Source organism: Carassius auratus, chromosome 22, assembly GCF_003368295.1.
Source record: "Carassius auratus strain Wakin chromosome 22, ASM336829v1, whole genome shotgun sequence".
In the NCBI taxonomy this organism is placed as follows: Eukaryota; Metazoa; Chordata; class Actinopteri; order Cypriniformes; family Cyprinidae; genus Carassius; species Carassius auratus.
In genome coordinates, this window is record NC_039264.1 from 6944434 (window position 1) to 7016522 (window position 72089).

Below are 72089 nucleotides of genomic sequence, written 5' to 3' on the forward strand. Positions count from 1 at the left end.
ATCCGGTCCGAATCTGCCTTTTTTTCCTACCTTTTCAAATTTCAAATCACATCAGAAAAGCATTTATTTAAAATAAAATCGGAGGAAATAATCAAACAGTTTTGAGGGAGGGCTTTATTGTCCTAATATGCTGCCATCCATTTAATAATTTGAATAAAAATTATAATTTACACTCAGTCATTATTGTATACTGTTTTATAATGTACTACAATACTGAGGGGCAAATAATTGCCACTATTTGCGATAAGTAATATAAATAGCAGAAAATCCTGCTATTTTAACATAGTATAAATATAATCTATAGCCATTTGCACTAAGTGTAAATAGCCACTGCCTTTCTTATTTTAATCTTTCTTTTGCTATTGTTCTTGATTATCTATTTTTCAACTATAAATTTGGAAATTTTTCTTTTGCTTTGGCAATTCTGCATGTGAAACATTTAAGCCAATAAAGTAGTTTTAAGTTCATTTGACTACATACAGTATATTTTCAGTGTCTGTATCCCATTTTATGCAAGGTGCCTCCAAAAAAACCAAACTGATGACAGTGATCTTTTTTTATTTATTTCAAAGAACAAAACAGAAAATATAATTGTATATACAAATATAGATTAAGACTATAGACATGACACAAGAAAAAAAAATATCTGAAATTCACCTGCATCACTGATAAAACAATAAGTCAAGCAGTAGCCCTCAAATTCTTTGAATGAATAAAACCCACACAGGACTCTCCTCCTGCGATTCCTCACACAGCCAGGTGGACCGTCTTTAAAAATCTCACTGCACCGGAGGCACTGGGTCAGAGAACATGACGCCCGGACACTCAGGTTGTATTGTTCAGACAATGCACTCCAGTTCACGACACCTAATTTACATAAAATAACAAACAATACTAAAGCAATATTATGATAATCATTTTGAAAAAAGGCAGAAGAGCCATACAAGGAAAATATTTTACATGCATTTTTAAATACATTATAGCATGGTGTTAGAAAAAGTGTTATTTCCTTTGTATGTAAACTACCAAAGAGATTTAATTTATAACCAGCATTAACATCAACTAAATTAATACATTTTCTCAAGTCAAAGTTTAGATTGGCTTGCCCACTGGGCAAAGTTACGTCCAGTGGACATCTTTTTATGTCTTTGCTGACGTTGAAAAGACGTCCACTGAGGAGCCAGAATGAAAGTTTTTATGACGTCTTTCTTTGACGTCTTCTGTACGTCTGATTTAGACGTTCACAGAACCTGCTTACAAGGTTAAAAACTAGTTTAAAAGTGGTCAGTAGACATATTTTCAACATCATTTAAGGTTCATTTAGGCATAAATTATACTGTTTCTGGACCAGATCAACACTTTCAGGATGCGTTAGATTTAGAGTCATGTTATTTCAATGTAATTTCCAGACACTGTGTTTGTCCTAAAATCAAGAAAATAAAATAATCTTTATGAAATAATGAAATAAATGTGGTAAAATCAACTGCAAATCAAAGACATTAAATCTCTGAAGATCTCAGCAGAGGAGGATCAAACATCTCCACAAACATGGAATCATTAGATTGACTTTATTTCTGTCAGACATCTAGAGAAGCTTTTATTGAGAATTAACAGAGGTTTAAATGTTGATATTTGATTCATTTGAAGTTACCATTGTGGTGATCAGTGTTTGGTTTAGTTGGGATCTTGGTCCTCTACTTGTTGTGTTAGCTTGTTTCTGGCTGTTATAACTGTGTGTTATAAAGCACTCTTATTGTGACAGAGAGCATTGAGCTCAGGTGTTTACATCTTGCTGCTAATGGTGACAAAATTATAGCAAAATAAGATATTAGTGTTTTGTTGCAACTATATTTATTTTCTTGGATAGAAGTGTTGTAGATAAAATTTGTACTTTTTTTTTTTTTTTAACGAAATGCATCATTTTGGATATGCATCACATCAATGGTGACAATCAAAACAAAAAAGTCTGGAAAATAAGGATACGTTTGTGCTATGAAGCGGTTTTGATTGTCACCGTTGTTGTGATGCATAGCCGGAATCTTGATGTCTGTGTTTGAGTACATGATGCTTTTAATAAAAATATTTAAATTGCATGCATTTTGTCCATCTTAAAATTAAGCAAATATTTTGGTCTTGGTTTCTGTACTGTAGAATTAAAAGGCTTGGGGGTAATAAATTAAAAAAACTAAGCTAGCTTCATAACCTCAGGTACTGAATATGTGATGAATTTTTCATCATCAACAAAGAAATGATACCACCTGAGTTCTCTTAATTTAGTTTCTTTTTACTGCAGAGACAGTTTAATCAAAGAAGTAACTGGACCAAGATCCCAACTAAACCAAACACTGATCACCACAAGGGTAACTTCAAATGAATCAAATATCATCATTTAAACCTCTGTTAATTATCAATAAGAGCTTCTCTAGATGTCTGACAGAAATAAAGTCAATATAATGAGTGAAGCTGATGAAGCTGTTTGTGGAGATGTTTGATCCTCCTCTGCTGAGATCTTCAGAGATTTAATGTCTTTGATTTGCAGTTGATTTTACCACATGCTCAATTGTGAGTTATTTCATTATTTCATAAAGATTATTTTATTTTCTTGATTTTAGGACAAACACAGTGTCTGGAAATTACATTGAAATAACATGACTCTAAAGTGTTGTGTGTTGAGTGTTGATTTGATCCAGAAACAGTATAATTTATGCCTAAATGAACCTTAAATGATGTTGAAAATATGTCTACTGACCACTTTTGAACTAGTTTTAAACCTTTTAAGCAGGTTCTGTGAACGTCTAAATCGGACGTACAGAAGACGTCAAAAAAAGACGTCATAAAAACTTTCATTCGGGCTCCTCAGTGGACGTCTTTTCAACGAGTCTCTTCTCTGAATTTCTTCTCACTGACAATGTCCCCAAAAAGTCATATTAAGACATATGAAGGTCAATTTAAGAGGTAACACTTTAACAATAAGGTGTCATTGGTAAACACTAGTTAATGTATTAATTAACATGAACTAACAATGAAGAATACAGGTGTTACAGTATCTATTAATCTTTGATAATGTTAATGAAAAAGATTACAAATATGATTTTTGTTTTGTTTTGTTTTTTTGCAATGCATGCAACCATCAATGGCATTACTTACATTAAAAAAGTCTTTCTGCTCTATTTTAAGACATCTTTAATGGTTCACTTTAGGTGAAATAAGACTTTGAAAGACCAGCATTCGAATACTATATCATAAAACATGTCATGAATGTTTGAAATCGCGCACATTTGCAATGACACTCTCTATGATTATGACAAAAGCATTCTTACAATTAAAAGCAAATTTTTAAGAAAACAAAAGTAATATCTCATACCTTACGAACATCCAGAAGTGAATGAACCTGGATATGTGCAATTGCGCATTAATGACAGTCAATCGTATTTACGATAAATACATATACGTTACTGCGCATGCGCGGTAAACACACGTCACGTACATACGTGACGTACATATGTGACGTCGCCGTGCTACAGTCTGCAGCACGGAGTATTTGTCCTGGTTACTCGTGTTTTTGCATCTTGGCTTCTATTAAAAGATAATTCCCTGCATTTGGACCCAGACCCTGTTTCTTCCTCGGCGCGTCCTACCACGCCGTGACACGCACATTCGGTTGCGGATTTCGTCGGAACTATTATTTCGTTGTAAAATACAATATGGAAAATATTGTTTTTAAATGTAGGCTTCTTTTAAAATTTTAAATGTACACTTAATATTGCCTTTTTTGTTGAACTGTTAGGCCTATATAAAATCAATGTTACATAGGCTATGCAATATTTTGGATATTCAGGGAAAATTGCATTCTCGTATAGGTTCCAGAGCGAAATGAGAACGTAAGTGTTCACTTTTTAACATTTCTATTATAATCTTTTATATTATTGAATCTTCAAACTGAATTCAAAATCCATTTATGCCCTACTGTAGCCTAAGTGATTTGATCGCATTAGCGCCTCATGCACAAATTCATTGCAAGTGCGGTCTGTTCATTAATAAATAATCACCAATACAGATAGGCTAGTGACAAATGGTCAAAAAGTGCTTTAGTTTTTGAGATACCCCTACCGGAGGTAGAACTAAACCCAACAATGTTTTTCCTCATCTCTAAGGTCTCCCATATATGAAATGGATTCTTGGCTAAAAATATTTTACTGCTAAGATTGTTAAATTAACAGATATTGTTATACACCCCAAAACCAATAAAGGACTAAAATATAGCCTGTCCGTATGGGAGTTAAGGCATATAAACTAATGCAGATCAATCACACAAGCTCTGAGAGCTTTGAAACTTGACATGTTGTAGTCAGGAAGTTGATTTAACTACTAGAAAAGACTGGATGTGAATATCTTTATGATACATTTTGCACTGCATTTTGTGTCATCAGGATTTAATGTCACAACGATTGAGAAATCCTCGTCGAGCAACACATAAAGCAAGCCTTAAATCTGATTTTATCTGTTTTAAACTATGATATCAGTTATTGATGTATTTTAAATGTCTACTCATTACTAGGCAAGGCAAGGCAAGGCAAGTTTATTTATATAGCACATTTCGTACACAATGGTAATTCAAAGTGCTTTACATCAAATAAAGTAAAATAATCATGAAGAAAAATAATAACAAAAATAAAAACAAGCAATTTTAAAACTTTTAAAATAATTAAAAAATTTACTTAATTAAAATGAATTTAAAAACAGTTAGAAAATGATTTTACATAAAAAACAGTGAAAATATAGTGCAATCAGTTCGGACATTGCACAGTGCTCATTCAATAAATGCACAGCTAAACAGATGAGTTTTAAGTCTAGATTTAAATGTGACTAGTGTTTTAGCACATCTGATCTCTTCTGGAAGCTGATTCCAACTACGGGCAGCATAGTAACTAAAGGCGGACTCCCCTTGTTTTGTGTGAACCCTTGGTATTTCTAACTGACTTGATCCTAGTGATCTGAGTGCTCTGTTAGGTTTATATTCAGTGTGCATATCTGCAATATATTTCGGTCCTAGGTAATTTAGTGACTTATATACGAGTAAAAGTACTTTAAAATCAATCCTAAATGTAACTGGAAGCCAGTGTAAGGACCTGAGGACTGGTGTGATATGCTCAGATTTTCTGGTTCTAGTCAGAATCCTGGCAGCAGCGTTCTGGATGAGCTGCAGCTGTCTAATGGTCTTTTTGGGAAGGCCGGTGAGGAGCCCATTAGAATAGTCCACCCTGCTGGTGATAAAGGCATGAACAAGTTTCTCCAAGTCTTGGCTGGAAACAAAACATCTAATTCTTGCAATGTTTTTTTACTATGCTGATTTAGTTACTGCTTTGACATGACTACTGAAACTCAGATCGGTCTCCAGAATCACACCAAGATTCCTGACTTGATTTTTAGTTGTTTGACCCCTAGAGTCAAGGTATGCATTCACCTTGAAAACTTCATCTTTGTTTCCAAATGCAATGACTTCAGTTTTTTCCTTGTTTAACTGAAGAAAGCTCTGGCACATCCAACTATTAATTTTATCCATGCATTGGCAGAGGGAGTCAATTGGGCTGTAGTCATTTGGAGATAAATCTAGGTAAATCTGGGTATCATCAGCATAGCTGTGATAGGCAATTTGGTTCTTTTTTCATTATTTGACTTAGTGGAAGCATATAAAGGCTAAACAACAGCGGTGCAAGAATTGACCCTTGTGGGACTCCACATGTCATGGACGTCCACCTAGACTTATGCTCTCCTAGACTCACATAATAGCCTCTCCCTTCTAAGTATGACCTGAACCATTTGAGTACCATCCCAGAAAGCCCGACCCAGTTTTCTAGTGTCTGTAGAAGTATGTTATGATCGATAGTACTAGGGTTATTGTTACTAGGCTTATTATACGTGTGCATTGAAGTTTTAAAATGTATCTAATTTCTCATTCTACTTGTATTGAATTAAATGTTTTGGATATCAGCATTAAATTATTGTTTTTATTATTATTTCACTGACTCAAAGTTGGCACTGTGCATGTAAAATACCCCAAGTAGGCTAACAGGTTTTATTTATGGAAGAAAAAATGTCTGTCTACTGGCGCCAAGTAAGCCTATCTTTGCATAACTCTGTTTTTTTTTTCTTGACAATAATGAATGAAAATAGTTAGGTTAGATACATTTGAGTAGGCTTGTTTTGATAAAAATCCATAGCTGTAATGTTTCGGTGCAAGGGAAGCCTGTGAACCACAAAGGTAAATTTGCATGCCGATTAGGCTAATTTCTGCCTATTACAGCCTAGTCACCTCATCGTTTTTTGTTCTGCTTCACTTTTATAGCTCTTAAACGTTTAAAATAGAGTTTAGGAAGATGTATGTAACCACAGTTAGCTTTGGTTAACTATTGACGCCTTTTCTCTTGTCAAAAGGCTCAACGCGACCGTCGACTTTGTTTGCGGCTGATTAATGTCCGCCTTAATTTTTGGATTTTTCCTATTGGATGTTTGCGGTGATACATGACGTAAGCAGTTACCAGCTCACCACGCCCTTGGTACGAGCTACCACGCCCTTGGCAGTATCAAACCATCCTGTTCTGTCAAAATCACTGTAGTGAGTCATGAGCTGGAATTGCGAGTATTGAAAATGATCAGGATAGAGTATTTTAGCATCTATTTAGCATAGCATTTATATAGTTATTTAGATTATTTAGTGTAGCCTATGTCGTTAATTAGCATAGTTGTTAGTGTAACCTTAGTATTGTTAGAAGCATAGTTAGTTAGTAGCATAGTATTGCATCAGTTAGGATAGCTTCAAGTTAGCATAGATTTCTTTACAGTGGTCAGGATGGTACGTGCTGGTTACAACAGCGCACGGACTGTATAGTTTTCCAGCATACTTGAAAATTAGGCGCCAGTGGTTGCATGCACTTGGCCTGAAAGACTGCGAGTTCCCACCTAGAGCTGGAGTGTGCAAACTGCGTTTTACGCGAGATTGCTTCTCCAACGCAATGGAGGTAGAAATGGGCTTCTCCACACAGCTCACGCTGAAAAGCGACGCAGTGCCTTACTCGGAGACTGGCCCCATTCTCTCTTGCGCAGCTGTTCGCTAGCATCGTCGAATGCCGATCAGAATCCGGGAGTTAAGACCGCAGTTTGAGCCAGTGGCTTGAATTGATATGGCTCAGGCCCTGGCCCTGTGTCCTCAGACACCTCGACATCCTAAACTTCAGGTGAAGGTGGGGGAGAAAAGTCCTCTACTTCAAATGAACACTCTGTTGCAAAGCCACTTGCGTCACTAGAGTCACTCTCCATTTTAGCGACTCTGACAACAGCTGTCAATTAATCTGTCACTGCGGGTCTCAGGTTCATGCCCCACCTACTCAGCCCTGCCCTCGGTTTGTCCCCTCTATCTCCGCTGTGCTCTGCCCACTTTTCAGCATTTTTCAAATATTGCCAGTGGGTGGAGTCAGGCTCTGACCAGGGGTTTATTTACCCTTTAAAGCCTTATCTCTTGTCAAAAGGCTCGACGCGACCGCAGACTTTGATGAACACTGCTGGCAGCAGCGACGTCTGTGTCTGTATCATTCTTATCAATGAGTGTGTAACCTCGTATCTCCTCGCTCCCAAGTCATAAATCTTGTATCTCAGATTAAACAGGATTTTGGGGAAATGTTGTGTTAATGTTGGTATACAGCAGTATATGATAGCAATATAAGGTATAATACCAACTTTTACGATACAATGTTTAATACAGAAGATAATGGAAACTGTGGAGCAGAGGCAGAATCCCTTTGATCTTGATATCAAGATGCAAGTGGTCAGGTTGCATCTGAGAAGAATCTCAGAATGCCATCTTTATGGAACAACGTCTGGTAAAATAAAAAAAAAGAACAAAGAGCTTCTGGGAGCCAGAGAAAAGAAACCAGTGTGCAACCTTCAAGGATATGAAAACATCAGTTGGAGTCATCATATCTAGAAGGCCCACATGGACTCAGATGTGCTCTTTCGAAGATTACTGGCTGTCTCCAAACAAAGAGAGGTGTCCATGGAGACTGTGATGTCTCACGAACTCGCAGCTGTCCCACCCTCTTTGTTTTTTGATGATGGAACCATGAAGATGACAACAGCAGCTGCCAAGTGTTAAAGAACCATCACCACATATCATTGATGGCATGGATCTTCTTCAAAGTCTCAATGATTCAGCCTTTCAAATGTTCAATGACCTGGGTGAGTGTGTCTGGAAAAAGATCGCAACTTTAATGGGAAAGGAAGGTAACAGCTGTGTCGTTATAGTGTTTGATAGATATGACCACCAACACTTAATCAAAGATCTTGAAAGACAAAGAAGAGTCACCAAGATGGGGATCATTGCACCAACCTGGATGAGCTGAGGTACACACTAGCATCTACCACAGATTTGTCAGCAGCCAATCTACCCCCAACAGAAGATGGCTTCCAGCAACATGTGCTGAGAGCCCTGTGCCAAACAGCAGTGTGGCATCACAGCCACCTGGCCAAACCTCTTTTCTGGATCCCATTTGGTAGAGGATGGAGGCTCAGAGAAGGTGGCTGCATTTACTCTGTGATGTTCCAGAAGGCGTCAGCACCTAAAGGAGTTAGAGACCTCACCCACCTCTACTGTAAAGACGGAAACTGCACCGATGCCACCAAATGCCAGTGTCTTTCAGTGGGCTTGACCTGCACAGAGTTTTGCTCTTGCCCTTTCCCAGACTGTCCAAATATTACCCACTTTGTCACTGATGACAATGTGGATGAGTGGTGTGTTGCAGTTGTAACATCATGGTGGGTTGACCCCAGAATGTTTCAAGAGGGCCTGGTTGCAGGCTTGCACTTGCACTCTCAGACTTGCACACTCAGACACTTGCACTTCCGCTAGTGACATCACTTGCAGCCTTTATTTTTAATTTTGTTGATTTTTTTTTATTCTTTTTTGTTTGAATTTCCCAACATTTTATAACAGTAGCCAGGTGGCGAAGACAAGAAAAAAGAAACTAAATTACAATGTCACTTGCAATCGCTACTTGCACTCTCCACTACCTGTGACATCACTTGCAATTAACACAAATCGTACATGTTGCCAAATGAGACAAGACGCTGTGGTGGTGATTAAATGATCAAAACTAATTTAGTACTACACTGAAAAAAGCAATAAGTAAATTTACTTAATTTTTATTTGGCAAGTTTTTGCACAAGCATTTTTCAAGTAAATTTAACACATTTGGAAATTAAGTAAATCTACTTACTTTTTTTTTAACAGCCAGAGAAAGACTAAGTCAGAAGTCAAGGGTCAAGAGCCCAACTAAAGCAAACACTGATCTCTAACATGGTTACTTCAAATGAAACAATAAATCAACATCTAAACCTTAGTTCATTCTCAATAAGATCTTCTGTAGACGTCTGACAGAAATAAAGTCAGTCTGGTTATTAATAAGTGGAGCTGGTGATGCTGTTTGTGGGGTTGTTTCATCAGATCTTGAGAGATTTCATGTATTTTATTTCAGTTGATTTCATCTAAGTCTGTGTCTGAAGTCAGTTGGAGTAGTTCTTGTGTTTCTCTTTTCTTCAGTGATTCTGTTTGTTAACAGCAGCTGTTCATCACTAATTCTCAATCAGCACTTAGTTAATCACTTAATTACTTAATTGCAAAGTTTTAAAACTTCTGTTTACTCAAACGGTTTGAGTTAAGTTACTTGTCGGGTTTTACAGTGCTATTTCTTTTGTCTGTTTTCTTAATTGCAGAATATTTATCATGTGCATCCAGTCCTTCGTGCTGTATTTGCTGTAAACTGGTTTAAAGGGACAGAAGTGAGAGACTTATTTACCCTCATTTGATAAAACTGTTTTGAAAAAAATAATTTTACATTTAGAAATTTCTAGAATCTCTGTTTCGGGTTTTTTATTAGTGTAAAAACTTTTCCAAAATAAAAAAGTAAGTAAGTGAAATTTTCACTTATTTTTCACAAGTTCTTTAAGTGTTCCTGTAGCTCAGTGGTAGAACATTGCATTAGAAAGCACAAGGTTGGGGGTTTGATTCCTTGGGAACCCATGATAGGTGAAAATTGCTAGCCTGAATGCACTCTAAGATGCTTTGGATAAAAGTGTCTGCTAAATACATTAATTGAATATTATTTAATTAAAATGTACTCATTAAATATACTTATTCGTGTTTTGTTTTTTTTACTTAATTAGTTAAGTAGATTTACTTAATTTCCAAATGTGTAAAATTTACTTGAAAAATGCTTGTGCAAAAACTTGCCAAATAAAAATTAAGTAAATTTACTTATTGCTTTTTTCAGTGTACAACGTACAGGGTCCTGCAAGAAAAAGACGAGATCGGCAAATCCGTGGCCAGAAAACCAGAATATGAACGTTTGCGCAAAGTCTCTCGCTAAGCGTAGAAAAAAAACACTTAACATGGCTTAATATAATAAGATGCTCTTAAATTATCAAATTAAATATACAGTTCATTAATATAAAGAATATGTATATAGTATTTTCCTCACATACCGGAAAATGTGGCATAATGGACTAAGATGATAAAGGCCAAACTCAATATGCTTCTCTACATTATTAAAATACATAACTAATATGTACAGGCAAGCACGTGAGCCCAGAATAATCGCAACAAGCAAAGTTTCACGTTAAGCATTTTTCCATATAGAATACACTGTCTACAACTTGTTTATATCACTGACTTTGTCCATTAAGCTACATTATGTGTTTTATTTATAATGATTTTCTATAGGAGGAAAACGTTTAATGTACAATTTAACGCACTGCGTTCTGTACTCGTCGTCTTGCCTGTATGGAGTTGATCCTTTTAAAATCACTTAATGCATAATGCCGTTCATATTTGCTGGTCTGTATATACATTGAGTCAACAACAAGACATATAGGCTAGGCCTACTGAATTGTCTTTATCATCTTAGTCTGCTATTAGGCCACACTAAGCATTATGTTGTATGGGAGGAAAAAGTTTGCACATTGTGTTCATAGCCATCTGCTTGCCTTGTAGTACATTGAATAATAACTACATATCGAATTTGATCTTTTAATTGAACTTAATCTATCTGAATACATTATGCCATATTAAGTGTTTGTTTTTTCTACAGGAGGAACATGCTTAACGAAAGACTTTGTGCATTGCGTTCATATTCTGCTGTTCTGTGGCCAAGGTCCGTGTCTTTTTTTTGCAGGACCCTGTACATTATAGTACTAAATTAGTGTTAATCGTTTAATCACCATGTGACGAGTGGGGCGGGGCCGAGAGACATGGGCACGAGGAGTGAGGCCAGGTGTAGTGATTGGAGATGCGCTGCACCTGTGCCCCACCGCCGGTCTCGAGTCCCACGTAGGAGATGGAAGGATATAAAACTGGAGCGACGACCGTGAAGGAAGAGAGAGGACCAGGCCTGGGATCTTAGTTTATGTTTTGGTTTTTATTTTGTGTGCACCAGTCGTCCGTGAGGGGCTGGTGCGCTGTTTTGTGTTTATTTTGAACTATTAAAGTTTCATTGATTGTGCGCCGGTTCCCGACTCCTTCTTCCGGATGATTAGGAAGTTTTTATTATTACAGTGGTGCCGAAGCCCGGGAGAAGGAGGGACACGCTGCTGAAGATCCCTCGCCGCTGTGGTGAATCCGCGGTGCCATCGAGCTGGCGATGAAGTGTGCCGCCATGGACGCTCGAGGCGGTGGGCTGGAGCGAGTTGCCGGGGAAGGGCGAGCTCGCTGCCGGCCGCCCACGATATGGAGGGGCGGCTGCCGTCCGTGAGGGAGCGGAGGAGTCGGCGCCGTTCGCCAGAGAGCCGGAGCCTGCTGCCGTCCGCCTGAATGGGGAGGAGCAGGGAACGGGGGACTCCTGCCGGCTGCCCAAAACCGGAGGAGCCGTCGCCGTCCACCGGGCGGCGGAGGAGTGTCGTGCCGTCCGCCGAGGGCCGTCCAGTGCCACCGCCAGGCACCGCGGAGGAGATCACCCAGCTGGTGGAGGGCCGAGCAGCAGTGCATCTGGGAACCGGAATTTTTTATTTGTATTTTTTCTCCCTCCCCTCTCTCGTCCCTGTCGCTCCTCCTTCCATCTCCTTTTCTCTCGCCTCGTCTGTCCTACCCCCAGGTTCCCGCAGGTCCCTGTGAGCGGTCCCCCCCGGAGGGAAGGGGGGGGGGGGGAGTAGACCACAGTCTTGAGGGTACCCCCCGGCCTGCGAGGGGCGATAGGGGTATGTGACGAGTGGGGCGGGGCCGAGAGCCAGGTGTAGTGATTGGAGATGAGCTGCACCTGCGCCCCACCGCCGGTCTCGAGTCCCACGTAGGAGATGGAAGGATATAAAACTGGAGCGACGACCGTGAAGGAAGAGAGAGGACCAGGCCTGGGATCTTAGTTTATGTTTTGGTTTTTATTTTGTGCACACCAGTCGTCCGTGAGGGGCTGGTGCGCTGTTTTGTGTTTATTTTGAACTATTAAAGTTTCATTGATTGTGCGCCGGTTCCCGCCTCCTTCTTCCGGATGATTAGGAAGTTTTTATTATTACACACCACCAAAGCGTCTTTTCTCCATTGGCAACATGCAAGATTTGTGTTGATTGCAAGTGACGTCACTGGTAGCGGAGAGTTCAAGTAGCGATTGCAAGTGACATTGCAATTTAGTTTCTTTTTTCTTGTCTTCGCCACATGGCAACTGTTATAAAATGTTGGGAAATTCAAACAAAAAGTTATCAATAAATAGACCAAAATAAAAAATAAAGACTGCAAGTGACGTCGCTAGCAGAAGCACAAGTGTCTGAGAGTGCAAGTGCAAGTCAGCAGCCAGACCCTTCTGCAATGGTTACCAAAAGCAGTTCATGTTCCAAATGGTTTGAAAGGAATTAAATTATCCCCTTACGAAATTAACTCCCCAAGCCAAAACTCGGGAGCTCACAGAAAACAGATACCATTCTGCCATGCATAGATACCATTCTGCCATGCAATAAAACAATACAACTGATCTGGAAAAGAGATCTTCAAGGAGTGCAAACAACACCTATTTACGACCTCCTTCCTCCCTTTCCTCTCCCCTCCTTGCCTCTGACTCTCACTCTTCTCCTCCAAAAGCAAGAATATCCATATGCCATGTTATATCTTGTGAAAATGTTGTTTTTTCCAATTCATGTTTAGTATCATTTTAAAGGTCTCTGTGCGATTGGTAAAATGGTCTCTATTTCACAATAGTCTTTTATATTAGGAGAAAGATCAAGAACTTTTGTAGAATTGTGTTCTGCTGAGAAGGAGGTGTGTTCCCCTTTAGGGGTCTTTGAGAATGTTTAACTCCAACCAGGTTTGACCCTTATGTGACCGCGGGAACCTATTGAACCAAAATGACCTTTATGTTTTTACAACTGATTTGAAGATTTCTTTGTTGCCTGGTCTGAGTATTTAAGGGAAGTGACAAAACAGTACGGGGCGATTCTGTAGTCAGATCAGCCCATAGTGTGGAGTATATCTCATATGCTCCATACTATGTATCTTTCTGAAGTCAGGTATATTATTATTTACTCAAAACTGTAATTGTGTTGAACACATTGTGCCCATAGAGCACATTGTATAGTTGTTTGTGTTACTACCTGTGCACATTGTCTAGTTAAGTTTATTCTCTAAAACACCTGAGTGCTTTGCTATACATTTTAGAACATGTGTCTTAAATTAGAATAACTGTTACATGTGTGACTATGTTAAATTTGTTTGTCTGTCACGTGGTTGTTGCCCATATGGCTACAGTGTCTGTGCAGGAGCAAAGTTGCCACGCGGTTACAATGTGATTCGCAATTGCAAATATCCTTTCTAAATTGGCTTCTAATTGTTTCATTATGTAATTGACATGATACAATTATACCTGACTAATAATAAATTGTTATATTTGATTTATCCTAAACTCGTCTGAAATCATTATGACTAGTAAACTGTGAGGAGGCTTTTGTTACCGCAAAGTTACGGCCAGGGTAGGTCAAACTGAAGGATCGAGAATGATTGGAGCAGTAGGCACATCATCGGAGACCTTCTGATTTCTGTCTATCACTGCTGTTAGCAAGTTGTATGGGAAAAGACTAAATAAACTACACTTTTGTTATAAGCAAGCAGTAGGCGGCAGGCAAAACATGTATTAGTCTACCTACACCCTCTGACTAACATCAGACTGGAGAGTTTGTGATCGTGAGATCCACATGAAGCTAGCGTGAGACTTAAAAGAGACATTAGGTCCCCAGTGAACGGATAGTGAGTCCGAGATAATCAAATATCAAAATTGATACATAATCAACCATTGTGATCAGTTTTTAAATAGAAACATTGTCTAAATTTAATGATCACGTGAAATTGGAGTCAGATTGAGCATGGAGCTAGACTAGGATTTAAACTAAATCCTGATAAATTCAGAAGCGCAAGTAAAAGACCGAATACGCATTAAACCTTCGACCAGGCCGCTGGATTCTGCTATTTGGGCTGGCGGGTGGATCCTTACAGGTTGCTGCTAGAAAATAAACTAAACAGCCTGAGAAGACAGGGCTCATTTCCTCAAAGAGTGTTTGTTTGTTTAGTTAGATTGCCATTTGTTTTACTTAAGACAGTAATTTAAGTTGTATTGTGTGAAGTTAAGTTATAGTTTTATTAAAAAGTTAATTAAGTTAAAACTCCTGGTCTCTTGTTTGTGCTATGGTAAGGTGTTATCTTTCGATTTCAATCTTTGTTTCCATATAGTACAAGGTGCCATATGAAATATTTCATTATAAGATGTATCTTATATTTGAATTTCTTCTCACCACTGATAATGGGCTTTGGACTAAATTATGTCAGTGTTCCATTTTCCATGGAATGTGTTTCTATGATAATTCCAGGCAAAGCAAGCACAAAGTAAATGAAAACATTCTGCATAGATATTAAATTTGTGCATGTCTGCTTATTTTAGGTATGTATTTACATGTCTCTATTTTTTCCATACATCAGGATATTCACATCCAGTCTTTTCTAGTAGTTGAATCAACTTCCTGACTACAAACATGTCAAGTTTCAAAGCTCTCAGAGCTTGTGTGATTGATCTGCATTAGTTTATATGCCCTAACTCCCATACGGACTGGCTATATTTTAGTCCTTTATTGGTTTTGGGTTGTATAACAATATCTGTTAATTTAACAATCTTAACAGTAAAATATTTTTAGCCAAGAATCCATTTCATATATGGGAGACCTTAGAGATGAGGAAAAACATTGTTGGGTTTAGTTCTACCTCCGGTAGGGGTATCTCAAAAATTCAGGGGCATTGTCACTAGCCTAAGATATAAGGTTACATATGGAAGCATATGGGTAGCAATATTCAATTCGGAATGTAATATGCAAAATGACAATGCATTTCTGCATTTACATTTACATTTTCCAATACATTTGGCAACGTATTGTGCAAAATGAAAATTAAATTTGCCATTTCATACACTAGTTTTAATATGTAAAAAGAATACTAATTTTAACGCTTTATAAGTTGCAAAATTACAATGAAAATGTATTACAGAAATGATTAGATATGTATAATATGTTCAAGCAAAAACTGTGGCAAAATTATCATTCAAATGCTATTTTTCTTAATTGCATTAACACTCACAGTAAAGACACTTACGATTGCATTTTCATTCAATGTCCCCCAATGAATGTAGCAAAATTCAGTGTGCACATTGAAAATGCATTCCGAGCCGATCACGTGTCCGCCTCCTCCCGCCATGTCAATCACTGCGTGAACAAGGTGGGGCTTGCAGAAGGTCAAGAGACTCAAGACTCAAGAAGATTCAAATGAGAGAACAAGACGGTTGGTCCGTGTACGTTTTGATCATTTCAGTTTATGGCTTCAATATTTCATTTGCACTTGTGGTGGAGCTGAAACGCTGCTTTCATCTGATTGGTCGAATCGCTCCACCTTCAGCTCGGTCTTTTCATTCTTTCAGGCAGAATAAGAGTCAGTGCGAATTGAAACTGTGTGTACTGTAAACTGTCCATGTCCAGAAAGGTAAGAAAAACATCATCAAAGTAGTCCATGTGACATCAGAGGGTCCATTGGAATTTTTTGAAGCATCGAAAAAACATTTTGGTCCAAAAATGGCAAAAACGACGACTTTATTCAGCATTGTCTTCTCTTCCGTGTCTGTTGTGAGAGAGAGTTCAAATCAAAGCAGTCTGGATATCCGGTTCGCGAACGAATTATTCAGTTCACCAAATCGAACTGAATCATTTTAAACGATTCGCATCTCTAATACACATTAATCTACAAATGACTTAAGCTGTTCACTTTTTTAATGTGGCTGACACTCCCTCTGAGTTCAAACAAACCAATATCCCGGAGTAATGCATGCACTCAAACCGTACACTGACTGAACTGCTGTGAAGATGAACACCAAGCCGAGCCAGATAATGAACAATAGACTGACTCGTTCACGAGTGAAGAACCGTTTATGCCAGACACGTCCGATTCGTGAACCGAGGAGCTGATGATACTGCGCATGTGTGATTCAGCGTGAAGCAGACCGACACACAGAGCGTCTGAACTGAACTGATTCTTTTGGTGATTGATTCTGAACTGATTCTGTGCTAGTGTTATGAGCGCGGGTAAACCGAAGGTTTGAATCAAGGACAATCATCGCAAATGACGCCATTACTTCGAGCGCAAAAGAACCGGTGAACTGTTTTCTTCAACCGGTTTATTGAATCGAACTGTCCGAAAGAACTACTGGTGATCCGAACACCGATGCAACCGGTTCTTCACTCGTGAACGCTACCATAGGGCAAAGTTCTACTTTTTGTTAACACGAATAGTTTATTTAAATACTTGTCACAATTGGAATAAGTACTAGTATTAAGTACTAGTATCTAATGAATAAGTACTAGTAACTTTACAAAAGACACTAGTACCTAAAGAATAAGCACTAGTAGTTAATGAATAAGCACTAGTACCTAATTAATAAGTACTAGTACTTAATGGAAAATATACTAGTGTCTAAAAAATAAGTACTAGTAACATGAAAAAAAGATACTAGCAAAGCTTATAGATTAAATGTTACAAAGGGTTGCCATAATAAGCACCAATAAGCTGGATGCCAACCGCAGTTAAACTGAAAAGAAGAAGTAAATTTCTGCGTGCATAATGTCCAGGCGGCAAGGAAGTCGACCGGAAGTTGAAGTCGGCCGTGTGCCGCCATCTTGTAGCAGAACTTCACTTGCGTTAGCATCCCATTGACTCCCATTCATTTTGGCGTCACTTTGACAGCGAATAACTTTACATCTGAGGCGTTTAAAGACTCCGTTTGTCCATTATTTATTCCTAAAGATACACGACAATGTATAAAGGGCTCCATTACCTTCTATGTTACATTATGGCCCCGTAGAAACAGTTTTTGTAAAAATAGGCTAACGAAAATAGACTCTCTGTCGCATTACCGTACAGACAGGAGGAGAAGCTCGCAGGCAATTAACTTAATATGGCGTACTGGCGTTACATTTTAAAATACTATACAAAATAATTAATCAGAATACTTACTCCTGCTCACTCACGCCAAAGAACTCCCCGCTCAAGCTCGCCGTCTCTGCAAGATTACAGATGGCAGTTTGCACGCACAGCTACTAGAAGATTTACATCTGTCAGACAGGTTACTGACGTCGTCAAGCTTCGTTTGAGTCTGCGCGTCAGAAACGGAAGTGCTAAAAAACGCTAAAAATGGGCTTCACTTGTCTCAATTGAGTTCCAATGGGGTCGCTGTGTCCATTTCTTTTACTGTCTATGATAATGTCCAAGATACTGAAAAGAAAGAAAGATACTGATTGATGTTCTCAAGGGCCGGTTTTTCAAAAGGTTTAAAATTGATCCGGATTTAGTAATCCTTTTTTTGCGATCCGTGATCACGTAATCCAGCTTACTTTTGGAGCCAGTTTTTTAAAGCAACATCGGATTGGATCAATCTGATCCGGATAGGAACTTTTCAGGATCACCAAATCTGGATAACCAGTGCTGGATAACCAGTGCTCAAACAGGATAGGAAATCACAATGTAGAACTATAGATATGTAAAGAGCAACAAGTAGAATAGCAAGTGAGGGGTCAATATAAGTTTATTTTTATTTGAAATGAAAACCCAGACATTTAAAAAATAAAATAAAAACAAGAAAAACCCCACCCCATCCTCTTCCAGCAGTCCGCTCATCTGAGACCTACAACACAAACACTGTACATTGAGGATATTTATAACAAGTATCAAGTATAGATGTATTGAATAAAAAAAAAAGACTTAATGTAAAACAATTTTTTTTATTGTGATGAATATATATATATATCAATTAGTGACAGAATAAAATTTATTGTTTTTGGTCAATTTTGACAGCTGTTTGGGGGATTATTTTATGAGGCCAAACTCTTTCTACTTTGCTGTAGGCATATACTGAAAGGCTGAATACTTTAAAGCCTACCTAATCACTTTAGCCTGACGGATGAACAAATAAAATTAAAACCTCATGAATAAATAGGATATCTTGTAAGATACTGCATGATCCAAATATAGTATTATTTGATACATTTTTTACGCTTTAATTACATTTTGGCCATGAAATCGACGCTAAATCCGCCCTTCTGATGGGATCAGTTTAATCCAGATTGTTTGGGATCAAAGTGATCCAAATCCTACAAAAACGTAAAAAAAAAACCAAACTAAAGGTTTGATCCAGATCAAAACCAAGATTGGATTACGTGATCTAATCCGATTATGTAATCCAATTTTTCTTTTGAAAAACACATTTTCAAGATTTGATCCAATCCATTATCCAAAATCCTACTGGATTACTTTTGAAAAACCGGGCCAAGGAAAATAAAGAAGAATTTAATTTGATTAACATTTTGGGGAATAAATCAGGGGATAAAACTTTCAGTGTTTAATGTGTTATTTAAAGGACACAGAATTATAGCCTATTATAGAATTTAGGGAAGATTATGGTCCTGATCCACACTCCTAATCATTAGGTGGCGGTAATGCACCTAAAAGTTGTATGCCATCCACCATTAAACGCCAAGAAGAAGAAGAAGAAGAAGCAGAATTTCCGCGTGCTGTAGTTTTTGCAGCTTTGTAGAAACAGGACGGGCTTCTATTTCCACATAAATCTGAATTAGTTTATCAGAAGACAGATCGTGGAAATGATTAACTTCTGCATTGTGATCCATGTGTGCGTCTTTTCGCTTGGTAAGGCAAATATCCTCTTTTTATTTAAGTTTGTACTAACTCTGACCACGTTGTCTTTTTTTTTTTTTCTGACCACGTTGTCTTCCACGCGGAAGTATGTACGATGACGTATTTCCTTATGTGTTAAACTTTCGTTTCGCTAGCCGGTAGTAGGTGAGAAGCTTATGAGTGATATGGTGGGGTCACACAAAGAACACAACCACACCCGCGGTGTAGGACACAGTGGGAGGATGAAATGAAGAAGTAGCCGGTGATAACTTTTTAAATATTTCATTTTGTCGCTTGGAGTAGACAGGGCTTCGATGCAAATTATAAAAGCACGGAAGCATTTATCCGTAACGTTACCTGGAAATTGGAAAAGTCGTCCGAGTGCTGGTACATAAAAACAGAAAGCGAATTCGTGTTTTTAAAAGCAGACGTGAATCCCTGTCGGCATGTGATTGCATTAAGGATTTAGGTAACTGGTGAATGATTAATGTCTCCTTTTTATCTTTCGTCCTTCATTTTCAGTGTGGAGGGGGAAAGCTAAATAAACTGCACCTTGTCATTTTAATTGTGTGTGCCTATATAAGGAGAAAGTAATATAAGATATTTAAAAAAATATTTGTGTAAAAACAGTAAATTTAATGGTAACACTGAATAATTGCAAACTACACAATGCATACAAAATTACTACACCATCCTACATTTAATATATAATGACATTGTGCTCCTCCTCTGAGCATTCAGCAAGATCTCCTTGAAGTAAATTCAACTTCAGCTTCATCATGGTCATCAGAATTTGATCCCTTATGTGAATCTTAAAACAGGAAGTGTATAATTTAACAGTGTACAATAAAGAGCTAGTGTCATTCTTGAGAATGGCAAAGGCCAAGGGATCTTCACTCTGGTACTGTGTTGCCGTATGTAAAATTATTTTATCCCCTGAGGCATAAGTGTGGTCGGTCAATGCCTAGACTTCAGGCATCACTGTACTTGAAGGGTGTCCGGTCTCATGCTCACCATCTGCAAAACACAACACTGAAGTCAGTTAGATGCTCAGGAGAAGCTGATCAATTCTCCACCCCCTATTTACAAAAATTAGCAAAAGTATTTGTACATGGCCCCATGGTGTTCCAGTCCCAGTACATTTGCTTGCTAACAAACATTCTTCAACATATCTTCCTTTGTGTTCAGCAGCATAAATAAATGAACACAGATTTGCAACAACTCGAGAGTAAGTAAATTACAGAATTTAATTTTAGTTATCACTATGCACTTTTTTTTCTTCTGTTTTCAACAACTTCATCTTAGCACTAAATATTATTCATGCCCAATCGTGTCATCAATAAAGAAATAATTTAAACAATGTCTTTTGTTAGTGCACGTAATTTAACAAAAAGCTGTAACATACCTGTTGATGGTTATATCCTGACGAGTCTTCACTGGAACATTGTTTCTCTGCAAATTGATTATTTTCATGTATCTACCATCAACAAAGTGGAAAGAGCAAACGTGCAGAAATTTTCAGTGGTTTCTTTAAGTTTAAGGCCTTTAGTTTTAACCAAAGCTGACAAGCTTCTTCTCTCAGATGGGGCGTGCAAATCATAGGATGCCCCATCCACATTCAGCTCTGGTGTGTGGTAGGGCTGGGCGATATATCTAACGATATGATCATGCGCATCTAATCAGTAAAGCTTCTTCCGTGATCATCGCTAAAATCTCCGTCACCTGCTTATAATTGGAGTGGCATTTAATAGACAGAGCCGTAGATCGCTGACAAGCCACGCCATATCGCGTTCATTATCGAAGGCGATTCATCTGCGATAATGAACGCGATATGGCGTGGCTTGTCAGCGATCTACGGCTCTGTCTATTAAATGCCACTCCAATTATAAGCAGGTGATGGAGATTTTAGCGATGATCACGGAAGAAGCTTTACTGATTATATTAAAACAAATGTATTGCAGGTATTGTTTATGCTTGTACCTGCTATTATGACACCCACTAACTACACAAAGTATGCCAGTTTTTCTTTGGTCCATATTTAAATTAAACTAGTCTGTAAAATCTACACAGTGACTGCGAAACTACTGAATCACAATACAACCACTATTAGTGGAAGTGGTTTACCGGAAATCTGACACATTATATTTCGAAAATGGCGGCGCCGCGCTTACGTGAAAAATAAGATGGACGGATGTTATTATTTCTTAATTGTCGTTAGTAGTGTTTTGGGTGACACATGTAGATACGTTTGGTTAATGGCATTGCAATTAAAACAATAAAAGGTCACTTACGAATCTGTATTCATATTTAAAGCTAGTGTATCGTTTTCAGTGTTATTCTTCTGTCCCAGCTTACTAGGCTTCAAAGCATTCATAGGTTATTTTTATTGAAAATTGTGAACACCATGTCTCTTTTGATCATTATGTTTAGTCATGCATGTTATGTAAACACAGTTGATGTATTTCCCCTGAATGCCCTATAGGGGCGCTCTGGCACAAAAATTAAATGAAACTTTAAACAATAGAATATATATATATATATATATATGAGGCCATACTTTGTTCAAAATACTAAAAGTATTGCATCATGCTGTAAGAATGTCACAGATCTTGAGGTAAATATTGATTTGTTTCAAAATATCATTGGAGATATAAAGGCAATATTTTAAAATAAAGTATTATTTCATATTGATGTGTAAAATATTTCAGCCCTTTAAAGGGCTAGTGTTAATCAGGGGTTTAAGGGTCTGTGAAAATATGCATTATTCACAACACTTGAAGAAGGGGCCATATAAGAAATAGTATGTGGATTGTATAATGAATATATATATATATATATATATATATATATATATATATATATATATATATATATATATATATATATATATATATATATAAATAATATTTTTAATTCCTTTAAATCAATTATCTTCTGCTGTTTGTTTGCACGTTACATAATGAATCCACAAATGTTTCTCTACTCACAAACTTCATCTTTATCTTTAGGAAAATTTTCAGAGAATTTTCCATTTGTAAAACTTTGTCTGGTTTATCTAAACTGTTTATTCCTTCCTCAGGTGTTTTTGTGGAGGATATAAGCGGAGTGACAGTGTCAGTGATGGAGGGAGATTCAGTCACTCTATACACCAATGTTACAACAAACCAGCAAGTAAAGATTAAATGGTATTTCAATGACACTCGAATCGCTCAAATCAATGGAGATCTCAGTAAGATCTGTACAGATGTTCAGTGTAATGAAGGGACTGAGAGATTCAGAGACCGACTGAAGCTGGATCATCAGACTGGATCTCTGACCATCAGAGACATCACAAACACTGACTCTGGAAATTATCAACTACAGAGCATCAGCAGCAGCATCAGTGAAAAGATCTTCAGTGTTGTCATTCATGGTAAATATTTTTGTGGATGTTTAAAGACTATATCATTAAATCACAATTTGTTTATTAGAGCAGAGAGGTTCAAAGCCGTTTATGCTCTTTACTTGTATTACAGTAGCCATTTACCATAATATTTCTGCAGGACCACGGATCGGTGTTCTGTCGATTTGTCCTACGCTGTCAGATTTTGCTACCTCCCACTAAAACAGTGGGTAGTACAATTAGACAACGAAAAATGCTACTGTAAAGTTATGGTTTATTAACATCCACCCCAACTCTAAACCTACCCTTACAGCACTGCAAATACAGTAATTATGTGTTATATTTGAGGTTGTAGCTAGAGGGGATACGGTTACAGGAAACCAACAATAAATATTCTTTTCTACCAATTAGATTGTTTTTATTAAAGTCTACATCTACCCCAACCATAAAACTACCCTTACACTAATGCAGATACATTAAATATCTTTGTCAGCATGAGAAAAAGGATGGGGTATTGATATGTGCATGCACAGTAAACCCTGGTAGAAAAATCTGACGGGTGGATAAAATGTCAGGACAACGGGACTCGACTGGAGTCTCCCAAAGTGTGTTGTGTCAGAGCGCTGCTCATGAGGCTGTTGGCTCTGACGTTGTTTTTTATTGCAGAAAAAAGATCCTTCAAACAGCTGTTGGTTTGTGTTTCAGGTGTTCCTCCTGCCGAACGAGATAAAATACAGAGAAAGTCATTGAAGGAGGGAGAATCTGTCACTTTAGATCCTGGTGACATAAACAAAGATGATATGATGGTGTGGTATTTTAATGACTCTCTCATCGCTGAAATCACTGGAGATCAGAGTAAGATCTGTTCAGATGATGAGTGTAAAGAGAGATTCAGAGACAGACTGAAGCTGGATCATCAGACTGGATCTCTGACCATCATGAACATCACAAACACTGACTCTGGAGATTATGAAGTGAAGATCATCAGCAGAAACTTTATCATCCACCGGCATCGCAGCATCAGTATCATCAGTGACAATAACTTCAGTGTATCTGGTGAGTTATTCCCTTGATCAAGTTCAGATAGTTTAATGATTTGTATCTGTTCATTGTGGCCTGTTTGAGCAAGAGAGCTCTAGTTATTAATATATCATTGAGATAATATCTTCACCATGGTATGCATGTTGAATGACATATTTGTCATAAAGTGATCACCATGAACAATGTCTATAATCAGTCAGCATTATAATGCTGTTTCAGCTGGTAATATTAAAACAAAACAAACAATGCCACCATTTCTCAGTTGACTCATCATCATCCTGTAAATCACACACAACTCATCTGATGACTTCGGTAGAAGTGTGAAATCAATTAAAAGTCAATCTCCTGTAATAAATACTGTCTTTATCATTTCAGATTGGAGTGTGCTTTTACTTGTCATCACAGGAATATGTGTTGCTCTTCTGCTGGTGCTTGCAGCAGGTTTCATTGGTAAGACTGTGTGTGTGTGTGTGTGTGTTTAATATATATATAAAATTGAAGCCCGGGTGAATCAATGTTCAGCAATACTCAGTTATAAAATATTCCTGTGCTTTGTAAAGTCACAAAAACCTCCACACACTGTATTTAATTTCAGTTTAAGGGACAAATCTAAATAATGGTGGAAAATTAATTGAAAAGACACAGCCCGGACTATAGAAGCACATTTGTTGTACGAGAATGAGACAAAGTAAAAAAGGTTTGCATGCTGTGTTTGTCAAATAAGTGATGTTGACACTGTAAAGTTAATGTGGGTTATGAATTTCAAAACCTGATAACTTTTATTATCTCCTAACACAGTAAACATTGTGAAACAGGATTCTGTCTTCAGTGTCTTATCTCTTATCTCTAGAGTTATCTGGGGTTCATTTATTATTTATGTGAAAACCCCTAACGTATTTCTGTTCTTTATGAAACTATCAAGAAAAACTAAATTCTTGTGGTTTTGTGTTTTTGTAACTGATCTATCAGTTCTGTTCATTTTTATTAACCTTCTCTGAATCTGTTTTCTTTCTTTCAGGAAAACGCTGTAGAAGACACAAAAGTGGTGTTCCCAAAATATAATCCATCAGCTGTGCTTTAATTTCACAGAGGTGTATATAGTATAATTTGCAGATTATATAATTCTGTTGTAAGCATTAAGTTCTTTTAAAACCCTTGTTTGGTGTAACGTGATTTAATCTTTATCTTCATACTTGCAGCACAATAATAACTTTATATATATATTTGTGCATCATGGCTGGTCCCTGAATGTGTGGATGTTCTGCTGATCCACTAATGAAAGAGAAAGAAAGAAATGTATTCCTTTTGTTTTATATACAGATATAGATGTATATATTTTTAGCTTTCACTATCAATCACTTTTTAGGACTTTTCATTGTCACACACTCTCTGTTTTCTTGTTTTTGACTGTTATGTTGAAGTTCTGAACTCTCAGCTGATTAACCTAAACCTGGTTTAGATATGACCAAGAGTAAGTTCAGTCGACTCTGAGTTTGTGTATGGTACACATTCTCAACAGAGTCCTGAATCCACAAGTCACCATGAAACATTATACTTCATATTACATTATACATCTTGTGTTTAATTGCATTATTCATTCTTATTGTGGTCAGGTCTACAGTCATGTTTCATTCTCACCTTTCAATGTCTTTTATTCTATCTTTTTTAATTACTGTGTGCAATAATTATATTGTTTGTTTTTCAAAATATGTAAATTGTGTCTACAGTAATATATTCACAGTTTTGCCTTCACATATGTAGTGAGATGAGATGTATCGCATTAATTTGAATTACAGTATTTTGTTTTTCTAGTTTTGTTTTTGTTATTTGTATCGTTTTAATTTATCCTGATTAAACAAAGCCCTTTAACACCAATCCTGTTTCAGACAAGTTCACATCCACAGTCAGTGTTTAGATTAAAAATAAAAACTTAACAGAAAGAGCTTAACTAATAGATACATGAGAATAGGCTTTGTTTTGGTATTACATGTTGGTTAAATGAAAAACGTCAAGTTATCAGTGTTGTGACTAACTTCCACAAGCTTGGGTCACAGCTAGTGTTTACTTTAAAAATTCTCCAAACTGAATAATAATAGAACGATTAACTGACTATGTTCTGGAGTATGACTAAAAGGACTGTATTAGCTGAGGTCTGATATCTAGCCTTGCTCAAGGGGTGTCAGTCAAAACTCAGGGTTTAATCAGTTACATCCAAAGAGTTTAATTTCTCTTAGTATAGGAGTAATTTGCAACCAAGATGCACACACCACAGCTGTACATGGGCATTACAGGTGATCAGTTGTGTATTTGTTGTGAGAGTGGGTGTGTATGTGGTCTACAGTAGAAGAGGAATAAGAGTTGGATTAAGTTACATGTTTCAAAAATGTTATTACAAAGACATTCACATGAAAATCTTATTTTCTTATTAAATTATCAGGTTAAATATTTTCAAAAAAGCAAACTATATAAACAATGAAACTTTATAACACCATTACCACCTTGTGGTTAGAAATTGCAACTGCTTTCATACTCAAATCGCTTATTATGACGTAATTTACATAAACTGCACATAGACATGAACATCGTGTCCATAAAGATCAAATAAACAGCGATGCAGTTACTAATATGGCAGTTACATACAGTGGAATAGGAAATCTGACATTTGTTCATTGCTTTGTGCTTGTACACAGATATATGCTGGTTTGACTAATTGTGTCATAACTGAAAATAAAAAGCTATTTGACTACAAAAAAAAAAAAAAAAAAAAAAAAAAAAATCGCTAAACTTTAACAAAATAGTCATTTTATATTATTACAGTAAACATTTTGTAACATTAATCTAATAATAAAAAATAAAAATAAAAACTTGAGCAATGGCAAAATTAGCCATCGAGTAATGCTCTACACTAGAGCCACAATCAACAGAGATCCAGCAGCAGCAGAGATCAGCACTTAAAGAAGTGAGTCTTGTTCTGGAGGAGAGTGTGGGTCCAGTACTGTAAGAATACAGAGAGAAGTTCATTTGTGTCAGAGCGCAGTTGCTCTAGTCAGAAAGGGGACTTTTATTATGAAGCGCGCTTATCGCGGGGAGCCGGAAGAGACACTGTTCAAGACTTGGAGATCATCAGACCGGCGCTTCCGCCGCAGATAGCGATCGGGTTTTCTGCTTAAACAAGAGCTGGAGATGTGCATCATAATTTATATAAGCCTAAGACTGAATCTATCTCGTGTTGTGTGCGTCCTATACAGATAATCGTTAACTGATTGCTGATTGTTTATCAATGATGACGCAGTCCGATAGTATGTGTGTGTGTGCTATTATCTACAGCTATTCTTGCACGTTTATTTACAGAGTTCAGAGTTACAATGTTATAATGTTATGAGTCATGTGGATAAATAATGAAAATGGATGCACTGTCATACAAAGTGTTTATAAATCATTATGTTACTGTAAAAAGGGAGCAGCTGTGTTTGAATAATACTTGTAATAGTGGTTCCATTATACATATTGCTTTATTTCTTTCAGAGAAACCACACCGTCCACCACAATCATACATTCCATGCTTCAACTTATAAGCACCAAAGCTCTCTCGAGGAGACCAGATTCTTTAAAGTCTGTGCTTAAGTTTCTCCTCTAACTGTCTCACGCCTCCAGTCATTCTCAGCAACCCGTGTCTGCTCATCTGCAGCGGTCTCCGAGTCACAACACCTTATCCACTGGGTGTCCAATGCAGTCCTCAAGCGTCTTGGTCCACATCATGTTAGTGGACACGGACTGATGTGCATGTAAAGGCTGATACCCGTCTGAGTTGATCATATCATATCTGTGAAAATAAACCTGTTCAAACTGATATTTCCCTCTGTGGTGTTCTGACCCACACACCTGGTTCACTGCGATTCTAGCTAGCCCTAACAGTACTACACTGACCTACAACAAAACAAAACCAAGATCAGATCAGTGAATAAACCACTGCCATACCTGTGCATGATTGATGCACAGCTAGCGTGATGAGTGATCACAGAGTGATATTCAGATGTGTGGTCTGGTTTCTGATGGGATTGTTGATCACACAGCTGTTGCTGTTTTTCTCCTGATATTCCACCTCCAGAGGTAGAGAGAGACTGATGCTGAGATCAGACACACTGATGCTGGACAATAAACTGTTTCCTTTGTACCAGGAGAGAGTCACATGACTCACATTTTGTCACTGTCTTCATCTCTTTGAGTAAGATCAGTGTGTAGAGTGACAGAATCTCCCTCCATCACTGACACTGAGTCAACAAACACACCTGGTGATCAAACTGGAACAGATTTCACAGTTTTGTTGCTTTACAAAGCCTTAAATCAGTTTCTAAATGTGAACTGAGGAACATCCCTTAAAGAAAAATGCATGGACAACATATATTAATGTGTGAAGTATATGTAATATCTTTAATGTGTTATCTGCTTGTGACTTCACATTTATTTTGATTTACAGGCCAAATTCATTACAGCTGAGTAAAACGAGTGACGAGTTTAATGGATTTTTTCCCAGTATTTTTTTATTTTAAATCAGGCTTACAGAGAGACAGACCTGAATCCAGAGTAGATCTCACAATATTATCTGGTTTATTTGATTGATCTGCAAGGAACAGCAAATGCTGTTTATAGCTTACCAATCAGACGACACCAGAACAAGCAGAACAAAACAATCCTGTGAAACATGTTCTTCAGTAGTTCAGGGTCTGATGAAATAAAACCATCTGCTGAAAACACTCGAGCTGTTCTGCTTTATGAATCCTCCTACAGCAGAGTCTGACCCAACTAATGACTCACTAGGTTCTATAGTTACATATAAATACAGTATGTCTCTTATTAAGACATTAATTGTTGATTGTTGATCCGCAAATATGGATTGTGAGATCCACTTTCTTCCAGAGTTTAGCTCAAACCACAGCCAGAATCTGTGAGTTTGTTTAAAAATATATATTTGGGTTTGTTATCAGAAATAACTGAACTAAGGTATTGTTAAATAATTTAATTAATGTCTTTATAAATTTGTGTTTTCACTGTATAAATTACACAATGCTCAACCCTGCAAAAACACAATGTAAAAATATTAAATTAAAAACTCTAATAATATAAGATAATATGTAAATCTACACTCCACAACACCAGCAACTGTAGTAATGCAGTAATCAGCTTTTCTTGGTTGGTTGTGTTCAACATTGATATACAACTATATTCCCATTTTCCAAAATGTAACCAATTGTTTCAAACCACACCCAACACTCTTCAAGAAGGCATGAATCCAGATGTTTTGTCAGATGTGGTCGCCCTGAAACACTGTGTAAATATTTAAAAGAGTCAGAGTTAATAATCAGGATTTAAGACTTTTTTTCTTACTAGTTAAGATTTTTATCTCCCAGTAGGTGGCAGAATGTGCACAAAAAGGCCTTTTTGCCAACCTCCATTACAGCCCAAAGAAGAAGAAAAAGAACGTGGACTAATGAATGAATGAATGAAATCGAAATTAAATTCGTTTTTTTATATACATATCTTAATTTTACTTTGTAAAAAAAAAAAAGAAAGAAAGCAATGATGCTCCGCTCTATTTTGATCTCAGGCTTCATGTTTTTACTCGCACATGGTAAGACATGTTACAATATGAGGCCATACTTTGTTCAGTGTTGTAAGCTAATCTTGAATAAAACTTATTTTAGTTTATATTTAGATTTTCTGATCTAGTCTATATATATATATATATATATATATATATATATATATATTGGGTGACACATGTAGATACGTTTGGTTAACGGTGTCGCAATTAAAACAGTGAAAGGTCACTTACGAATCTATATTCATATTTAAAGCTAGTGTTGTATCGTTTTCGGTGTTATACTTTCTTCTTTTGCAGCTTACTAGGCTTCAAAGCATTCATAGTTTATTTTTATTGAAAATTGTGAACACCATGTCTCTGGGATGTTATGGATATTCCCGTTTGTTTTGATCATTATGTTTAGTAATGCATGCTATGTAAACTTAGTCACATGTTTTTGTAATTCCCCTGAATGCCCTATAGGGGCGCTCTGACACAGAAATTAAATGAAACTTAAAAAAATAGAAAAAAAATGAGGCCATACTTTGTTCAGTGTTGTAGTAGGCTAATCTTGAATAATGCTTATTTTAGTTTATATTTAGATTTTCTGACCCAGTCTATATATATATAATTTTATTTTATTTTATTTTATTTTTTTATTCCTTTAAATCAATTATCTTCTGCTGTTTGTTTGCAAGTTACATTATGAATCCACAAATGTTTCTCTACACACAAACTTCATCTTTATCTGTAGGAACATTTTCACAGCATTTTCCATTTTTAAAATGTTGTCTGGTTTATCTAAACTGTTTATTCCTTCCTCAGGTGTTTTTGTGGAGGATATAAGCGGAGTGACAGTGTCAGTGATGGAGGGAGATTCAGTCACTCTAAACACCAATGTTACAACTAACCAGCAAGTAAAGATTAAATGGTATTTCAATGACACTCGCATCGCTCAAATCACTGGAGATCTCAGTTTTATCTGTACAGATGTTCAGTGTAATGAAGGAACTGAGAGATTCAGAGACCGACTGAAGCTGGATCATCAGACTGGATCTCTGACCATCACAAACATCACAAACACAGACTCTGGATTTTATCAACTACAGATCATCATCAGCAGCAACAGCATCAGTAAAAAGATCTCCAGTGTTGTCGTTCATGGTAAGTATTTTTGTGGATGTTTAAAGACTATAGCATTAAATCACAATTTGTTTATTAGAGCAGAGAGGTTCAAAGCCATTTATGCTCTTTACCTGTATTACAGTAGCCATTTACCATAATACTTACATAATATAAGGGAAGTCGTGGCCTAATGGTTAGAGAGGTTGTGGTTCGAAAGGTTGTGAGGAACTGTTCAGGAATTGTAGGTTGGGGGAGTGCATGAACAGCTCTCTCTCCACCTTTAATACCACGACTTAGGTGTCCTTGAGCAAGGCACTGAACCCACAACTGCTCCCCGGGCGCCGCAGCATAAATGATGATCACTGCTCCGTGTGTGTGTGTGTGTGTGTGTGTGTGTGTGTGTGTGTGTATGTGCGTGTGCGTGTGCGTGTGTGTGTGTGTGTGTATGTGCGTGTGCGTGTGCGTGTGTGTGTGCACGCCCACACTTTGGATGGGTTAAATGCAGAGCAAATTCTGAGTATGGGTCACCATACTTGGCTGAATGTCACGTCACTTTCACTTTCATAATATTTCTGCAGGACCACGGGTCGGTGTTCTGTCGATTTGTCCTACGCTGTCAGACTTTGCTATTTCTCACTAAAACAGTGGGTAGTACAATTCGACAACGAAAAATCCTACTGTAAAAAGTTATGGTTTATTAACGTCTACACCTACCCCAACCCTAAACCTACCCTTACAGTACTGCAAATACAGTAACGATGTGTTATATTTGCGGTTGTAGCTAGAAGGGATACAGCTACAGGAAACTAACAATAAATATTCTTTTCTACCAATTAGATTGCATTTTTATTAAAGTCTACATCTACCCCAACCCTAAACCTACCCTTACAGTGATGCAAATACATTAAATATCATTGTCAGCATGGGAAAAAGGACGCAATATTGATGTGCGTATGCACAGTAAACCCTGGTAGAAAAATCTGACGGGTGGATAAAATGTCAGGACACCGGGACTCGACTGGAGTCTCCCAAAGTGTGTTGTGTCAGAGCGCTGCTCATGAGGCTGTTGGCTCTGACATCGTTTTTTATTGCAGAAAAAAGATCCTTCAAACAGCTGTTGGTTTGTGTTTCAGGTATTCCTCCTGCCGAACGAGATAAAATACAGAGAAAGTCATTGAAGGAGGGAGAATCTGTCACTTTAGATCCTGGTGACATAAACAAAGATGATATGATGGTGTGGTATTTTAATGACTCTCTCATCGCTGAAATCACTGGAGATCAGAGTAAGATCTGTTCAGATGATGAGTGTAAAGAGAGATTCAGAGACAGACTGAAGCTGGATCAGACTGGATCTCTGATCATCATGAACATCACAAACACAGACTCTGGAGATTATAAACTGAAGATCATCAACAGAAACTTTATCATCCACCGGCATCGCAGCATCAGTATCATCAGTGACAATAACTTCAGTGTATCTGGTGAGTTATTCCCTTGATCAAGTTCAGATAGTTTAATGATTTGTATCTGTTCATTGTGGCCTGTTTGACCAAGAGAGCTCTCATTTTTAATATATCATTGAGATAATATCTTCACCATTGTATGTATGTTGAATGACATATTTATCATAAAGTGATCACCATGAACAATGTCTATAATCAGTCAGCATTATAATGCTGTTTCAGCTGGTAATATTAAAACAAAACAAACAATGCCACCATTTCTCAGTCGACTCATCATCATCCTGTAAATCACACACAACTCATCTGATGACTTCGGTAGAAGTGTGAAATCAATTAAAAGTCAATCTCCTGTAATAAATACTGTCTTTATCATTTCAGATTGGAGTGTGCTTTTACTTGTCATCACAGGAATATGTGTTGCTCTTCTGCTGGTGCTTGCAGCAGGTTTCATTGGTAAGACTGTGTGTGTGTGTGTGTGTGTGTGTGTGTGTGTGTGTGTGTGTGTGTTTTAATATATATATATAAAATTGAAGCCCGGGTGAATCAATGTTCAGCAATACTCAGTTATAAAATATTCCTGTGCTTTGTAAAGTCACAAAAACCTCCACACACTGTATTTAATTTCAGTTTAAGGGACAAATCTAAATAATGGTGGAAAATTAATTGAAAAGACACAGCCCGGACTATAGAAGCACATTTGTTGTACGAGAATGAGACAAAGTAAAAAAGGTTTGCATGCTGTGTTTGTCAAATAAGTGATGTTGACACTGTAAAGTTAATGTGGGTTATGAATTTCAAAACCTGATAACTCAGTATTATCTCCTAACACAAAAAACATTGTGAAACAGGATTCTGTCTTCAGTGTCTTATCTCTTATCTCTAGAGTTATCTGGGGTTAATTTATTATTTATGTAAAAACCCCTAACGTATTTCTGTTCTTTATGAAACTATCAAGAAAAACTAAATTCTTGTGGTTTTGTGTTTTTGTAACTGATTTATCAGTTCTGTTCATTTTTATTTACCTTCTCTGAATCTGTTTTCTTTCTTTCAGGAAAATGCTGTAGAAGACACAAAAGTGGTGTTCCCAAAATATAATCTATCAGCTGTGCTTTAATTTCACAGAGGTGTATATAGTATAATTTGCAGATTATATAATTCTGTTGTAAGCATTAAGTTCTTTTAAAACACTGTTTGGTGTAACGTGATGTAATCTTTATCTTCATACTTGCAGCACAATAATAACTTTATATATATATTTGTGCATCATGGCTGGTCCCTGAATGTGTGGATGTTCTGCTGATCCACTAATGAAAGAGAAAGAAAGAAATGTATTCCTTTTGTTTTATATACAGATATAGATGTATATATTTTTATCTTTCACTATCAATCACTTTTTAGGACTTGTCATTGTCACACACTCTCTGTTTTCTTGTTTTTGACTGTTATGTTGAAGTTCTGAACTCTCAGCTGATTAACCTAAACCTGGTTTAGATATGACCAAGAGTAAGTTCAGTCGACTCTGAGTTTGTGTATGGTACACATTCTCAACAGAGTCCTGAATCCACAAGTCACCATGAAACATTATACTTCATATTACATTATACATCTTGTGTTTAATTGCATTATTCATTCTTATTGTGGTCAGGTCTACAGTCATGTTTCATTTTCACCTTTCAATGTCTTTTATTCTATCTTTTTTAATTACTGTGTGCAATAATTGTATTGTTTGTTTTTCAAAATATGTAAATTGTGTGTACAGTAATATATTAACAGTTTTGCCTTCACATATGTAGTGAGATGAGATGTATCGTATTAATTTTTCTATTACAGTATTTCCCTCAGTGTTTGATGCTGATCTCAGATCTGCCCTTTGTTTTTCTAGTTTTGTTTTTGTTATTTGTATCATTTTAATTTATCTCGATTAAACAAAGCACTTTAACACCAATCCTGTTTCAGACAAGTTCACATCCACAGTCAGTGTTTAGATCTACTTTATTAAAAATAAAAGCTTAACAGAAAGAGCTTAACTAATAAATACATGAGAATAGGCTTTGTTTTGGTATTACATGTTGGTTAAATGAAAAACACGTCAAGTTATCAGTGTTGTGACTAACTTCCACAAGCTTGGGTCACAGCTAGTGTTTACTTTAAAAATTCTCCAAACTGAATAATAATAGAACGATTAACTGACTATGTTCTGGAGTATGACTAAAAGGACTGTATTAGCTGAGGTCTGATATCTAGCCTTGCTCAAGGGGTGTCAGTCAAAACTCAGGGTTTAATCAGTTACATCCAAAGAGTTTAATTTCTCTTAGTATAGGAGTAATTTGCAACCAAGATGCACACACCACAGCTGTACATGGGCATTACAGGTGATCAGTTGTGTATTTGTTGTGAGAGTGGGTGTGTATGTGGTCTACAGTAGAAGAGGAATAAGAGTTGGATTAAGTTACATGTTTCAAAAATATTATTACAAAGACATTCACATGAAAATCTTATTTTCTTATTAAATTATCAGGTTAAATATTTTCAAAGAAGCAAACTATATAAATAATGAAACTTTATAACACCATTACCACCTTGTGGTTGGAAATTGCAACTGCTTTCATACTCAAATCGCTTATTATGACGTAATTTACATAAACTGCACATAGACATGAACATCGTGTCCATAAAGATCAAATAAACAGCGATGCAGTTACTAATATGGCAGTTACATACAGTGGAATACGAAATCTGAAATTTGTTCATTGCTTTGTGCTTATACACACACGCAATACAGACCAAAAGTTTGGACACACCTTCTCATTCAAAGAGTTTTCTTTATTTTCATGACTATGAAAATTGTAGATTCACACTGAAGGCATCAAAACTATGAATTAACACATGTGGAATTATATACATAACAAAAAAGTGTGAAACAACTGAAAATATGTCATATTGTAGGTTCTTCAAAGTAGCCACCTTTTGCTTTGATTACTGCTTTGCACACTCTTGTCATTCTCTTGATGAGCTTCAAGAGGTATTCACCTGAAATGGTCTTCCAACAGTCTTGAAGGAGTTCCCCGAGAGATGTTTAGCACTTGTTGGCCCTTTGGCCTTCTGTCTGCGGTCCAGTTCACCCCTAAACCATCTCGATTGGGTTTAGGTCCGGTGACTGTGGAGGCCAGGTCATCTGGCGCAGCACCCCATCATTCTCCTTCTTGGTCAAATAACCCTTGATGCCTTCAGTGTGACTCTACAATTTTCATAGTCATGAAAATAAAGAAAACTCTTTGAATGAGGTGGTGTGTCCAAACTTTTGGTCTGTACTGTATAACCGCTTCCGCCGCAGATAGCGATCGGGTTTTCTGCTTAAACAAGAGCTGGAGATGTGCATCATAGTTTATATAAGCCTTAGACTGAATCTATCTCGTGTTGTGTGCGTCCTATACAGATAATTGTTAACTGATTGCTGATTGTTTATCAATGATGACGCAGTCCGATAGTATGTGTGTGCTATTATCTACAGCTATTCTTGCACGTTTTTTTACAGAGTTCAGAGTTACAATGTTATAATGTTATGTGTCATGTGGATAAATAATGACAATGGATGCACTGTCATACAAAGTGTTTATAAATCATTATGTTACTGTAAAGGGAAGCAGCCTATAGCTGTGTATGAATAATACACAGCTAATAGTGGTTCCACGTTACATATTGTTTTATTTCTTTCAGAGAAACCACACCGTCCACCACAATCATACATTTCATGCTTCAACTGATAAGCACCAAAGCTCTCTCGAGGAGAACAGATTCTTTAAAGTCTGTGCTTAAGTTTCTCCTCTAACTGTCTCACGCCTCCAGTCATTCTCAGCAACCTGTGTCTGCTCATCTGCAGCGGTCTCCGAGTCACAACACCTTATCCACTGGGTGTCCACTGCAGTCCTCAAGCGTCTTGGTCCACATCATGTTAGTGGACACGGACTGATGTGCATGTAAAGGCTGACACCTGTCTGAGTTGATCATATCATATCTGTGAAAATAAACCTGTTCAAACTGATATTTCCCTCTGTGGTGTTCTGACCCACACACCTGGTTCACTGCGATTCTAGCTAGCCCTAACAGTACTACACTGACCTACAACAAAACAAAACCAAGATCAGATCAGTGAATAAACCACTGCCATACCTGTGCATGATTGATGCACAGCTAGTGTGATGAGTGATCACAGAGTAATGTCCAGATGTGTGGTCTGGTTTCTGATGGGATTGTTGATCACACAGCTGTAGCTGTTTTTCTCCTGATATTCCACCTCCAGAGGTAGAGAGAGACTGATGCTGAGATCTGACACACTGATGCTGGACAATAAACTGTTTCCTTTGTACCAGGAGAGAGTCACATGACCCACATTTTGTCACTGTCTTCATCTCTTTGAGTAAGATCAGTGTGTAGAGTGACAGAATCTCCCTCCATCACTGACACTGAGTCAACAAACACACCTGATGAACAAACTGGAACAGATTTCACACTTTTGTTGCTTTACAAAGCCTTGTTTCTAAATTTGAACTGAGGAATATCGCTAAAAGCAAAGGAAAATGCATGGACAACATATACAGTATTAATATGTGAAGTAATAAGTAATATCTATATAATGTGTTATCTGCTATCAGTATTTTTTTTATTTTAAATCAGGCTTACTGAGAAACAGACCTGAATCCAGAGCATATCTCACAATATTGTCTGGTTTATTTGATTGATCTGCAAGGAACAGCAAATGATGTTTATAACTTACCAATCAGACGACACCAGAACAAGACATTTTGTCAGACATTTTACAGATTTTATTCAGAATACAATCAAAAACAATTATTTATTTTGTATGGATACCTGCACATATAGGTATAGAAGGCAATGAAGTAGTGGATCAGATAGCGAAAAAACAAATGTCCAGACATAGAATTTAATAGGCCAATGAGTAAATTAGAAATAAAAAGGCTAATTAAAAAAGCATTAAAAGATATGTGGGAAATTAAATGCGATAGTGAGAATAAAGGACGGCATTTATACAATTCAAAGAAAAGTTGGAAATGAGAGGAGAATTTGTGGGAATAGAAAGGAAAACATAATATCTCGCCTTAGAATTGGACACACTGCACTTAACCAATCTTTATTTATAATAGGTAAACATGAGTCTGGACTTTGTGTAAAATATGATCTTCCTGAAACAGTTGAGCATATTTTAATAAAATGTAAAGGATATGATAAGGAAAGATTACAACTTAAAAAAGCACTTAATATAGAAATAAATCAGATCTCACTTCAGAAAATGTTAAATAAAGATGTGGATATAGAAATGTTTCACGGATTAAGTATCTCAAAGATACAGAGGTAATTAATATGATTTAAATAATTACCACCTAGGTTAGTTACTTATTTCTTTACCTTTTATTTTATTTGTATTTTTTGCCTATTTAGTTTTCATTACCGTCAATGCTCCACACTCCATCCAGTAGGTGGCGGTAAATGAACCCAAAGCTGGTTTGCCAACCGCCATAAAACGTCAAAGAAGATGAAGAAGAATTAACGTGGACTAATGAATGAATGAATGAAATCGAAATTAAATTGGTTTTTTATATACATATCTTAAATTTACTTTGTAAAAAAAGAAAAAAGAAAGAAATGATGCTCCGATCTATGTTGATCTCAGGGTTCATGTTTTTACTCGCACATGGTAAGATAATTTTTGTTACAATCTGTTCTTGTCAGTTTCAGTTTAAACAAAGAGTTTCTGAAGATGTACACGTGGTCATCCCTATGGGCTCTACTACAGTGAGTAAATGAAGTGTATTAAAAATTATCATTACACAAATGTTGAAATCCATTAAATCGTTATATAAACTGATAAGTGTACATTAAATGTAATTTGAGTCGCTTTGAATAAAAAAAACAGTGCCAAATAAATAAATAGGCTATAAATTTAAATAAAACCCAAGAGTTATTTTTATCAATGTAGTAGACCTACTAAAAATAAAATCTATATTTTGTAATTACCACCATTTTCGTAAGTGTTTTCATTGAATTATTATTTATAATATTCGTAATGGGAAATATTTATTGTGAATTTGTGAAAACACTTGGCTGTATGGACGCACAAATATGTTTGGGGAAATCAGAGAATATGTGAAGTATGTCTGATGGGTGAATTTGAAGGCTAAATCAGTGATGAATTTATTCTGTTTGTTTCATGTGTTACTTTATGAATGGAGCTTCTCCACACCCTTGAGATGTGTTTTCTGTAGGCTAGAAAATCATTCCGGTGTTACCGGCGGTATTAAAGCCTGTTTACACCAAGAGCGAAAACGATAACTATCCTATAAATACAGTGAACGATTAATGTATGTTCATTCTGATTTCGCGTGCTTCAGTTTCCAAGTAATGAAAGCGATGTAGTCCTGGCTACTGATTACGTGTCGCAAAGACACAAAAGGAAAAACAGATGGGTACATGATATCCTTCAAATACAGAGGAGTTGTCCGTCTGTTTAGGCAGTTATCGTCTTTTAAAAATATGATTCATACTTACATATGAGTCAGTTTCAGTTTTTGTTGTTCTTGTATTTAAACGACTCTAACAATAGATGTCCTCAGCATGTTTCGAGCACATCTAAACTCAACCTTATTGATGAAAAATGAAACCGTAATGTAAATATCTAAAATATAATTTTAACTATACACCCATTGTTAAAATGCGCTGGAAATATTCAAAAATTACTGATACACATACACTGAAATCATTTTACCAAGTTCCGTGACAAAAACTAACAATGAAAGTGCAGTGATGTGTGGCCAAGTATGGTGATCCATACTTGGAATTTGTGCTCTGCATTTAAACAAGTCCATAAATACAGTAGTAAGCACAGAAACGCACACACACACACACACACACACGAAACAGTGGGAAGCCAATGCTGTTGGGCCTGGAGAGTCTCACCTGGTATTGAAGGAGGAAGAAAGCATTGCTTATTCACTCCCCTCATGACAATCCCTGCCGGTCCTGAGATTAAAAAAATAAATTAAAATGTAATAAAATGAGCTGCAGTATGCACTAGTTGTTGAAATAAATAAAAACATTATAAATGATTGCCGGATTACAAACTAACAAAAAATATTCATAACATTTTATCTACTGATATGTGTACTACATGTACAAATAAAGTTTTGACCATTTTTTTTAATATATAAAATTATAACATTTCAGCCTTTATTTTTTGTTATAAAAAGGATGGGTCATAATGAAAAAAAAAAAATGTGCATTTTAAAAAATCTCAACACTTCTGATTACAAGCAACAAAAATCTGGTCAGATATTTGCATTGGTACCAGGAACATACTCTTCCTTGAAAATACACAGGCAGGTGTGCTGAAGCAGGCTGGAAATTAACTTTGCAGGATGGTGGGTCCCAATGAACAGGGTTGAAGACCTTTGGTATGTGCCATGCCTCCAAGACATCTTATTAGTTTTTGTTAAAGGGTAACTAAACCCCTGGTCAGAGCCTGACTCCACCCACTGGCAATATATGAAAAATGCTGAGTGGGTGGGGCGTGAATCTGAGATCTGCAGTGACGGATTGATTGACAGCTGCTTGTCAGTGACGCTAAAATGGAGAGTCACTGTAGTGACGCAAGTAGCTTTGCAATGGAGCGTTCATCTGAAGTAGAGGACTTTTCTCCCCCACTTTCACCGTAAGTGGAGGATGTCGAGGTGTCTGTGGACACAAGATCAGGGCCTGAGCCATATCAATTCAATAGTGATGGGAAGTTCGGATCATTTTACCGACTCAGACTTTTGAGTCTCGTTCAGCAAAATAAACAAATCTTTTTTTGTATCATTTCATTCATTTCGTTCATTTTAGCGAACTGTAATTAAAATGTTACGTGTTACTTCCCCAACACATCTAGTACTTATGCAAACGTTGATCACACTACAAACAATACAAAACTAAAATGCTATAAGATACAGAAAAGATTAATTCATTCTTTACCTGGGTCTTCAGTCTGTGATTAGCTCACCACACCTCTTGACAAGTCTTCGGGTTCAAGTCATTCCTTAATCACGTGACAGACCCATGCGCTATTTCTGACATTTCTTTCACTGTGTTTTTGTTACTGTTTCTTCAGGATCTGTGGTGTGTTATTATTTTATAAATAAATGAAACCCTGTTATTAATAAAATATTGATTATATTGTCTTTTTGACTGTCTATCAGTAAATAAACATTAGGCTGCATAATAATATAATAATCCAAGCCTACAATACAAAGTATTTATAGCCTAGTTTGTTCATTTTTAATCCAATTTTGAGTTTGCTGGTTAATAATTGCTTTTCCTAGGCAAACTTGACATTTTGGTCTAATATATGTACGAGAAGATTGCTCAAAAAGGACATTATGACAAATTAAAAGCAAATAACATTTTGAATCCTAAACAAGTGACACTACAGTTATATAGTCTAATCTGAAGGGTGAACTCAAAAGACATAAACCATACCACAAGGTTTTTTTTTTACAAAGAAATAAAACAGAAAAAACATCTCTTCTTCAAAGTGATTTTGCCAACATATGGACAACATTTAAAGCATAACCAATAACTATAATAAAATATAATAATAAGTACTATGCACCCATTTGTAAGGAAGGTTGTAAATTAACTAATTATGTTGTCACGTGACAAAAGAACGAACAACCTGAAGACCCAAAAGATGAACCAATCAATTCTCTTTCTGGCCCAGACTGCATTGGTTTAGCGTATAGGGCTGTCACGTGATTAAGGAACGAGTCAAAAACCCGATTGACCCAAACTATCAACTAATCAATTCTCTTTCCAGCTCAGTACTGAATAGGTTTAGTGTATGGGGCTGTCACGTGATTAAGGAACGACTCGACCCGAAGACTCATAAGATGAACTAATCAATTCTCTTTCCGGCTCAAAACTGCATTGGTTTAGCGTATGGGGCTGTCACATGATTAAGGAACGAGTCAGAACCTGTAGAATACTGCACATGCGCGACTGAACGAATCACTCCCAGAGACGACTCGTTCTTCCTGAGTCCCATTAAAGATTAGTTCAAAATGAACGAATCATTCAAGAACGACATATCACTACAATTCAAGCAGCTGGCACAAACTGTGTTCTTAACTCCTGCACCGCGTTGCTTTTCAGCGCGAACTGTGTGGAGAAGCCCATTTCCACCTGCATTGCGTTGGAGAAGCAATCCCATGTAAATTGCAGTTTGCACACTGCAGCTCTAGGCGGGAACTCTCGGTCTTCCAGCCCAAGTGCATGCAACCACTGGCGCCTAATTTTAAAGTCTGCTGGTAAACCATGCAGTCCAGCAGTGCTGTCGCAACCCAGCAGCACTACACCTACGTCCCATCCTGACCACTGTACTAAATACAGATAAATCTACGCCAACTTGAAGCTCTCTTAAATGATGCACTAACTAACTATTCTTCTAACAATACTAATGTTACACTAACAACTATGTTAATTAACTAGATATGCTACACAAAATAATCTAAATAACTATATAATTGCTATGCTAAATAGATGCTATAATAGTTTATCCTGGTCGTTTTCAATACTCGCAATTTCCAACTCCTGACTCACTACAGTCAGTGATTTTGATGGAACAAGATGGTTTTATACTTCCAAGGGCGTGGTAGCTCGTAGCAAGGGGCGTGGTGAGCTGGAAACTGCTTACGTCACCTGCCACCGCTTGCGTCACTTGCCACCGCAACATCCAATAGGAAAAATCAACTGCAGTAGCCACCGTTCAACCTGAAGAGGGAAGCACTCAGACGTTTTTACACCATATATTGTAGAATTAAAACACTTTATACTCAAATGTCAAAAAAGTTACTCAAATCAATGAACAGCACTAATAAAGCCGCATTCTTATAGTTCATTAACTAAAAAAAAGTTGGTTTAGGTTTAGTTACTCTTTAAGAAATATTTGTTTTAGTTGTTGAATACAAAAGGTTTGACACATTTACCAGTTGAAGATTTATTCACCGTGGCATCCCTATTTCATTATAATTTCCTGTTGAATAACTATGTTTGGTTTATAATTAACTAATTTCTTCTCCAGGTGTTTTTAGTGTTGGCACTGAGGAACTGTCAGCATTTATAATGGAGGGAGATTCAGTCACTCTACACACTAATGTTGAAACAAAACAACAAGAAGATATAAAATGGTATTTTAATAACACTCGCATCGCTCAAATCACTGGAGATCTCAGTTTTATCTGTACAGATGTTCAGTGTAATGAAGGTACTGAGAGATTCAGAGACAGACTGAAGCTGGACAATCAGACTGGATCTCTGACCATCACAAACATCACAAACACTGACTCTGGACTTTATGAATTAAAGATCATCAGCATCAGAAAAAGCAGTGAAAAGAGCTTCAATGTTACTGTTTATGGTGAGTCATTTAATGAATTTAATGAATAAATCTGTAGCCGCTCAGTCTAATACTGACAGCTGGGGTAGTTTCGCCCGGCTATGCCTGGCTGACGCGCTGTGTCCTTGTTGTTCTGTTACCTTACGGATTTGGTCTTGAGAATATATAGGCTTTGTTGTGTTGCTGATTATTCTTTTATTTGCTTTATCGTGCAGAGGTAAATATCCATTTATCCAGTTTCAACGGTAAATCATATCGGAATACATATACACACAGTCAACAATCAGTTTTCTAGCGCCTATGCGCCACAAGCGGTCAAAACCTTTTTGCCCTTCCGGGTCAAAACCCCCTCCCTTTGGCAGTTTGATACTTCCTTTATAACTTTGACCTCAGGTAACATTAGAGCGACACCCGCTGTACAAACAAGAAACAAAACCCAATATCTAAATACACTGACACCACATTTGGCTTCTATAAAATCTGTTTAAAAGCAATGAGTAATTGGTGTAAAATACGTTTATAAAATATGTGCAAAACAGAGATAAATGTTGCTTTTCAAAGAGCAAGATTAATCACTTTCACATCCAGAGATTGTTTAATGTTTTGGCAAAAAGATCTTTCAGTCATCGATTGGTTTGTGTTTCAGGTGTTTCTGCTGCTGAACGAGATGAAATGAAGATAAAGTCAGTGAAGGAGGGAGAATCTGTCACTTTATATCCTGGTGTAATGAAAAACCCAAATTATTTAATGACCTGGTATTTTACTGACATTTGCATCGCTGAAATCATTGAAGAACCCAGTAAGACCTGTACAGATGTTGAGTGTAATGAAGATACTGAGAGATTCAGACACAGACTGAAGCTGGATCATCAGACTGGATCTCTGACCATTACAGACACCAGAACCACAGACTCTGGAGAATATAAACTACAGATCACCTGCAGCAAAATCACCATCATAAGGAACTTCAGTGTTTATGTCACTGGTGAGTATTATTTAGTTTATTCCCTTGAGCAATTAAAAAATAGTTTAACATTTTTTCTTTTTTCATTCTTGGATTTTTCTTTATTGTTTCATTGCGTTTGAAAAAGTGAGCTTTGACTCCAGTATCAAGTAGAGTTGCAAAGGGATGGAAAATTTATAGAAACTAAAATAATAATAATAATAAAAAATAAAATGCTGAATAAATTCCACAATTTCTGTAATGTTTCTGAAATATTTCACCTCTTTGCAACCCTAGTATTAAACTATCACCTTAAGGTCAAGTGACTAATTGTAAAAACATTTCTGACAGCTCAATGATGTGATGCTATTTTAGGTGATGTTCTCCAGAACACACTACAACTCTTATCAGTTAAAGTAATATGATGCTGATGACTAAAGTAGAAAAGTGAAAAAACTTAAAATTTTGAAAAAAAATGATGGTAATTTGCTCTCTAGTAACAATGACTTATTTAGTCTTTCAGTTTCAGGTCTGTCTGCAAGTGGAAAAGCAGGAATATGTGTTGCTGTCCTGCTGATTATAGCTGCATTTGTTTGTGGGTTTTATTTTTACAAGCGTCGAGTAAAAAGAAAAGGTGAGTATTAGTGATGGGAAATCTGTTTTTTTTTTCTGTGAACTGATTCTTTCAGACCGCTTGTTTCAAAAACTTGGTTCAAAAAGTGATTCAGTTTACTAGCTGATCATTTTTGTGCCCCAATTTGTCTAATTTAATACACAATCCTTCAAAACTTTTATTTTCTTATAGGTGCACACTTAAAGTACTTTGTAATCAGTGTCCCTCTAGGTTGAAGTCATTGGTTTCAATACATTTGATTTATTATACTTTCTGCTGTTCATCATTAACATACATGTATAAATATATAGTTCTGTCAAATTATTAACCGTGATTAACTGCATCCAAAATGAAAGTTTTTTGTTTACATAATATGTATTTGTACTTTGTATATTTATTATGTGTATAAATAAACACACATGCATCTATATATTTAAGGAAAAATAAGTCATGTTTATACATTTAAAATATTTCTATATAATATCAATTATATTTATATAAATATATACATGGAAGTATTTTCAAAATGCATTTTTATGTATTTACAGTATATAGACACATAATAAATATACACAGTGTATATATATATATATATATATATATATATATATATATACTCTAATTAACCAAAGTAGTGTGTGTCTAATTGAGTTTGTTATTGTTGTTCAAACAGACACCAATAAACAGCACAGTGATCAGGTAAGATACTATGAGCACTAAATCAGTTTGCCTACAAAAAAATCTGAATCAGGGCCCGTATTCATAAAGAATCTTAATGCAAAAAGTAAATCCTAGTGACAAAATTCTAAGAAAATTCGTAGAAATGTGGGTGTTTACTCTTAAAATTAAAGAAAAAATCCTAGTAAAGAACAAAGTAATTCAGAAAGCATCTTAACCCTTAAAAGAGGTCTTAAGGTCAAACTTGTTAGGAGCACAGACGAGGACTTTTAAGAGGCTTAAGAGTTTCTTTAGCAGAGGAGAAAATGGCAGAAAGATGAAGAGGCAGAAGAAATGTTGCAGACAGTGACAGTGAGTTAATAAAACGTTATAATTTAATATATAAATTAAAGTAATTACTACATTATGATATTTGGCAACTGGGAAAATGCAACAATGCAATAGTGATGATTTGATTCTGTCACAACCTTCTGTAAGCAGAGTGATCACACAAACAATTACAGCACTTTCAGAACATCTTCGTTTCGAAGATCATTTCGTTTCCACTGGACCTTCCCACCTTTCAGGCTCAAAAACTGCATTTATGAATATAGCAGGCTTTAGTTTAGTTAGTTTGTGCTATACGCTCCCATGTCTGCTTCTTGTCCCTTGCTGTGACACCCGGCCTGAATTGTCCTTTAAGAATGGCCTTGTGTTCATCCACTAACTGGGCTAACAGTAAACACTGTTCCTCTGTCCAGTTTGGCTTTCTGGCCCTTCTTGGTTTTGATTCCATGTTTGATACATTAAAACCAACATTCAAACTGCCATTTAGATAGTACAGCAATCACTGTAATTGGAAAGAGTGGAACAATTTTTATCATTCTAAGCCAATCAAATACCTTATAGGAAATTAAAAGCATGGTAAATGAAAAAAAGAATTTAGATTTGTGTGTGTGTGTGAGAGAGAGAGAGAGAGAGAGAGAGAGAACGGTCAAGTAGGAAAAATTACGCATGTAAATTCAAAGTGAGAATTAGAATAGACCCTATACTTAAAATCACTCTTTTTTTTTCATTCTTGGACAGCCAACCAATCACAGTCTTCAAAAGAGTGTGTCATACATAGCAACAGGGTCAACCCCGCCTCCTCACTAAGATGAAAGTTTTTGTCTTTTCATTACTCAGAGTTGCTCTCAGATTGGTCCCGAATCGCTCTTAAGCTAAGACTCCTACGTAAAAGTTTTGAAGCTAAATTAAGAGTTTTCTGAGAGAATTCTTAGAATCTTTATGAATACGGGCCCAGGTTTGTGTGAAATATGTTTGAAACACCAATAATAACTGATTCATCAGGACAGCAGCGTTCTCACAGTTTACTTCATAATAAACAATGGTGTGGATACATTCTCATTATGTAATTATATAATTCCAATAGTTGATTTAATGATGTTATTATGATAATTATATATATATATATATATAAAGTGCAAGGGTGCCAATACTGTTGGCCACAACTGTATGTTACTGTAGTACAGAAGATGACAGTGTAATGCAGTTTATCATATTCATTAATATTTAGTAAAATAACACCATATTTTCTGCAAACAAAGAAATACAGTCTATTTTTTTTGTGTGAGCGAATCATTAATCCTGTTCATGTCTTTCACCTTCTGTGAATCTGTTTTCTTCCAGGTGAATGATGTTAATGATTCATCTCCTGATCAGAGTGACGTTCCACTGATGGATGTTGCTCATGAGAGGTCCTCTAATCACACTGACGCTCTAGTGAAGAACACCACCAATGACTCGTCCTCTAATCACACTGCTGCTCTAGTGAAGAACACTACCAGTGACTCATCCTCTAATCACACTGACGCTCTAGTGATGAACACCATCAATGACTCGTCCTCTAATCACACTGACGCTCTAGTGAAGAACACCACCAATGACTCGTCCTCTAATCACACCGATGCTGTAGTGAAGAACACCACCAATGACTCGTCCTCTAATCACACTGCTGCTCTATTGAAGAACACTACCAGTGACGACTCCTCTAATCACACTGATGCTCCAGTGATGGACACCACCAATGACTCGTCCTCTAATCACACTGATGCTCTAGTGATGAACACCACCAATGACTCGTCCTCTAATCACACTGATGCTCTAGTGATGAACACCACCAATGACTCATCCTCTAATCACACTGACGCTCTAGTGAAGAACACCACCAATGACTTGTCCTCTAATCACACCGATGCTGTAGTGAAGAACACCACCAATGACTTGTCCTCTAATCACACCGATGCTGTAGTGAAGAACACCACCAGTGACTCGTCCTCTAATCACACTGCTGCTCTAGTGAAGAACACCACCAATGACTCGTCCTCTAATCACACCGATGCTGTAGTGAAGAACACCACCAATGACTCGTCCTCTAATCACACTGCTGCTCTATTGAAGAACACTACCAGTGACTCATCCTCTAATCACACTGATGCTCTAGTGATGAACACCACCAATGACTTGTCTTCTAATCACACTGATGCTCCAGTGATGGACACCACCAATGACTCGTCCTCTAATCACACTGATGCTCTAGTGATGAACTCCACCAATGACTCATCCTCTAATCACACTGACGCTCTAGTGAAGAACACCACCAATGACTCGTCCTCTAATCACACCGATGCTGTAGTGAAGAACACCACCAATGACTCGTCCTCTAATCACACTGCTGCTCTATTGAAGAACACTACCAGTGACTCATCCTCTAATCACACTGACGCTCTAGTGAAGAACACCACCAATAACTCGTCCTCTAATCACACCGATGCTGTAGTGAAGAACACCACCAATGACTCGTCCTCTAATCACACTGCTGCTCTATTGAAGAACACTACCAGTGACTCATCCTCTAATCACACTAATGCTCCAGTGATGAACATCACCAGTGACTCATCCTCTAATCACACTGATGCTCCAGTGATGGACGCCACCAATGATTCTTCCTCTAATCACACTGATGCTCCAGTGATGGACACCATCAATGACTCGTCCTCTAATCACACTGATGCTCCAGTGAAGGACACCACCAATGACTCGTCCTCTAATCACACCGATGCTGTAGTGAAGAACACCACCAATGACTCGTCCTCTAATCACACCGATGCTGTAGTGAAGAACACCACCAATGACTCGTCCTCTAATCACACTGATGCTCCAGTGAAGGACGCCACCCATGACTCTTCCTCTAATCACACTGATGCTCCAGTGATGGACACCACCAATGACTCGTCCTCTAATCACACTGATGCTCCAGTGAAGGACGCCACCAATGATTCTTCCTCTAATCACACTGATGCTCCAGTGATGGACACCACCAATGACTTGTCCTCTATTCACACTGATGCTCCAGTGAAGGACACCACCAATGACTCTTCCTCTAATCGCACTGATGCTCCAGTGATGGACACCACCAATGACTTGTCCTCTAATCACACTGATGTTCTAGTGAATAACACCACCAATGACTCATCCTCTAATCACACTGATGCTCCAGTGAAGAACACCACCAATGACTCGTCCTCTAATCACACTGATGCTCCAGTGAAGGACGCCACCAATGATTCTTCCTCTAATCACACTGATGCTCCAGTGAAGAACACCACCAGTGACTCTTCCTCTAATCACACTGATGCTGTAGTGATGAACACCACCAATGACTCGTCCTCTAATCACACTGAGATTGAGCCTGCAGCTGCCAGGGAGATCTAACATTACTAATTATTTTGATACGTTCATGGGGAGTGAAGAGAGGATAGAAAACAGATATTTTTCCAATCCTCTCTTCATCATAAGACAATGTCTTGCTGCTCAAAGAAATAGTATCATCATACCAAGATTTTAGATGTCTCTACCAATATCAAGTGAAATTTCACTTCAACTTTAGTTTCAACACCATACTAAGAACTAATGATTTTTATCTTAATCATTTAAATGATAAATTAAAGCATGTGGGCTAAATATTAAATTATTTAAACTTAAATTTAAAAAAGAACATTAAACTTTGAGTTTTTGACTTGATTGAACAGCGCTCTCTTCCACCTCAATACCCATGGCTGAAGTGCCCTTGAGCAAGGCACTGAAACCCCAGTTGCTTCCCATGCAATGGATCTATAGCTGCGCACTGTGCTGGGTGTGTGTTCACGGTGTGTTCACTTCTCACTCCTGTATGTGTGCACTTGGATGGGTTAAATGAGCACCAATTCTGAGTTTGGGTAACCATACTTAGCAATTGTCACGACTTTCACTTCACTTTCAGTATTGATATACCAACCGTGCTATCTGACTGCGAGTTCACGCACATCACAATCCTACATGTCTGCGTCTCCTGTCACTCACTCAGGCTGCGTTTACACTTGGTTTTAGGGCTGCATTTACACTGCAAATGCCCAATTTGGATGTTCTGACAGTATCCGTTTTTTTTTTTTTTTTTTTGATGACTTACATCTTTGTTCTTATAAAAGTTACCTGTATCTGATATCTGCATTAACACTACACGGGCCTAACTTGAAAACTGCTCAACAGTGTTTACACAGTTGTCAAGAATATGGAGAGTGAATGTGGACAGCTACACCAGGGGAGTTTTCAGGAGTGATGATATTACTGTGCACGAGCTTGAATTGCTTTACCGTTGAACGACTGGCTCTTTCATCAGAAGACGTTGATAGAATGGCCATATTGGCTTCGATCTTGTATTGGCTTGAAGCTTCGATCTAAAATCAGCGACACTCGTCTCGTTCAGTCCTGTTAAAGCGTTCTGTTACGGCCCACCACAATCAAATCTAGAACTTGGTACTCGTGCATTGTTTACTGCCATGACGGCACACGTACATTACAGAAACATCTATTTGATGTCTGTTTTTTAAATCTGCAAGACTTATATTTCATATTGTGTCAAAATACTCATCTTGGCGAGTATCCTCATAAATAATCTGATGCGTCTTAAATGAACGTAAACAGCAAGAAATCACCTGTATCATTATTATAGATCCACTCAGTCTTAGTGACAGCTGTGACATTAATGTGATTTAAACAACAAAAGAGAGAGTGAAGTCATTGTTAGACCTGACTGAAGAACTTCAAGCACTGGTTTTATTTTCTATATTTTTTCTAGTATTTATTTGTGCCATTGGTTGTGATTTGTTTATTTGTTTTTGTTGTATTACTTGACCTCACTTAAGATGTGTTTGATATGATTTGATAATGTTTGAACTTTGAAAGAAGCTAGTAGCTTATTCTGAAAAACATGCTTGAGGGTTTAACTCAAAAGGCAAATGAAGACATACAGTACAGTAACCAAATGTGGGTTGTGTTTGAATGATGAAATAGCATGTGAAACACCTGATGCCTTAGTCCTCAGGAAAAGTGCAGCAGCACATGATAAAACGACAACAAATTGTCATGTTTTATAGTCTTTATGCATTTGTTTTATATCTTTGTTGAAATGTGGAAAGAATCCCATTGAAACTTTGTGAACAAAACATTTGTGATATTATGAATTGGTGCTGAATATTTATGTAATCACTGTATTTCTTTTTTGTGTGTGTATAATCCTCTGAAAGAGCCATTGCTTCTAGTTTATATATATATATATATATATATATATATATATATATATATAATTTTTTGTATTGTTTTTGTACTTTACATTTTTTAATGTTTTTATACGTTTTATACAACTGTTTGTGTTTTACTGTAATAAATTACATTAAAACATCAGATTGAGTGAAATCTGTGAGTTTGTTATTATTATTATTATTTCTCAGAAAAGTATTCAAAAATAACTGAAATAAGCTACACTGAGTTATTAGAGCAATCATTGTGTGTCTATATTCTGGAATGTAATTTCAAATATGATGGACTGAAACGTTCACCTTTAAAGGTTTTAGGTTTTTAGTTTCTGGTTTTGACACTAGAGGACATTGCAGTGATATATTATGCACTGCTTGTAGTACACTGACTTTTGTCCTCATTCTGGGTGCTACTTAAGGATAGCTTTGCAATATTAGTGGATTTATGAGTTATTGAATGTTAAATGAATATTATTCTCATTCATGAATAGTCTATCTGGATCACAACATACATTTAAAAATGCATTTACTATAGTTTTCTAGAAACACTGCTCATTTATTTTAGCTACTCCCCCAAACTGATGAAAACTAAAGGCATTATTATAACTGTAAAACATGTGCATGGTACTTTAAATGTTACAATCTTAATCTTAAAGATTTAAATAATCGTTTTTCCCCTCTCTTTATTCCCCCTGTGTACAGAAGAAAATTGTGTCAAACTTAAAATGATGTCACTGTTGACATGTCAGACACAAACTCATGAACAGACATGAAACACAAACATGCAGCAGCAGACACATTCTTATGCAGAAGATGTGTCTACAACATTTCACAGAATGAAGCGCTTCACTTCCACTTGTTGAACATTTTACATTTAGGATGTGCAGATATACATCTCGTCAATTTGTTTTTATACCCAAAATATGAATATTCTATAATTTACTCACACTTATGTCTTTCTAAACCCATTGGACCTTCAATCATCTCCGTTTTTGTCCAAATAATGATCATTCTGAAGCATCAAGAAATGGAGGGAAGCGCACAAAAACCATGAAGTTTGTTCTCGCACATCAAACAAGTACATTTTAAAGGGAGTTTAGGTTATTTGGTTAAAAAAAAATTATGCTGGCTGAAAGTCTTTTCACATCCTGATTGTAACAGACACGCCAGGCTCCAACACCAGCTAAATACAATGCACACTCTCACCAGAATACTAATCACTCCCACCTGCTCCTCATCCACCTGCAATCAAGCCACTCCCATAAATACCACACACACGCACTCAGTCACCATCCAGTCTCGTTCACAACTAGGTCAATAACTACCTGCTTACGCTAAGGACTAACCATTACTCTGCTTACCTCTCTCCAGCGATCTCCAGCGACTTCGTGTCTCCATCGTGTGCGTGTGTCCTCTACCTCCAGCGTCTTGTGTTCTCAACCTCCGGATTCCTTCAACTCACCAGCCTCCAGCACCTTGTCCTCACAGTCACTACCTGCTCCTCTGCTTGTGCCTCAATAAACCGTGTTCTCCAGTTATTACAGTCTCCTGTCCCTGTGTACCATAACAGAAGACTGGATTAAGACCGATCGGTACAAGCATGAGCCTCACAGACCCATTCAAAGACCTCATGGATGCTTTGTGTCGCACCCTCACAACTCTTCCGGCATCCCCATCACCTGCAAGCACTTCTGGTAACAACACCGCCACTCCTTCACCCGCCGCGTACGCAAGCCCCATGGCCAAGCCGGAGCCCTTCTCAGGTGGGGTGGAGGATTGCAGCGGATTCTTACTTCAATGCTCGCTGGTCCTGGAGAAGCAACTGCACTTGTACCCCACCGAGTGATCAAAAGTGTCCTTCCTGATTTCTCAACTTCAAGGTAAAGAGCTTCAGTGGGCCTATTCCATTTGGACACAAAATAATTCTGTCATCCAGTCTTATTCTAGCTTCGTCGATCATTTCCAAGAAGTTTTTGGCAGACCCGCCTGGGATTAATCCATTGGTGAGAAACTTTATAAAAATATCTGTAAATGAATATGCTCTTAAGTTCAGGACTCTTGCGGCCACTAGTGGATGGAATGAGCAAGCCTTGCTGACCACCTATTGTCAGGGATTGGATCCTCGAGTGAGGTTGCATCTCGCTGCATACGAGGACACCATCAGGCTCGAACGCTTCATCCAACTATCCATCCGCTTCTCCACTCGCATGCAGTCATGCCTCGAAGAGCACCAGGGCCAGTCGTACACCAACTCACCCCTCTGCTGTCCAGAGTTCGTCAGCTCCCCAGAACCAGCCAGCAAACCCATGCTCATTGACTCTAACAGGCTATCTGCTGCTGAACGGTAAAGACGGCTGGCCCAGAATCTCTGCCTCTATCGTGGTTCCCCGGGGCATATCATCTCTATATGCCCCATCCGTCCTCCTAGTCCCATGGTGAGTGCCATTCTCCCTTCGAAGTATCAAATGAAACCACTCACCACTATAGTGATACTTACTGCCACTGACATCTCTCTTCCAGTTTCCACCCTCCTCGATTCTGGGTCAGTAGCCTCACTACCACGGCATGCCGTCCACCTACCAGGTCCATTCAATAACCGGTAAACTACTGAGTAGGAGATGTATTCGTCGCAGTGTCGGTCCGCTTACCCTCCAGTCTGGACTACTTCACAGGGAGGAGATTCATCTGCTGGTTCTGGAGGAATCTACCGCTGACGTAATCGTAGGGCGCCCATGGTTGGAGCAGCATAACCCTGTTATCTCGTGGAAAACCAGCGAAGTCCTGAAGTGGGGCGAATCCTGTTTCCAGGGCTGTCTCTCTGGATTCCTTGTTCCATCCAACCCTCTTCCAGAATCTCTACACGTCTACTCCACTTCCATCGAGAACCCATTAGAAAACCAATCTGTCAACATACTACCATGTTATGCTCCCTTCAGTGACATCTTCTGCCCCAAACGGGCATCCAAGCTGCCTCCACACCAGCCATGGGACTGTGCCATCGATCTGCTTCTGGGTGAGCCAGTGCCTAAAGGAAGGATCTACCCCCTTTCCATGCCAGAAGAGAAGGCCATGGAGGACTACATCAAGGTTACATCCGTCCATCTACCTCCCCTGCTGCTTCCAGCTTCTTCTTCATGGAGAAAAAGGAAGTAGGCTTGCGGCCCTGGATAGATTACCGCTCACTGAACAATATCACTGTCAAGTTCCGCTATCCCCTTCCTCTCGTCCCTGATGCCCTGGGACATCTCCGGGGTGACACTGTTTTCACCAAGTTGGAACTCTGCAGCGCATACAACCTCATCCGGATACGTGAGGGGGACAAGTGGAAGACAGCATTTATCACCCCTTCTGGCCACTATGAATACCTCATCATGCCGTATGCTCTTGTCAACGCCCCCTCCATATTCCAGGATTTCATCCATGAGGTGCTCCGGGAGTTCCTTCACAAGTTTTTCCTCATCTACATTGATGATATTCTCATCTACTCCCGGAGCCTAGCAGAGGTCCTGCAACCCCTGAGGTCTTTCCAACTATACCTCAAAGCAGAGAAGTGCTCCTTCCAACAGCCCTTAGTGCAGTTCCTTGGATACAACATTGATAGCAGTGGCATCCGGATGGACGAGAGGAAAGTGGACGCGAAGAACTGCCCCACTCCAACCACAGTAAAATAACTTCAGTGATTCCTCGGCTTTGCCAACTGCTACCGCGGGTTCATCCAAGGTTACAGCTCCATTAACCAACCCACTCACCAGTCTTCTCCGCAACAAGCCCAAGTCTCTGTCCTGGACCCCAGCCACCACAGAGGCATTCCACACTCTAAAGGAGGCCTTTACCACCGCTCCTCTCCTAGTCCATCCCGATCCTGAGAGACCCTTCATTGTTGAAGTCGATGCTTCTACCACCGGAGTAGGTGCGATCCTTTCCCAGCAGCAGGTGAATCCCAGCCACCTCCATCCATGTTCCTTTTTTTTCCGCAAGCTCAACCCGGCGGAGATCAACTACAGCATTGGCAACCGGGGACTTTTAGCTGTCAAGCTAGCGCTGGAGTAGTGGAGGCATTAGTTGGAGGGAGCCAAACACCCTTTCCTGGTTCTAACGGATCATAAAAATCTGGAATACCTGCGCTTGGCCAAGAGGTTAAACCCTAGACAGGACCGCTGGGCTCTATTCTTCACTCATTTCAATTTCTCCATCTCATACCGACCAGGGGTCAAGAACGTCAAAGCCGACGCCCTGTCATGGTGTTACAACCCTGAGGAAAACCTGGAATACCCTAAACCTGAAGTACTCGTCAGTCACATCACCTGATCAACTGAAACTCTGCCCTCCTCCAATCCCTCCACCAACACTCTTCCGGGTTGTCCCCCGGGCTTGCAGTACATCACCAGGACACAGTGCACTCCACTCATCCACTCAGCTCACACATCACTTGGCACTGGCCACCCGGGGGTCAATGAAACCCTCTCACTGCTGAGGGAACACTTCTGGTGGCCCAATATGGCATCGGACATCAGAAGGTACAAGGATGTAAGTAATGCGCCATCTCGAATAGCCCACGTCACCTACCATCCGGCAAGCTCCTCCCTCTGCCCGTTCCGAACCACTCTTGGTTACACCTAGGGGTGGAGTTCATAACTGAACTACATCCCTCTGATAATAACACATGCATCCTCATTGTTTTTGACCGGTTTTCTAAATCCTGTCATCTTCTCCCCTTGAAAGGTCTGCCCATGGCCATGGAAGCCTCCAAACTGATGTTTAACCATGTCTTCCGTTACTTTGGCATTCCTGAGGACATCGTCTCAGACAGAGGCCCCCAGTTCATCTCCCGAGTTTGGAGAGCTTTCCATTCACTCCTAGGTGTGGCCGTCAGCCTGTCCTCTGGATACCATCTCCAGTCCAACGGGCAGATGGAGAGGAAGATACAGGAGATCGGCCGCTTCCCACATACCTTCTGCCATGGCCACCAGGACTCTTGGAACCAGTTCCTAGGGTGGACCGAGTACGCACAGAACTCCCGATGTCAGCCTTCCACCGGACTCACTCCATTCCAGTGCGTGCTCGGCTACCAGCCACCACTCTTCCCATGGTCAGGAGAGCCCTCGGACGTCCCATCGGTCGACTACTGGTTCCGAGAGAGTGAGAGGGTCTGGGACGCGGCCCACCACCAGCTACAACGGGCCCTATGTAGGCGCAGGATGACAGCCGACCTTCGCTGCTCTGACGCCCCAGCATACCAACCTGGACAGAAGGTCTGGCTGTCAACCCGTGACATCCACCTGCACCTACCATGGCACAAGTTGAGTCCCAGATTCATTGGCCCATTCACCATCATCGAGCTGACCAACCCGGTCACCTTCAAACTCAACCTACCACCTGAGTATCAGATCCACCCCACATTCCATGTCTCACTCCTTAAACCTCACCATCCTTCTGTCTCCTTCTCCACAGAGCCTGGCGTAACCGAAGCCCCCCACCACTCCTCCTTGACGATGGAGCTGCCTACAAAGTTCACAACATCCTGGACTCCCGGCGTTGTGGTGGACAACTTGAATATTTAGTGGATTGGGAAGGATACAGTCCAGAGGGATGCTCATGGGTCCCACGCAACTATACGCAACTATACGCTGGAGGAGGTGTGGCTTTGGAGGGTGATTTGCATGAAGGATGCAATCTTATGCTTTCAAAGCCAACGTTAATTTTTTATTTTTTTTAATTTTTTTTGAACACATCATTCATATAAATGTATTGGTGTTGTTATTTTTGTGATTCTCACCAGTCCAGGAACTCAACCATAGTCTCTGAATCTTAAGAGTGAGTCTTATGATCATAATGTGAGTTTCATAATTGAATGATAAAGATGATCACACAGCTGCGTTTAAGACTGAATAAAAAGTCTGAAGTTTGATCATCATCTTATGATGACAGGTACAAAGAAAAAAAAAACATTTTAGCACTATGATTCATGTTTTTATAGGAGGAGTATTCAACATTTTCTTTAAAATCAAATATTGAAACTAAGTAATATTTGCTTTGACTGCAAATGTTGAAAGCAATTTGTTGTATTTTGTGTTTTTTTTTTATGGACATTACATTTAAAAATCATGTTTAGCATGGTAATAATGAGACAGGGCTAGCATCTAGTTAACGGACAACACAAACTTGGTCTTGTTTTCTTTCGATTATTATTATTTTATTTTATAAGTTTACTAACTAAAGAGTTTTAAGAGTGTTGATAGTGAAGTTGAATAAATAAATCACATTGAATACATAATTTAAATAGGACCTGCTTCATATTAAGTGTCCATTAGCTAAATAGACTTATTTTGTGCATACATATTTTTAGACTTTGTACTTATATTTGAAAATACCATCATGTTAAATACATTTGTATTTCTGCAGTTACATCTATAATTACACTGTTGACCCTGTCTACTCTTTCAACCTAACCAGACCACCAAACCTGTCCCAAACCTTACCCATTTCCCACCTTAATAGCACAAAAAGTGTTTTGCAATTCAACATGAACACAATAAGTTCACTGTACCTAACAATTGATTATTTTATTATTTAGTACATAGAATTTAAGGAACACCGTAAATATCTGATTTCATTTAATGTGTTTGGCAGATCATTATACGGACATGAACACACACATCAAAATCTGACTCACTGATTAAATAATGCAGTGTAACAGTAACAAATTTTGTATCTGTATTGTAATTGCTTCAGCACCAAACACACCTGAAGAATATTAACATGAACAATTTTTTTGAAGCTCAAGCTTCTGGAGTTTTTTAAAGCCTGAAATCAGCTGTAGATTGAATTGTTTACAGTAGATATGAACAGAATAACATCCAGAACAGCAGCAAATACTCAGAAGCAAAGTGAAAGGTGAGATGCATGAACATTCAGATAAGAATGATACTTTATCTTTATATATTTAAATGTATCAAATTTGTATTCATCTAAATGTTCATAATGGTGGAAAACACTGGATTTTTTTTTCATGACAGTCTGTGGTAAATATGTAAAAGTAGAAAAATATTACTCTTGTAATTATAACAATATTAATATAGCTAACACTAGTGTTTAAAAAATGATTGCATATATTCAGTATAGACAATTGTTGTGCACGGAAATACAAAGTTCAAAATGTTACAATGTGTCTGCATCTAACATTACTAGTCTTACATAAGTTCAGCTTCTGAGTCAAACTGAAATCTGCTGTGGTTGGATTTCTTTAGAAATGTGGTTGATCTGCTGAGTGGACAAACATCTTCTGCACGCAAAGAACGGAACATGAAGCTTGTAGGTGAAGAGCTTCTTCCTGCTATTTTGCGACACTCAAACACTTTTACCTACAGAAACATTGAACCATGACGAGAAAGCCTGATAATCATATTAAGCTGATATTTAATATTTGTATGTTTTATAATAAAATAGTTTAGTAATGTTTTTTGGAAAGCATTCTAGCAAACTCTGAGTAAGGAACAGTGATACATTTCCACCCACTTGTCAAACTATAAGGTTCAGACTGTAAATTGTTAAAAATTTAAATTTTTTTTTTTTTTTTTCAATATTTTGAAAAATCATTTAATAGTAATAAACTAATTTTTCACCCCTTTGAATGAGCCATTTTTAGTAGGGTCTATTAAAATATTTTTTCCCGCTATCCAATAAATGCAGTCAGTTGCTGCATCCTAATTTTCAGCCTATCAATGTTAATTAGTATTTGAAATTAAAATTAGTGTGACCCAAATCATAATACATTATTACAATAACTTACTGTGATGCAATGATTATATAAAGTCCAGTTACAAGTCCATTACAGTTTATTTCACAGAACAAGCATCAGGTGCAGCCATGATGATTAGTTCATCAGCCCCACGGTTGCCTGAGCAACACTGAACAAGCAATCAGACAGGTAACGAGAAATAGACATGCATAACGAACACACAGATCCATGACAGTACCCCTCCTCCTAGGAGCACCTCCTGGTGCATCCAGAGGAACCTTGTTCCAGAGGAACCTTGTTCTGGCGATTGTAATCATCAGTTAAGGCATTGCAAATACCACAATGTCATCTGGCATGATGGACTCGGGAGACAACCGGCGTTAATATTTTTTTTTAAATACGGGATAAAGCATCTGTTCTTAGTACCTGGACGATAAAAAAATTTAAAAACGAAAATGACTGAAAAATAAGGCCCACCGACCCTGCCTAGAATATAACCTTTTAACAGAACTGATGTATTCAAGGTTCTTATGGTCATTCCAGACTATGATAGGTTCCTCTGAACCCTCTAACCAATGATGCCATTCTTCCAAAGCGACCTTAACTGTCAGCAACTCTCTATTACCAGTGTCATAATTACATTTGGCAGGAGACAAACGATGAGAATAATACGCACATGGGTGAAACTTACCATCAGCTTACACCTGGCAGTAATTGCTAATAATTAAATGCTGGTAAAAATTTGCAAAGCCCAGAAACCTGTGCAGGGCCTTGCGGGAACCCGGAGTTGGCCAATCTACCACAGCCTGAACCTTGTTGGGATCCATGTGTACTCCCTCGGATGACAGGATGTACCCTTAAAAAAAAGAAACTTTTGTGCATGAAAAATGCATTCCTCCGCCTTGACAAAAAGCCCATTCTCTAGCAGCCTCTGAAGCGCTACCCTGACACACTGAACATGTTCCTGGAAAGAATCAACCATATGGAAAACCACTGGAGCATTAGAGAGCCCAAATGGCATAACAAGATACTCAAAATGCCCCCTGAAGGTCTTAAAAGCTGTTTCCATTCATCCCCATCCCTTATACGGACCAAATTATGGGCATTGCGAAGATTCAACTTTGTGAAAAAGGAAGCACCCTGCAGACTCTCGAAGGCTGAAGGAGAGGATAGGTATTCTTTACCATGATACTATTTAACCCTCGATAGTCAATACAATGATGCAGGGTATGGAGGGATTTTTGGGTCAAATTATAAACTAAAAGTCTAAAACTAAAAGTCTTAAACCAAAACTAAAAATTTAAATTTGAAACTTAAAGTCCAAGTCGAAAATTTATTTGGTATTTAGGATTGGGCATTTGGTATTTAGGATAGGGCATTTTGTATTTAGGATTGGGTATTTTCTATTTAGGGTTGGGCATTTGGTCATTTAGCCATTTAGGATTTAGGATTGGGCATTTGGGGATTTAGGATTGGGAATTTGGTATTTAGGATTGGGCATTTAATCATTTAGCCATTTAGGATTGAGGATTGGGGATTTGGGGATTTAGGATTGGGCATTTGAGGATTGAGGATTGGGGAGTGTATGCAAATTAGGAGGCGTGGCCCAAATACTGGAGGCTGGGTTTGAAATGGCTGGTGCGCAGAGTCACCTTATGGACAGCAGAGGGAGCTTCCAGTCCTAAGGAGCACACTGTAATGAAAGTAATGTAATTGTAATGTAATTCTGTTTCTGTAATGAAACAGAGCGAGTGAGCGGCTTGAGCGGGGACTGTGTGATAACTTCAACTTAATGACAGCTTTGTAACATTTGTGGCCTCAAACACAAAGTCACCAGTGAAATGAGTGCTATTGGTCTGACGACGAGAAAGCAGCAGACAGTGCAGCAGGTAAGATGCTAACATTAGCTACTAGTTATATAAGCTGATATTGCTTACATGCTTTAGTAGGGTATTATTATATTGGGACACGCTGCCTTGTTTTTTAAACTGCGGTTAACCCCTCTGACATTAGTAGATACACTCCTTTCACATTGCCACTAGATGGTCTTGTTTATGTTTTTTTTTCTTTCTTTTTTTTTGCTATATAGCCTATTTACATTTTATTAAGATTGTGAGAGAAAATAAATTAGGCTTGTTCGACTTGAACCGGCGCTGCACACTGCAAGACCGATCGGATTATGACATTAAAGTACTGCGAGAGCGATTCAAAAGCATAAGGAGCGTCTACTCTCTTTGATGTCATATGTCATGTATGTATATATATATAACGCAACGCATACAAAAAAAAAAAAAATCAAGGTTAGGATCAGTAAAGGCAGCATGAAGGCAGTGACGATGTAACAGCAGGGCTTTTGTGCAGTGTAAAAAGGACCGCAATATATTGCTATATTATGCTCTGACATCGTCTTAACGTGTTTATGTGGTGACTTTGCTGCTTCCAGCTGATATTATGCTAGTCACTTGCAGTCTGCGCCATTGGGTCACTAACATTGTCTTGTGTGGAAAGATTTAACCATCACAGCTAACACTGTAGTTCAGTGTTGTGTTACTCACCTGAAGTCAAACAGGACCAAAGAACTAGAGGGGACTGTTGAACCGTTAAGGCCATGTTTCAGTAACTTTTCTTATAACAATATATAACCCACCCACTGACTTGTCATGATTCTTGCAGACGTTTCACCTTGACATGAAGGACCACTTGGTGTCACAGCTTTGGGTCAGAGATTTGCTGCAGTGTTTCCAGAAGTGCTCACTAGGTCACAGCCATGCTATGGCTCATTCTGTAAAAACTGGATCAATAGACACCACTAGACTTTTTCACTCACTCAGACACATTGGCACTTTATTCTCAAGTATTGTAGTTTATTTTCTTCTCTTAGTTCTTATATATATATATATATATATATATATATATATATATATATATATATGTTCCTGTATTAGTTCAATGATTCTTAAGTTGCTTGTATTTACGCTCTGATTCTTGGCTTTTATTTGGATTTTGTACTGTTTACTTTTTAAAATAGCCATTTTGCTCTTCAACAGGTCAGTGAAGAATATGGGACTGACTGGAGTGAAAGGAGTGTATCTACTAATGTCAGAGGGGTTAACCGCAGTAAACAAGGAAGCATGGGGAAGTCGTGGCCTAATGGTTAGAGAGTCGGACTCCCAATCGAAAGGTTGCCGGCAGGAATTGACTCCCAATTGAGTCCCGGGCCGGCAGGAATTGTGGGTGGGGGGAGTGCATGTACAGTTCTCTCTCCACCTTCAATACCATGACTTACGTGCCCTTGAGCAAGGCATCGAACCCCCAACTGCTCCCCAGGCGCCGCAGCATAAATGGCTGCCCACTTGTCCGGGTGTGTGTTCACAGTGTGTGTGTGTGTGTGTGTTCACTGCTCTGTGTGTGTGCACTTCGGATGGGTTAAATGCAGAGCACAAATTCTGAGTATGGGTCACCATACTTGGCTGAATGTCACGTCACTTTCACTTTCAGCATGTCCCAATATAATAATACCCTACTAAAGCATGTAAGCAATATCAGCTTATATAACTAGTAGCTAATGTTAGCATCTTACCTGCTGCACTGTCTGCTGCTTTCTCGTCGTCAGACCAATAGCACTCATTTCACTGGTGACTTTGTGTTTGAGGCCACAAATGTTACAAAGCTGTCATTAAGTTGAAGTTATCACACAGTCCCCGCTCAAGCCGCTCACTCGCTCTGTTTCATTACAGAAAGAGAATTACATTACAATTACATTACTTTCATTACAGTGTGCTCCTTAGGACTGGAAGCTCCCTCTGCTGTCCATAAGGTGCCTCTGCGCACCAGCAATTTCAAACCCAGCCTCCAGTATTTGGGCCACGCCTCCTAATTTGCATACACTCCCCAATCCTCAATCCTCAAATGCCCAATCCTAAATCCCCAAATCCCCAATCCTCAATCCTAAATGGCTAAATGATTAAATGCCCAATCCTAAATACCAAATTCCCAATCCTAAATCCCCAAATGCCCAATCCTAAATCCTAAATGGCTAAATGACCAAATGCCCAACCCTAAATAGAAAATGCCCAATCCTAAATACAAATGCCCTATCCTAAATACCAAATGCCCAATCCTAAATACCAAATTAATTTTCGACTTGGACTTTAAGTTTCAAATTTAAATTTTTAGTTTTGGTTTAAGACTTTTAGTTTTAGACTTTTAGTTTATAATTTGACCCAAAAATCCCTCCATAGCAGGGAACCATCTTTCTTTTCCACAAAGAAAAACTGCATGCCTGCAGGAGAAGAAGGATGGATGATCTTGGCAGTCAGAGAATCAGAAATATATTTCTCCATGGCCTCCTTTTCCAGTACGGAAAGTGAGTATAATCTGCTTTTTGGCCTTTTACCTGACAATAAATCTATTGCACAATGATAAGGTCGATGCAGAGGCAACGAAGCAGCCCGGGACTTACTGAACAGTCCCTTCAGGTTAAGATACTCAGCGGGTACATTTGCCAGATCCACATGTTCATCCTGTAACACAGAACAAAACATAGAAGAGCAAGCAGACAACAAACAAATGCATGACAATATTCACTCCAGGATGAGACTATGCTCTGATGCCAGTTTATATTGGGGTTGTGTAACACTAGCCAAGGGTGACCCAAAACCACAGAAGCCAATGGAGAATCAGTCAAATAAAAACAAATAGTCTCAGTGTGGTGTCTGAAGTGATGAGACTCACTGACACAGTGACATGAGTGATGGGTGGAAGCAACTGACCGCAGAGGGCACTGACTGAGATGGGTGGATTAAGTGGAACTGCAGGAATACCCAGGTTAAGTGCTGTCCTACAATCCAAAAAATTGCCCTCTGCACCAGAGTCCACTAAGGCTTTACAAGTGTAAGTGTCCTGGCCCCTCTGCAGTTGAACCGGGATCAGAGTTACAATGGAAGAGGACTTTTGAATGGTGACTCCGCCAATCAGTAGCCTTCTTCTTACTGATGGGCTCTGGTTTTTACCAGGCACTGCTCTACAATGTGACCAGCAGTACCACAGTATAGGCAGAGCCACTGGTTCCTGTGCCTCTCCTTCTCCTCTCAAGAAAGGTGAGCTCTGCCCACCTGCATGGGTTCATGATCGAAGCGATGATCGGTTGTCTTCTCCACCTTACCTGAGAATCGGTCATGCTGATGTAACCTAGTGTTCACTCAGATGGCCAGATCGATCAGTCCGTCTAGTGAAGTGGGGAATTCCAGAGTGTAAATTTTTACTATATGGTTGGCCAACCCATGCCTAAACATGTTTCACTGGGCTTCCTGGTTCCATTTACATTTACATTCCATGGACCAATGTGCAAAACTTGATAGAGTAATCTGTAACTGATCAATCTCCTTGACGTAACTCAGCCAGTTCCCTCGCCGCCTCCCTGCCAGATGCAGCCTGATCAAACACTTTCCTGAGTTCCTCCGAAAATAATTGGAAAGTTGAACAACAATGTTGCCCTTGTTCCCACACTATTGTTCCTCAGAGAGCTGCTTGTCCAGACAGCAGAGTGATGACAAAAGCCATTTTTGAATCCTCTGTGGGAAAAGACGAAGGCTGGAGAGCCATGTCAAGCAAACATGTAGTCAAGAATGAACGACATAACAGGGGCTAACCAGAGTAGACAGTCGGAGGTGGTGGATGGGGCTCAACAGGCCAGTTGGTGAAATCCACCAGTGAAACAGTCGTGGGATTGAGCGCAGTGGGCTGTTGGGCAGGTTCAGCTTTAACTGTCTAACCTGGGTGGTTAGATCCGAGACTTGTGTAATAAGTGCATGCACCGCAAGAACGGTAGCCATGATTTGCTCTCTCTGCTGTGCAAAACGAGTATTGCTGTTGGTGAGAATGTCTCTCAGTTCCGCAACAGTTGCTGGATCCATATTGGACAGATCATTCTGTCATGCAATTATTACACAAAATCCAGTTGCAAATGCAATACAGTTTATTTGCCTACAACAGCAACAAGCTAGATGCGTGGAGCATGAGCTGGTGAGCCAGTGAGCAGGTGAGAAGTCTCAGTCACACAGAGACTGCAAGGCACTGACCCGATCTAACTCAGAGAGTATTCCCGGTTTAAGTTTTGATATATTTACGGTAGGGAATTTACAAAATATCTCTATGGATCATGATCTTTACTTAATATCCTAATGAGTTTAGGCTAATATCCTAATGATTTTTGGCTTTACTTAAAATCTATAATTTTTACCCATACAATATATTTTGGTTAATGCTAAATATATAAATATACCCCAGCGACTTAAGACTGGTTTTCTGGTCCAGGGTCACATATTTATTTTATTGGGTTAGACTAGAGCTATACACATGTGGCCTTTATCTATTAAACCGCCATACAGTCATCTAGTGGTTGAACCATAAAATATTTTTTTTCCAGGCAACATCTATAATGCACTGTATCAGATGTGAGTTGTGCTGTTGTTAGAGAGATGTGATTTTCTGCTTTGAGTACCAGAGAGCAATGTAGTGCTCGTGTTACGTTTATCAAAGAATCAAGCAGAGCTTATTGTGTATGAAACTTTAATCCAATATGCAATGCACTTATTATACAGTTTAATTTCTTCCAAAAATAATAAAACAAGAATGGTAAATAGCAGACAATGACGTGACAGCACACCTAATGGGTGTGATTAACATTTAACAATAAATATTAGGTTTATTTCCATATGATAAACACAAAATAGCACATTTTAGTTGAGTTTCTGGATGATATGCTACTGTTGAACTACTATATTAAAACAAAAATTCAGACATCACATGAACAGCAAAAGATGTGATACAAAGAGTGAAGACTGAACAGACATACTGCAGAGAATAAATGTGAATAAAGCCAAAAGTTAGGTGTTGTCCCATATGTAAGCTGGCATCAGTTCCAGTAGATACAGCATATAATCATCGTTTTTTGGGGACATTTTGATACACAGCATCTGCCTTTAATTTCTGCAAGAAAAAAAACAAACAATAAACCCAGAACCAGCAGTTTAAAATGATGGCGTTGTGCAATCAATACATACACTTCATGAAAATAAGGTAAAACATGCTTAAAATGCATAATTTATGAAGCTCTTCACAACTTCAAACAGCAAGCTTCAATCAGACAAACTCACTGCAACAACTTCAAGCATCTCAAATCATAATTGATCTTACCGGTTTTTGAGATTTTAATGAATCAGTTTTGTCTTCCTCCAGTGTCTTAACTGCTTAAATGTTGAAACAACAGAGCTTGAAATCTTGTACAGAAATCAGTATATCTGATCCAAATGCTTTAGTTAATATTTGAAGTTCATAGTTGTATTCTTTACCAGTTTTTCTACATTTCCTGCAGATGCAGCACATCACGACTGCAGCTACAATCAACAGAAATCCAGCAGCAGAAATCAACACTGTCAGAGAAACTGAGGCAGGAGGATGAGAAGGAGACAATCATTACAGTTACTGAATGTGTACATAAATACATATATCAATGCTGATATACCTGGTTGTGTGTGACAGAGTTCAGTGATGTTCAGATGTGTGGTCTGGTTTGTGATGGGATTGTTGATCACACAGCTGTAGCTGTTTTTCTCCTGATATTCCACCTCCAGAGGTAGAGAGAGACTGATGCTGAGATCAGACACACTGATGCTGGACAATAAACTGTTTCCTTTGTACCAGGAGAGAGTCACATGACCCACATTCACCACTGAACACAACAATGAACAATTCTGCTGTGATGAAGATGATGATGATGAAAGATTTTGTGAATAATCTCTGGTAATGTTTGGAGTGGGTAGAGGACCTGTTTAGACAAAATAATTAGTACACGTGTTTTCATAAAGAAAAAAAAAGCTGCTTCTTTTTAAAATAAAAATGTGTTACATTTCTGCTTTTAAAATTCTCCAAATAAATGTACTTTCATTAAGAGGCTTGCGCAGGATGGATGTTTCAGTCTCACACCCACCACGAACATTGATTTTTTGTCCCACTCCCATCCACAAGAGCTGTCATAAAAGTTGCCTATATAGATTTTTTTCAGCACATCCATTCACATGAAATGGTAAGTGCTGTAAATCCTGTTAAGTTCCACAACATCCCAGCATAAATGCTCCCAATTAAAAATAAGTTATTAAAGCATCAGCATTCCTAAACCACTGTTATTTTTAACAGAAAAGCATATGGACTGCTGCATGCATGGTTTGGCAAAGCAGAATGCGAGCAAAGAGTGCTTACTTTCTAATCACTAAAAAGCTGACATCTCAGTTCATCGCAATCTCACAAAGCTGTTATATCACAATAAATATATGCACAATTAATCTTTCATTATCTCCACACTTTCTGTATTAAACTGAGAAGATTTGTGAGCATGCACATTTTAGCACTAGCCAAAAACTTCCTTTTGCAAAAGTGGAATCTAACTTAAACACCTCTGATTGCCCATTGCTTTCCAGAAATCAACAGATGTGTCTGTGATTGGCTACATAGCTCAATGCTGCAAACACATTATTAACAGAAACTCAGCCTATGCTTGTGCCTGTAAATCTTTTTTATTGTATGTGATTTATTCCTGTAGCTTTTGTGCAATAGATGAATAGCAATTGTTTATTTGTGTTTAGATATTTCTATTTTGCTAATCATTTTAATCTCCTGCATCCCGCTGGACACGACTGTCTACCCGCACTCACTCATCAAGTGTTGTCCCGCACCGAACTCTATTGTGGTAGTCCCATGGGAGTGCAGGTCTCTACTTTCATTATAAGCTCTTAACCATAACCTTCATTTCTTGGTGAAAAATGAATCATATTTTTATTTTGTAAGCAACTTATTCCACAAGTGCTGTTGATTCATTTAAATGTATAATTAAACGTGTTATGAACTGAGAAATAATAATTCCCTTGATCGTTTGACATATAAGATGTCCATGACAGTCTATGAAAACGGCCTGTAAGTGTCATCTCAAAACATTCTCATTACTCTAAAAACAGCTTATATTAAAGGGGTCACATGACTTTTCTAAAAATAACTGTATGTTATGTATTTGGTGTAATTGATGTGTTTATGCGGTTTAAGGAAAAAAAAAAAAAAAAAAAAAGCTAATTTTTACAAAGCTCGTTGTTCTGAAAAGCAAGGTGTACTCTGATTGGCCAAATTCCTCAAGAGTGTGACCTAAATGTTACGCCCCTCACCATACTATGAAGCTGTGCGTCTTGGCGTGACGAGACAAAACCAATAAAACAAACAAGGCATTTGTTGCATCCAGTGGAGACATAATTACTGATTATAATGACTTATACTGTCTTTTTTCCCGTTGCTTATCATGCCGTATAAACATAAAACCATGTCTGCATTTGTGATTGGAGAAACTCGCTCTACTCTACACTGCTCAAAACTCGCATTTGAATCATCAGTGGCAAATTTGTAAATATGTAAACGTACTTACAGGCTGTGAGTCAGAAGCGCCAGAAGCACTTTTGTGCACAGCCTTCCCAGTGTCTAGAAACAGTCCTACATAAAATATGCAGCACACATCTGAATACCTGAGTTGAACTGTTCTGGAACAGTGTTGTAAATACAGCTTAACCACTGATTTCTAGTTGTGACGTATTTTGGAAGACCAAACAAAGTAGTTTTGCTTTCACAATGAAACACACACACCGTCTCAACAACTTGGTGGCGGCTGCAACAACAGCAAGAATAAAAGGTAACATTTGAGCGGCATTATGCAAATCTTCTCACATCGTAACTGTCTATATTTACATGTTCACTGTAGCTTTGTCTGTTATAACAGATCAGTGTGTACTGAGTATGTATGTGTCCATCTATAAGAATGTAAGATGTCAAATATACACAACTGTGAGCCAATCATAGCAGTGTGTGATGAGGGGGTCAAAACAGAACAGAAAATATCCTATTACTTTAAAATTATGATGTTTTTGATATAAACATGTTCATAATATTATAAGCGGATCTCTGAGAACAGTCCAAAATAATAATTTATTATTTAATTATTAAGAAAACAAGAATGTTAATTTAATTTCTACTCACCATAGACATAAACATTGAATGTTTTTGATGACCATTTTGCACCAATTATCTGTAGTTGATAATCTCCAGCGTGTTGAGTTGTGATGTTTGTGATGGTCAGAGATCCAGTTTGTTGATCCACCTTCAGTCTGTTTCTGAATCTCCCGTCAGGACCATCAAATGTGGAAATGTTTTTCTTATGTCTGTTGATTTTAGCTATGAGATTACGTCCAGCTCCAAATTTCCAGAGTATATTGTCGTCTTTTTGTATTTCAGTAACATCCATGGGTAAAAGGACAGAATTTCCCTCTATCACTGACACTGACTGTATTTCATCTTTCAGAGCAACAAAAACACCTTCAGGACAAACAAAACAGGTTTTAGAAACGTCAAGGCTCCGGAAGGTCTGCAAAGCATGAAATCGACTGCAGCTTGAATCAGTTTAGACCAATGAATTTGTGTTATTCATGATCATTTTAAGAGTTAGCTAGGCTGGATTTCCATGTGTCTGGTACCAATCCTTGAAGTTAATATATTTAAAAATCATAAACAAATCATCAAACAAATAAACGACCAAACAAATGGCTTGAGATATGAAAGTGGCTCACTGGAGAAGTCACTCCTGTGGTTGTTTTTTGTTTTTCATATTATAGACATTGCTTTTAACATAGTAATACTTCCCCAGGCATTATTAAAATTTAAATTACAATAAATGTAATATATATATATATATATATATATATATGTATGTATATAAAGATCTCACAATATCTTAGTTGTCTGATTTGATCTGAAATAAAAGCAAAGTGAAAACAGTCTAATCTGATAGTAAGCAGTACTGCATCATGTTAAAAAAGCATGAATAACTTACTGATCAGACTCCACCAGCACAACCAGAACAAAACAAACATGTGAAACATTTCTTCAGTTGTTCAGTGTCTGATCTAATAAGACCATCTGTTGAAAACAGTCCTCCCACAACTGGTTTTGAACCCCCTACTTCACTTGCACTTTCTCTGTGTGTATGTTACACAGTTACACAGTCTTCTGTCCTGTAGACTACTTCTAGACCTGAACTCTTCCTGACAATGAAAAAAAAATCTTGATCTTTATCATTTAACTTTGATCATGTCTGAAAGGTATAGTTGTCTGATTATATTAATTATTACTCATATTAATAGGATAGTGGTATATTATGTCAGTTTCCTTGAGTTACATGGTGACAAGGATCTTACTGACTTTAAAATTGTGATATAATTAGACAACATTACCTATATATCAGTTATTGTGAATATGGAACAATAAAACAAGAAAGTCTGCAGTTTTGCTGAGGTGTTATTCCTGCAGATCATACTGACTCATACTGAAACCTCCTGTGGTTGTTTTTTTCTTCAGAAAAGTGGTTTAATCTGTTGATCTGAGTGAAGAAGCGTCTCATATGTGGCTGTTGGTTAGATGCGTGTTACGTTTGCAGGTGAAATTTTTTTTTTCCAGTTCTGCTGCTATGAACTTTATGGTTTGACTTCCTCTCTAGATACTGCTTTAGAATAAAATAAAGTAATAAATCAATCAATCAATCAAAACTGATGTAGGAAAAGTCAAACAAGATTCATTTACTTTACATTTATTCATTTTTCAAGAAAACGTCGAGTGATTCATCGTCATAAGATGCCAATAAACACGAGAAGTTCCCGTTATACAGGTCTTCAGTCTATCTTTTATTTTGATGCTCATGGATGAGAGTTTTCAGAAACTTGTAGGGGATTCGTCTGTCCGTATGGTGTTAGGTAGATCATACCACCAGTGAGGAACAGTGAGAGAAATCATCCTCAAGGGTGATTTTGTTCCTCTATGTGATGGCTCACTGCTCAAGCAGGATTCTCGAGGGTGTATAGACACATAAGAAAGAGCAGAGGTACGTGGGTGTAGAGCCTGTGGCTGTTCTGTAGGAAAGCACCAATGTCTCGAACTTGACTGAAGCAAAGTGCAGAGAGATGAGAAGCTCATTGAAAACAAGACACACTGCTGCATTCTGAATTACTTGCAGAGGTGAAGAAAGGATGATACCACTGAAGAAAGAAGAGAAAGAGAAAGTTTTGAGGTTTCTAGATGACATTGGCAGAGGGGTCGGTGATGTGATTGGAGGGTTTGACCAAGATGTTATCTATGATACAATTGCATGTAAAGATGAGGTCAAGCTGTACCTGATTTATGAGTGCCTGTGGTGTTGAGCCACTGTGGGTTGAAGGACTCTAAAATTATGTCGAAATTTACCAGGATATGACCTCACAAGGCGAATGTTGAAGCTACAAAAAGATCTAGATGGCTGCCATCCTCAGGGAGTAAAGATAGCAACATATAGTTGCTCATTAGTGTTTAGCGCAGTTGTCGTTGCTAGGAAACGCTTGTTTGTTTACTGTGTTGAGACGTGCTGCATCTGGTCCGTACTCTATTGCATACCTCGTCAGTGTCGTGCGCTTGCTTAGTCCTTTGTTGTGATAAACAGTAAAGTGTGTTCAGCTGAATTCAATGTCCATTTTGTCTAGAAAAGGTTAGTATACCGCATCAGCGGTTGAGGCAGCCCTAGGTTTAAGACCTCCTCGTGTGAAGACCAGAGAGTGTAAAGACCATCCACTCTACTGTGCGACTCCACCGGACAGGGACTTCAGCAAGGGATATAAATATTGTTTTGATTAATCATTTTTCCTACTAATGTTTCACTTCTGTTTCAGTTTTTATAACCAGTTCTTACTATGTGTTTCCAGATCCCTACTATCACTACCACTCGCAAACCACGCATCACACAATGTAGGCAGCGCAATCTTAACAACCTGCACACTTTGCCGATGTCTGCTAATACATTTCTTTCTTTTTCTATTCGTCTCTGGAATTGTGAATCTGCTGTAAACAAAGCCGATTTCATTACTTCTATTATTAGTCATTCAAAGCTTAATCTCATGGCCCTAACAGAGACCTGGATCAAACCAGAGGACACTGCTACACCTGCAGCACTCTCCAATAATTTCTCATTTTCCCATTCCCCCCGTTTGACTGGAAGAGGTGGAGGTGCTGGTCTGCTCATCTCTAATGATTGGAGATTTAATCCTTTACCATCTTTGGATGTCAACAGCTCCTTTGCATCTCATTCAGTTACTGTTACATACGCTCATAAAATCCATTTTGTTGTTGTCTTTTGACCACCAGGACCACTAGGTAACTTTTTCAATGATTTAGATGTGCTGCTCTCTACCTTTTCTGAGGATGGTACTCCCCTAGTTATGCTTGGAGATTTCAACATCCATCTAGATAAACCTCTGTTTGCTGATTTCCACTCTCTGCTTGCCTCTTTTGATCTCAACTGAGTGTCAACTACTGCTACTCACAAATCAGGCAACCAACTGCATCTTATTTACACACAACACTGCTCCACTGATCATGTACTGGTTACTCCATTGCACACCTCGGATCACTTCTTCCTCACTCCTAACCTCAACTCGGTCCCTGACACATCACTTACCCCTCCACATGTCATCTTTCGACGTAACCTACGCTCACTCTCACCCTCCCGGCTATCTGCAGTGGTTTCATCTTCACTTCCCCTAAACTGTTAACAGTGCTACTGATACTTTCTGCTCCACTCTTGCATCTTGTTTAGACACTGTTTGCCCCTTATCTCCCAGACCAGCCCGTAACACCCCTTCTGGCCCTTGGTTATTTGATGTTTTATGCGAACACCGTTCCAAGCTTAGAACTGCTGAAAGGGTGTGGTGCAGATCCCAAAAAAAAACATAACAAAATTAAAAATTCGGCTAACTCCCTCATGCTTTAAAAAATATTTTCCTCACTCCTTTGTCCTCACACTGGTGTTTTTCCCTCATCATTTAGACAGGCTCGTATAACCCACTATTTAAGAAACCCACCCTCAACTCATCTCTTTTAGTGAATTACAGACCAGTTTCCCTTCTTACCTTTATTGCAAAAATACTTGAACGAGCTGTGTTCAACCAAGTCTCTGCCTTTCTTATATAGAACAACCTCCTTTGATAGCAAACAATCTGGCCTCAGAAGTGGACATTCAACTAAGACTGGCTCTCAGTTGTTGAAGCCCTAATAATGCTGTTCACACCAAATGCGAATAGAGCGTCTGGCGCAAATTATTTCAATGTTAAGTCAATGCAAAGG

At 38.2% G+C, this 72089-nt stretch overlaps 1 protein-coding gene across 1 annotated transcript; it reads left to right on the top strand.

The window, feature by feature from the left end:
* Positions 1–19109: 19109 nt before the first annotated feature.
* On the top strand, positions 19110–48260 carry LOC113040793 (dentin sialophosphoprotein-like). Its single transcript, XM_026199044.1, has 10 exons — positions 19110–19252; positions 22320–22652; positions 23328–23678; positions 24039–24113; positions 30070–30408; positions 31503–31704; positions 43128–43258; positions 43740–43850; positions 44503–44528; positions 46176–48260. Exons 1-10 carry the CDS (start codon positions 19207–19209, stop codon positions 48258–48260), a joined length of 3699 nt encoding a protein of 1232 aa, XP_026054829.1. The 5' UTR covers positions 19110–19206.
* The last annotated feature ends 23829 nt before the right edge of the window (positions 48261–72089 follow it).

Coding starts and splice junctions, on each gene's coding strand:
- LOC113040793 (XM_026199044.1), top strand. CDS start 19,207: ATGATTAACTTCTGCATTGTGATCCATGTGTGCGTCTTTTCGCTTG. Junction 30,409..31,502: donor CTCCAGTGTTGTCGTTCATG/GTAAGTATTTTT, acceptor TTTGTGTTTCAG/GTATTCCTCCTGCCGAACGA. Junction 44,529..46,175: donor ATAAACAGCACAGTGATCAG/GTAAGATACTAT, acceptor GTTTTCTTCCAG/GTGAATGATGTTAATGATTC.